Raw genomic sequence first — 69,875 nt, 5'->3', positions numbered from 1 at the left:
ACGGACCACCTAATCAGTCAAACCAAATAAACTTTGAGCTCTTCCTCCAAGATAGGTGTTTGACCAAGAGTTAACTCAGGTCAAAGGGCAATGGTCAAAGGCAACGATCAATGTTAACTTTAGTCAACCGCCACGCCGTGGCCACCTATGGCCACGTCGTGGCCTTCCAGTAACAGTCAGTCGTGATTTTTCCCACTGCCACGTCGTGGCGATCTGAGCCATGTCGTGGGCACTGGGTTTTCAGCAACTTAATAGATTAAGTTGTTTTTTTCGATCCTAAAGGCTCCAAATTTCAGATCTGGTCCGAAACAAGGTCAAGAAGGATAAAGTTTTCAACTTTACCCAATAAAACCATCCACAAGGTCAAAATCTCAAACCCTAGATTCAAAGGAGCTAAATATGACATGACTTTCGACATTAAGCACTTATTCCAAAAAGTCCATAGCTCATTTACTCTAGAACAGATTCTAATACTTAATCCAACATAAAAGTTAGTGCTTTATAGACATGAATCCCCAATGCAATTCTATAAACCTATCAAAACCCATCAAGAAACCATCAAAACCCATTATTCAAACTCATAAACCATCAATGAGTCAAAAAGAGGGTTTTTCTATGGAAATCTCATGCATGGCTCAAAACCCAAAGTCCCATATATTCATAAAGTTGCAAGCTTTATGAGTTCCCATCATTCTAACTCATAAAACATGATGATTAAGGTACAAAACATAAGATCTAGCAACCTATTTTGATAAAAAAAAAAACGAGTCTTTGATACTTACAAGAGTCCAGAAGATTGCTAACACCAAGGATGAGCACTAGCTTGCTGAGTCTTAGCTCACTTCTTCTTCTTTCTTGCTTCTAAGGCTTCAAGAACACTAACAAAGGCTCAAAATGAAAAATAGGGGGATTGAGGGTTTCATATGTCTGATGGAGGCTGATAGAGGTTAAGGGTGAGCAAAACCTAGCCTCCTCATTCCTTTAAACAGGGAGCAAAACCCAGAACAATAGGGTTTCTTATTTGCCAGCTGTCACGCTATGGCATATACTGCCACACCGTGGTGGCTTAAATGAAAAAAAGCGGGTTGACCTTGACTTGACAAGTCGTGACGATCCTATAAAATGTCAAATTTGCAAAGTATAAAGTACATCAGGATTCGGATGTTACAAAGGAGCACAAACATTTTTTCATTATTACAGGTATGAATTTAATCATTAGCAACTGAATATATAATTTTTACAAAATGGCTCATTTTCACAATTCTTTACAAAATCAGTCCTGGTTCCGATTTTACTCATTTTTTTTGGTTCTATACCCGAACCGGGTTTTTTTAGTCATTCGGGTCCAATCTCGAACTTATCATCTCGTATTCGGACCTAGTTGCACTATACCAATTCGGTTTTCAGTCCTCACTTCATGCCTAATTCGGTTATTGTTTTTTTTTTGGTTCCAAAACCCTTTATATCCCTAGTTGGTGTAATGTTGTGTAAGAGTTAAAAATGGCATCATCAGAGGAAGAAATCAATGACCCACTTGGTGATTTATACAAGCATGTTCTATATTAAACAAAGTTATTTAAAGCTTCATGACATTTACATGGACCATGAAGCAGAGGAAGAGTTAGTTACATCACTTGATAAATGTAAGGAGACCTTTTTGAATATTTTATTTCATGATGAAAACGTACATGATTTTTCTATGATGACATCAGAGGTCAAGTTTACCATGTTAATGATTGGCAAAGTAAAGATGAGAATGATGTCGGATAACTGCCAGATATAGAATTCCTCATCCAACAATCAAATGGAACAAGATGAAACCAATGGTTAGTGACATATTTGAGTCTCATATCCAACTTAAGTTTTGTGTCACAAACTATATAGTCTCAAATGGTAACAAGATGTGGAAAGAGGGCGGAAGAAAACGTATTCCCATTTAGACCATTTGTAGCTTGGATGTACAAAGAAAGATCATTCCAAATCAAAGGTATAACTAATACACACGCACGTTCATGAAATTTAAATTTAGAAAAATTATTTCACCTAAGTGGAATGGCAAACACTAGATGACTGAAATTCCAAACAAACCTAAGGTTAAAGAGAGAATTATTGACAATAGGGAAATGTCGTAGAGCCAAAACAAATAGGACAAATGGTTAATTGAAGTTAAGCTAAATGACCATTATGCAAGGATTTGGGACTATGCTCATGATGTGCTAAGATCAAACCCAAGTTTAATAGTAAAGTTGGTGTAATATTAAAACTTGATGGAAAAATTATTTTCAAAGATTTTATGTATGTTTAAAGCACTAAGTGATGGATAGAAGAGAGATTGTAGGGGGTTATTGGTATATATGGATGATTTCTGAGGGGTGAGACAGAGGGGGAATTATTGACAACAATATGTAAAGATGCAAATAACCAGGTTTTCTAATACCTTGGATTGTTATTGGCTTGTGCTTTGATACCAAGTATCACGGAGAACGTGTTTTGACTGTTTCTCATTCATATGCTCAAGCTAATAACTCAGTCAACATTAATCAACAATGTTATCAATGTTGAATTAGGACATATAGGAAGAAAGGGCACAAACAAGGAATAAATTTGTTACAACTACTAAGATACACGACATATAAGTTTGATGTATCCAATGAATAAAGACGAGGCTTCAGTGGGGCGACAACGAGAAAGGAAAACATGCTTAAAATTAAGGTGTGGTATTTTCCAATGATGTAAATAACATTAGGTGTGACTTGCCGGCAATGTCAAGCCTCATATTTTTTCGAGTCGTGGCGAGCCATGTCATTTGTAAGGCGAGACTTAAGGCGGCAATCTTGTTTATATATATATATATATATATATATATATATATATATATATATATATATATATATATATATATAATCTTATTATTTATTTTTATATACATATACTACTTAAGTCGACATTTTGTTGAATTCTGGCTGCAAGTACTTGGAGCCATGACGAAACCATAACGAGTTTATTTTAGAATATATAGATCTAATACTTATTAAGATCTAATTAACATTTATTGAACTTTAATGATATTTCCACAAAAAAACATAAATATAATTTCCTTTTTTACAAAAAGAAAAAAAAATGAAAAGAAAGAAAAGAAAATTGATGCTAATCTCATTATCTATTTTCCAAGATTTAAGTAAAAATGGCTATCAGGCCAAAATAGTCATGATTTGCATAGATATCATCTATGAAATCTTGTTATATGAAAATCTCAACTATCTACGAAAAAATGGATCACCAACTAGATTTGATAAAAATATCGCAGATGTTTTCAAAGATCTGCGAAAATCAAAATTTACCCATAAAAGTTATAGAGAAAATCAACATTTTCACAATATATATATATATATATATATATATATATATATGGAATAGTGAATATATGTTATAGCCTCACACAAGCTTAGGTATACAAACCACCATACGTTGTCGTTTTGAGCTAATTGCAACAACCGACTGAATTCCTTGATAATCATAGTAATTTTCCAAACATATTGTCTCCTTTATTTTCAGTAGTGGATGATTTTGTCTCTTCTAGGAATCGATCGTTTAGGTTAACTGGAAAAAATCATCGCTTTTGTAATTGGATTTATCATCTTTTTAATTCCACTACAACGTATAAAGGGTTGAAATTGTCTACAGAGTGTTGGTAATCAGCCCTTCCTTTAACCCACCTGCAACTATCGACTCTCATGTGATTTATACAACAACCAGGAAATATGGACTTCTTCTCAGTGCTATATTACTTTCAAAAGAAAAACTGATTACACACAAAAAAAAACAAACTAACCTATTTATAGACTACAAAAACCAGCGTAAATACTATGTGCATGTGCTTCCTATGTTGGTGGCAGTTAAGCCCATTATTCTCCTTCAAACTTGGTCAACATATGTGTAACACCCTGTTCCGAATCGACTCCTAGTCTGGGGATGTGGCCCGAATATCGGTCATCATATGGTTTAGGGCTTTTGAAAAGGTAGGTTCTAGGCCCATTTGGGGTGCGGGTGATGTATTGGAAGTGATCCAGGTGTTCGATTCGTGTTTTAGAGCCTAGGGGTATTTCGGTAAAGTGTCAGTTGGGCTTTTGTGAAAAATGGATTTTTGTTCGGAAGGTTGTAAGAAAGGTATGAGTTTATAGAAGTGTAGGGCTTCTCGTTACCTTTCCGTGGATATAAGGATCGTCGGAAACGGGTTTTTAACGAAGAAGTTATGGCCTTCGGAAGTTTCGTGGTTTTCAGGCTTAGCCGAGTACGCGGGGCGTACACAAAGAGTACGCGGGGCGTACACAAAGAGTACGCGGGGAGTACTAGTGAAGAAGGTAGTATGCTGGGCGTACCTTGGGGTACGCTGGGCATACTGACCAGGATAATCGTGAAGGTTCCCAGGAGTACGGTGGGCGTACTCAAGTCAGATTAGAACCCTATTTTAGGGTCTTGGACCCTATTTAAGCTCCTTATCTCATATCCTAACCCTAATATCTTCAGCCTCCATCCCTCTAAACCCTATAAATCGTCCTCAATCACTCATGGTGGCATTTTGAGCTTATGGAATCCATTTTTGGAGTGTTTGGTCCATTTTCAAGAAGGTGGAGCTTGGTACAAAGATGGGGATCAAGGGGAAACTTATAGATTTGGATTTTGGGACTCATTTTCAGCTTGATGAAGGTATAAAGCTTTGAACTTGATCATTGATATCTTAGATCTCTTGCTAGTGAGTTTTAGTTCATTTTGCTCCCAAAGATGAGATCTAGCGATCTTGATTTCATTCCAGGAGCTTTGAGTTGTCCCTCTTAGTGTTTATGAGGTTCAAGGTCCATAAAGTTGGTACCTTTAGAGTTTAAGACCATCCATGTTGAAGTTTGAGTCATTTCCATGGAAGTAGAATGTTATACTTTGAGATTTGGTCTTTTTGGGGCATGCAAAGTCACCAAGTTATTGACTTTATGGGTTTAGACATTGTTTGGGACTCAGATCTGTGGCTTGGACTTATGGCTTAAAGCATTAAGTGCTTAATGGCAAAATGGGATTAAGAGGGAAGTACGTTGGGCGTACAAGGCAGTACGCGCAACGTACAAGCCATTAAGCGAGTATGCGTAGCGTACTGCTGAGTATGCCCTGCGTACTCAGTCAGGTTGGACTTCGTATTTTGGGCTTCGGGATTGGGCCATTTCTTGGGCTAGGTTGTTGTGGGCCTTCGTGGGCCATTTGGAAACAAGGTTTTGGACTAAGGAAATTTATTGGTCTTGAGGAAAGGCCATTAGAAAGGTCCGGGCCCAATTTGGAAAATTGGGCCATAATTGGGCCTTGATGATTATAAGATATTGGGCCATTGGAATACCTAGATTTTGGACTAGCATAGATGGATGGGCCTTAAGGTAAGACCATGTAGGGGTCGGGGGCCAATTTGGAAAGTTGGGCCACATGTTGGGCTTTGGCCCATTATTTGACTTTTGGGCCTTTGGAGTGTGAGTTGGACCTTGGGCTTGGAACCCAATTATTAATTGGGTATTGTTTGATGTTGACAGTTTGGGAATCTGCCCAACCAGCAGCTGGAGTTTATCTGCGGGACTTCAGCAGTGCCAGGTGAGTTATCCTCACTATATCAATAGGGTCTAAGGCACCAAGGCCGACCCTTTGGATTGTTATCCTGGTTATAGTATGCTTGTATCATGTTATGATCTGTTAGATCGGTATCCTGTAGATAGGATGTTATGCTATTATGATCTTTTAGATCGGTATCCTGGTATATAGGATGATGCTATGTTAGTGACCTGGTTAGGTCGGTATCCTGGTTATAGGATGTTGTTATGATTGATGATCTGTTAGATCGGTATGACTGTTATATATATGCTAGCGTATGATAATATGTGCACATGTTTGTTTGATTTGGGGGTTGGGTTGAGGCGGTCCTGCTTTGTCCTAAAGGCCTACATACACAGGGCGGTCCGGATAAACTGAATGCCCTGCAAAGGGCTTCAGTCAGGCCGAAGGCCCAGCGAGCGGTCCGGATAGGTTGTAGGCCTTGCGAGGCGGTCCAGACGTGCCGAAGGCTCGGAGAGCGGTCCAGATAGGCTGAAGGCCTGGGAGGCGGTCCAGTCAGGCTGAAGGCTCATTATGCATGATGTTCTGTATTTGTTGAGATGATATGATTATGGTTATATGAGGTTGGTATTTTGGGGGTAACTCACTAAGCTTTCGGGCTTACAGTTTCAGTTTATTGTTTCTGGTTCAGCGGATGGCCGCGGGAAGGCGAAGGCGTGACCGTACACTTCGTCGATTGATGATTATGGTTTCTGGGAACTCTGATGTTTAAATTATTTCGAAAACAAATTGTAATGACTAAATGGTTTTAAATGATTTAAAAAGTTTTAAATTGGCTCGAATTTTATGGATGTTACAATATGACCAATTCAGCAACCAATCAAATATGGCTAAAGTACTAACACGTGACCCTAATCAACCTGTCAAGATTAAACCCAACATTCACCCCCTTAATCTTTATTATTTTGATCTTACTTATCTTGCTATTTAAATCATTGTGACTCAATCTTGCTACTTGCTTTAAGAACACACAGTTCTTCTATCTTGCTCAGACTTCTTGTTGTCTCATGCATTATGTTTCTTGTTTGCCACTTGCTACAAACCCGAAACTCTTCTTGCTATGATTGTCTTGCCTGCTACTTGCTACACAGACTATGTGACAACCCTCCTTTCTTGTTACACTTGCAATTATTCATACAAAAAATTTTGATACTTCTTTCTTATGATCACCAACCGTAATCGGACTTGCTGCTTCTTTCTTTCTTTCTTTCTGTCTTTCTTTCTTTCTTTCTTCTTTCTTCTTTCCTCTTTCCTCTTTCTTCTTTCTTCTTTCTGCCTTTCTGTCTTTCTGTCTTTCTTCATTCTTCTTTCTAATTTGCTGTTGTGCAGCGGTCTTTCTTCTTTCTACTATAAACCAAGTATGAGCTTGGTGCTCTTTCTCACAAGCCACAACTTCTTTTGACTCCCCCTGCCATACTTCTTCTCCTGCGACATTCTTTCCACCGATCATTCTTGCTAAAGTCTCTTTCGGGTCTTGTTGTCATCCTTTGAATCTTGTTGCCTCTTGCTTCGATTTCTGCTATCTTTCTTGCTTCTTTTCTTTCTTTCTTGATCAAAAGTATTTGCTTGCTGCATGCTTCTTTCTGCCAATCACAACTTGATAAGCCTTTCTACTTGCTTTCTGCTTATCTCAAACTTGCTGCTTTCATTAACATTTGATCAACCATTCTTCTACAACCGACACTGTGAGCCTAGGGCTCTGATACCAAGTGTTGGTAATCAGCCCTTCCTTTAACCCACCTGCAACTATCGACTCTCATGTGATTTACACAACAACCAGGAAATATGGACTTCTTCTCACTGCTATATTACTTTCAAAAGAAAAACTGATTACACACAAAAAACAAAAAACAAACTAACCTATTTATAGACTACAAAAACCAGCGTAAATACTATGTGCATGTGCTTCCTATGTTGGTGGCAATTAAGCCCATTATTCTCCTTCAAACTTGGTCAACATATGACCAATTCAGCAACCAATCAAATCTGGCTAAAGTACTAACACGTGACCCTAATCAACCTGTCAAGATTAAACCCAACATTCACCCCCTTAATCTTTATTATTTTGATCTTACTTATCTTGCTATTTAAATCATTGTGACTCAATCTTGCTACTTGCTTTAAGAACACACAGTTCTTCTATCTTGCTCAGACTTCTTGTTGTCTCATGCATTATGTTTCTTGTTTGCCACTTGCTACAAACCCGAAACTCTTCTTGCTATGATTGTCTTGCCTGCTACTTGCTACACAGACTATGTGACAACCCTCCTTTCTTGTTACACTTGCAATTATTCATACAAAAAATTTTGATACTTCTTTCTTATGATCACCAACCGTAATCGGACTTGCTGCTTCTTTCTTTCTTTCTTTCTGTCTTTCTTTCTTTCTTTCTTCTTTCTTCTTTCCTCTTTCCTCTTTCTTCTTTCTTCTTTCTGCCTTTCTGTCTTTCTGTCTTTCTTCATTCTTCTTTCTAATTTGCTGTTGTGCAGCGGTCTTTCTTCTTTCTACTATAAACCAAGTATGAGCTTGGTGCTCTTTCTCACAAGCCACAACTTCTTTTGACTCCCCCTGCCATACTTCTTCTCCTGCGACATTCTTTCCACCGATCATTCTTGCTAAAGTCTCTTTCGGGTCTTGTTGTCATCCTTTGAATCTTGTTGCCTCTTGCTTCGATTTCTGCTATCTTTCTTGCTTCTTTTCTTTCTTTCTTGATCAAAAGTATTTGCTTGCTGCATGCTTCTTTCTGCCAATCACAACTTGATAAGCCTTTCTACTTGCTTTCTGCTTATCTCAAACTTGCTGCTTTCATTAACATTTGATCAACCATTCTTCTACAACCGACACTGTGAGCCTAGGGCTCTGATACCAAGTGTTGGTAATCAGCTCTTCCTTTAACCCACCTGCAACTATCGACTCTCATGTGATTTACACAACAACCAGGAAATATGGACTTCTTCTCACTGCTATATTACTTTCAAAAGAAAAACTGATTACACACAAAAAACAAAAAACAAACTAACCTATTTATAGACTACAAAAACCAGCGTAAATACTATGTGCATGTGCTTCCTATGTTGGTGGCAATTAAGCCCATTATTCTCCTTCAAACTTGGTCAACATATGACCAATTCAGCAACCAATCAAATCTGGCTAAAGTACTAACACGTTACCCTAATCAACCTGTCAAGATTAAACCCAACACAGATCAAAGATGATATGAGCTCTATTTTCTCCCACTAACTATATTAATCAATTGGTATTTGATTATCGATTTTTGCTGCTATTCGACTTTCTGAGTAGTTTTTTTTTCTGGTCCTCAATTTTTGCTGATTGATCATTGATTTGTTGTTGCTCAAGTTTTTACACCATATTCAACTCATCGTTGCTGGTTTGTGATTTTTCTACAAGGTAAATATCCATTTGTTAAATTTTTTGGTTCTTGTTCAATTAGATATTCTAAATGTTGGTCAATGAAAAAGAGAATTGAACCATAAAAATTAAAAAGTGACAAGTGGTATCTGTGCCGCACAATTATTAACTCACTAGGCGAATCCCTGTGCGTTGCTCGAGAATAGAATTATATAGTTAAAATAATAACTTTTACCAAATTATTATTTAATATTTCTACTTTGAAACAAAATGTTAGTAGTAAAGCAAACATATAGTTAACATATTAGTTTTATTAAACATTATATTTTAATTTTTAAGTCATTGTGATATATACAATTATTTGATAATTTTATAAACCGTTTAAAATTGTGTAAATTATATATCAAATGAGTGATAATATAACGGGTAACAAAACGTATGAACAAAAATATGAACTGCAACTTTTAGTAACATAAAAATAGAAAAACATCTATTATAACATTTGTATTAAAAAAGATATATATACAACGAATAATAAAAAATATGAAAAATAAACACTATAACTTTTAATAACATAAAAACACTAAAACATCTATTATAACATTTATAATAACTCTTCATATTTAAATCACAAATCTCTTCAAATACATTAATGTTTTTAATGAACAAAAACTTTACAACCTTAGAAAAGAAAGGAAAATAAAAAGTTATTAGTGATTACTAATTAATAATCATAAGTTAAAAACTCTTGACTTGTAACTAATAAATATACATAAATTAGAAAACTCTTGAGTTGTAGTGTGAGTTTCAAATGAATGCGGTACTTGGAAATGTATATTTATTATTATTATTATTATTATTATTATTATTATTATTATTATTATATTCGTCTAAATAATTGGTTTTGATGCATCATTTTAATCCCTTCAATTATTAAACATAAAGATATTTAATTATAAATTTATAACATACATAGGTGCATATACATGTTAAACAAATCACATATAATATATATATTTTCGTAAATGTCATATGTAATTCTTGTCATAGTAATATGGATAAATTACTTTCATATGAAGAACATATCATGATAAGTCTATCATAATTACATAACAAATGCTCAAAATTATGTTATCTTTTAAATATTGTCTTTTAAATATGTTGTGTAGGATAACCCAACAAAAAAATAATAGAAAATAAAGATAATCAAAATAGAAAAACTATAATCAAATAAATAAGAGCATTGGGTGGTTGCAAATAAAGATGTTAAATAAACATACATTTAAATCAAAAGAAAAAACTAACATTCGTCAACTTTGCTCAAACAAAAAAACCTATATCCATTTTATGAATCTTCTTTCTTCATTTAACACCATTCAACAAATCAAAAAAAATTTCTTGAAAAAGAAGAATCAGAAAGATATTTCAAGCAAAACATTGATGTTTGGAGAGTCACATTCAAGATTGAGTAATACACAGAAATCACATATAAAGATTAAATGAGAAACTAAATATAAAGAAAGAATAGAAAGCTTTATTTGTTTTGGTTGAAAGAAAAAACCATATTACAATTACCATCGATGCGACATAACCCATTTCTTCAAATCATCATATTTGGATCGTGAATGCTTCAACTATATGAAAACTTTTGAATCACAATATCTTCAAATCCTTCTTACATGTAAGATTTTATATAACACAAAAGACACAAAAGATTGGCCTTTTTATAGTAAACTTTTCACTAAATGTTAATTAAACATAATATAAGTTATAAAACTTTTGAGTATTAGATCATAATTAAGAAAACTTTTGAGTTGCATTAGTTAAAAAAGGGGGTTTCAAATGAATGTAGTTTGAGGAAGTTAAAAAAGGGGGTTTCAAATGCATGAGATTCAAGAAAAAATGCTAGCTTTATAAGTATGTGTGACAACCCAAAACTTTGTCCGTTTCCATTACGTGATTTCCGTTAATAAAATTTCGAATTCATTAACTTTTCCGTCAAACTTCTTGGTTTTGAAAATGATCTAGTTATATATAATTAAATTATTTACGAGTCGGAACCAAAAGTCGCACGGAAACCCGAATATCTCGAAAACCAAACAATTCCGGCCTAAGTAGGGTTACGACCGTAAACCCGTTTACGGCCGTAAACCCGTTTACGGCCAGTAAAGAGTGGACCCCACCACCGACCTCAAAACCCCTATAAATACGAGACCTCCACCTTCATTTGAACACTTCTGGCCGAAAACTCTCTCCTTCTCTCTCTAAAAACCTTGACCGTAAACACCTAAAAACACCTTCAAACTTCGGGAAAGCATCGAGAAACATCGTTTGGAGTCACTTCGGGACGTCTGGAGCACTTATCTCTCCGAAAACAGCACCATTGTTCTTGAGTTTACGGTCCACCTTCAAAGACCGTAAACCCTGTTCTTGAGTTTACGGTCCAAGCCTTCAGAAACTGTAAACCCTGTTCTTGAGTTTACGGCCGTAAACTCACCAAGCCTTCAGAAACCGTAAACTATCAGTCGACCGTAAACCCTTGTTCACGGCCGTAAACACCTTTTAAGTGGTGTTTTTGGCTGAAAACTCACTTTCATCGATTCGATCAGTCCCGGTAACATTCCTCAACCAAACACAAGTGTTCTTCTGACACTTTATCTAACGAAATCGCTAATTTAGATACATATATGTATTTATTTGATAATAGGATTCCGTTAAGTGTCACGTTTAACAACTCGAGGATCTTCATTTCAGTCAACGATTTCACGCAACAACTGTGAGTTCATACCCCTACATTTTCTGTATTTTTAATGTTTTCAGGGGGGGAATACAAGCTAAACATAAATGTTTTCAAGAATATACATAAAACTTATGCAAATCTCATACTTTAAATCCCTTTTGTACTATGCTGAGCATAAGGGACGTTTTCACTAAAATTGCATAGTTTTTCCGGACACGCTATTCGCTACGTTTTACATGCAAACTATAATCGGTATAGTTTGGGATTTTTCTAAAACATATCAAGTATAGAAACTTTCACTACTAAACATATGCACTAAGACAGAAACCGTTTACAGTTTACATCACTACTTTATCATGGTATTCATAACTGTAATTATCACTATATACGGTATTCATACGGATTTTCACTACGGTAGAACGCGACTACACTACATGTAAACTAGATTATACGATACTGTGAGGCGCTACTTCACTACTGTACCCTTAGGTGTACAGGGATAAATCCTACCATAGTATAACCAGAGTCTCCTGGAGGGAGAGCGTGAGATTTGTGAATAGATCTATTCGGGACTGACAATCCCACATCTGGACTGCTAGCTACAGTTAGGCGGGCACGCCTGAGATGTACAAATGTCATTTAACTCGACGCCTGAAGAACGTTGGAAAGGTCTCTAGTCATATCAAGCATGGTTATACGACTCACAATATGTATAAATCACCTTTAGTTTACAACTTAACACTCTTCAACAATTTTATTTACATTAAATAGAACTAATACACACTACAACTGGAGAACTTTCAGGGTTTTCAAACAGAAACGAGCATACAATGGTTTCACGCACGAAATACTATTACATCATGATTAGCATTAGTTAGTCACATGAAGTAATAATTTCGCATATCACTACAGTTTTCAGTGACAAACATTCATGGTTTTATAGAGAATCGAGAACACTACTTTCTCACTAAAGAAAATATCGGATTTTCTTGGAACTATACAAATATTTTCCGAACTCATCAACGATTTTCACTACAAACCACCGCTTATGAACTCACCAGCTTTATGCTGATACTCTTTCAAACTGCTTGTATTCTCAGGAAATCAGTAGACAGGTACTTGCTGGATTTTCGAGGAACTGGAGCAATAAGAGTTTTATGTTTATACTATACAAAGCTATTGGATGTAATTCAAACAAAGTTTCAGACAAAGTTTCAACTCATGTAAACATTTTTATTTAAGTATTCACTGTAATGGTTGTGTTGCTATGATTGTTGTTATTCATTGGTTGTGATGCTACACATGACGTCCTCCGCCCCGGAACGTTTCCGCCATTGGTTTCGGGGTGTGACAGTATGTATGATTTGGTGGTGACTTACACTCATAATTATGAGATATGTATTATTAATAACTCTACAGGTCTCATAGTATGATTTTATTTAAAGTGTAGCTTAATAAAAAAGAAATACTAGCAAAGAGCCTGAAACAAAAAGCCAAATGGATACAACATAGCTACAGGAAAACCAAATAATCATCTTGTAATTGGATTTTCCATCTTGTTAATTGCATTATGTCTTCCGTGTAGAGACTTAACGTAGAGAAATTTAAAACAAAAAAATTAGACTTTGTTTTCTTCCATTCTTAGTTCTTGGTGAATGAGATTTTCTAATTTTTTATTATTCTTGTATGTAATGTATAGTGAGTGATGTATGAAACTGAAGATGTTGAAGTAAATGATTTTCCAGAAGCAACATATGAAACTGAATAAATAAACGATGTTGAAGCAAATGATTTTCCAGAAGCAACATATGAAACTGAAGAAATAAACGATGGAAATGTTGAATGCGAGGAAGATGAACAGAAAGTGTTTTGGGAAAGATTTTCGATACACACAAGGAGGCATATGATTTTTATAATGATTATTCGTTTTTACATGGATTTGGTATACATATCCATCACAAATATAAAAATAAGGGAACAAATGAAGCTTTTCGGAAGATATATGTTTGCAACAAAGAAGGTTTCAAAAGAAGGAATCGTAATACTTCAGGTGGAAATGAGAAAAAAACATCGTAGAGATGTAAGAACAGGTTGCAAAGCAATGTTTCGTATTACGAAAAAGAAAGACGGGAAATGGTTCGTGGACGTGTTTAACGACACACACAATCACGACTTGAACATGACACCAACAAAGGTAATGAAGCATCAATCTCATAGTAAGATCCACCGTTCAATGGAATGTAAATCTCTTATAGTGGAACTAGGCCAAGCAGGATTAAAGCCTTGTGAGGTTAAGAAGGCTATTAATGCAATGAAAACTACAAATGAAGTTGATGTTACTTCAAAGCAATGTGTTGATGTCTTATCTGAGCAATGGAAACAATGTAGAGGAAAGGAGTTTTATGGACTTATAAAACATTTCCAAGATAAATCAATATTGGATAATGGCCAGTATTTTTCTGTGGATTTGTGTGATGATGGGAGCCCTAAAAATATTTTTTGGGCTGGTGGAAGATCAAGAGATGCATATACTAAATTTGGAGATGTTGTTGTGTTTGATGTCACTTACATGACTAACAAATTCAAGATGCCTTTTGCTCCCATTATTGGGGTGACTCACCATGGACAATATACTCTATTTGGTGGAGCATTGCTGGAAAATGAAAAGGAAGAGACTTTTGAATGGTTATTTGAGCAGTTCTTAAAATGTATGTTTGGCAATCATCCAAAGGCAATTATTACTGATTAAGATAAATCTATAGGTAATGCAATAAGAAAAGTATTTCCAAATACACGACATCACTTTTGTTCATGGCATATTAAGAAGCATGAATCGGAACATCTTCGACCGTATGTTTCTCGTTATAGTGATTTTCAAGAATTTTATAGAGAATGGATAAATAGTGACACGGTTGAAGAATTTGAAATAAGTGGAAAGGTATATGTGGTAAGTATAATTTGGAAAGTAATTGTTGGGTAAGTCAAATGTATAACCAACGGATACACTGGGCTAAAGCCTTCTTAAAAGATTTTTTTTTATGGTATGACAACAAGTGGGCGAAGTGAGAGTATTAATTCATGTTTTGATAGATATGTTAATTCGAGGACCATGTTGAATGAATTTGTATTACAGTATGACAAAGCAGTCGAGTCTCGAAGGGCCGTCGAAGAAGATGAAGACTTCAAGACTATGAACTCGAGTGCAATTCTATCTTCTGTGCATCCGATCGAAGCAAAAGTAGGTGAGTGTTATACTAGAAAAGTTTTTGATAATTTTCAAAAAGAATGGATGGAAGCCACTAACAATTTAACTCATGAGACTTTAAGTAAATGTACATAAGAAATCAAATATCGAGTGGGGAAATTGAACACTGATAAAACATATTGGCGAATTGTTAGCTTTCGGTCTTTGAATCAAGTAAATGTCACATGTTCGTGTGCTAAGTTTGAGACATATGGGATATTATGCAAGCATAGCCTATATGTGATGAAGAAGAGACATGTTGAGACACTTCCGAGTCACTATATTTTACCTAGGTGGACCATTAATGCAAGGTACAAGGTGGGTAATGGTAGCATCGGACTCAAGAAAATGGATAATGAAAGTGGGGTTAGTGCTTTCACTTTGTGGTGTGTTCATTCAAATTTTACTAAATTAATTGAACAAGCAAGGGACTCCCCTCTAGAGATTAAAAAACTCTAACACTTTGCTAATAAGTCTTTTAGATGATCAAGCGAATCGAAAAAAGATTAAAATTTTTGAGAATGCATCTCAAGGTTCTTGTGTGGGAATTTCACAAGTCGATATGGTGTCTCAGTTATCTGTTAGGGATCCTCTTGGCCCAACCAATACCAAAGGGCGTCCTAAAAATGCAAGCAGACTTAAGTCTTTTTTAGAAGTGCCAAAAAAACGAACATGTTCTTATTGCCATGGACTGGGTCATTATGCCATTAGTTGTTCAAAAAGAAAGGTCGTTACCATACTATTAATTTTTCATGATTTTCCTAGTTTCATAATTATACTGATTATTTATTTAATTTTTCATGTATCAAACGGACGAATCGTTGCAAGAGAAACAGTGATGGGATGATTTTTTTTCAAGTTTTATAGTCTGCTTCAGTTTTGGGACCTGTTTCAGATGTTGCTTAGATCTTGCTTCATTTTTTATTTCCAGTTGTATAACCTAAATCAGAACCTACTTTAGTTTTAGAGCCCATTTCATTTTTTTTTCTGAACCTGTTTCGTTTTATAAGTTTTAAAACTTGTTTCAGTTTTGGAATAAATATTTTGACTGATGGATGTTGGTATTTTTGTCAATAACATAAGTACGGTGCTATTATATGTCAAACGAATAAGTACGTTGCTAGCATATGTTAAAGTTATAAGTACATTGCTATTTTTGCTTTGCTTTTTTCTTTAAATAAGTGTCACAATACCTACCCATGTAATAAAAAAAATGTAACAAAACACATGAAGTACACAATACTATAGCCAAATCCAAAGAAAACTATGTTGTTATTTTTGCTTTGCAATTTCTTTTAAAACAAGTGTTACAATACACATGAAGTAAAAAAAAAAACACACACACACACAAGTAGTTGCTCATTCTGAAAGTTTAGACATCCATCAGGTTGGCTAGGAGCATCACCACTCTGTAAAAGGAAAAGGGTCCTGCCCAAACGTGCCAAATGAACAAATTCTCACTGGAAAAGGTTCCTACATAAGCGTACAGTTAACTTCAAGATGGGTTGAGCGATGTACCTCAAGATCAACTTCATTTTCAGTTAATTTTATAAGTACAAGTTCTTTACTTGAGGCATTTTCACCTGATGCAACTTCATTTGTCACTGTTTACATATACAGAAAGGTAAAAAAGGTAATATTTCCCCACAAATAAAACTCAACAAATGATATTAAAATATACATATATGAGAGAAAATCACTTACAAACTTCCTTATTGAACAACATGAAGAAAGTGGAAAACAACAATTTCTTTCTTTGAGGCATTCTATCGAACAACATATATACATTCCAACATCCAAAAACCTTAAATCACCTACTAACATTTACAAATTTCCATACCTATTATCAAAAGTAATTTTTAAAATAATTGATTTTTATGCAATGATTTTCATGAAAAAAAAAAGTAGATAAACTTTTTGCGGACAATCATCAAATATCTAATATTCACACAAAAATAGAAACATATAAAATTCTTGCTTCAAAGGCTTGTACATATGTTTACCTGGTAGGCTAGTAATGTGATTAATAAAAAATGGCAATTTCCAATGAAGAAAATAAATAAGAATTAGAGCTATTCTTGACAGGAACCGTGAATTGTTGGATTTGCAGATGACACTTCGCAATTGAGAGTTTACGGTGGAGGTTGAATCGATTAAAAAGATGTAGATTCATTTTGTTGAAATTTATGAAAATTTATACTTTCAACCATTTATAAATTGTCGTTCAATTAAAAAGATGAAGATTCCAATTACAAATATGATGATTTTTTTTCTTCGATTAACCAACATGATTGATTCCTAGAAGTGGGAAAATCGTCCAATACCGAAAACAAATGAAACAATATATGATTATCAAGGAATTCACCTTCACCACTCACCAGTCCACTAAACCTTTTGCCCCTACAATCATTCATAAGTAGTTACAGTTACACCACTGCTGCTATTAGGGTACTGCTATGTCACTTGCCCAATTCTCCTCGCTTTCTTCTTTCACTTTTCTACCACCGCCTACGCCAACTACTCGGGTTCTTCCGATCCGTTGTTTCCATACTCGACCATCCACCTCCACCAGTGCAACAACCTTAAGTAGCATATTAAAGTCTGGCGTTATTGCTTGTCTTCGCGCCAAAAGGTATCATCCTCATCATCTAACACTCTCTGCTCAATTCCCGTGTAATGAATTTTCGATTTCAGGTGATTGTTGTTTCCTCGCTATATCAATAATTCCAATTATCATGTAATTCTATCCGTTCATGCGTGTGTTGATGGTGTTTAGCCCGGATGTGGCATTGGAAGCTGCAAAGGCTGCAATTACGGGTGAAATATCGATTGTAAGTATGTTGCTGTCGTATTGTTAGTAGAATTAAGGATTGAAAACTTGAAATTGGTGTATGTTTTCTTCTTTGGGTGAGTGAATTCATGCAAAGTTCCACCTGAGCTATGCTCCCAAAAGAAATAACATTCGTACTTGAACCTAAGATTCATATACAAAGTAACTTCTCAATTCATTATTGCAAATTTAAAATTCTTATTAATAATTTACTTGAATTAGGTTATTAGTTCTGAAACAAAAAGCATATGAAAACAGATTTTGTAATTAGCATCCAATTGAACTTTCTGGGGTGATTTCACCTTGTAGCTCACAATGTTCTTGAGTATTGCCATTGTCAATTGTGATAACTTGCATATAAGATGAAGTAGCCAAAATGAATGAAAGTAAAGAAAACTAAATTAATGTAACACTTGTACTTTTCACTCTTCAATGCTTTTAACTCACATGATTAAAGCTAGAATAAGTATGTAATGACAAATTACAATTATTAGTTTAATTTAAAAATAAACAAGGCCTTAATGGATGTAATTGTGATGTTTTGACATAGAAGCAATGTTTGTTGATTTGCAACAGGAGATTGTGGTTTCTACCCCAGGTGTTTTTGAGGTTGTTTAACATAAAGCCACTTGTATAAGTTACATGCATTTCATACATTTTTGGTTGATGATCTTGAAAGCTTACAGTTTCCCACATTTTTTATTTGATAGGTTTTACATCAACTGGTGCAGGATTTTCCAACCACAACTCTAGGGGTAAGTATTCCACAATCATCAATTGTATGATCATTTTTTAATGAACTATTTTTGTCAAGGATGAATTCTTAACATATCTTAAATTCTTAATTCTCTAATATGTTCCAGATTGGCACTTTAAATATTGAGGATGCAGAAAATGCAAAAAAAGCTGGTGCAAAATTCATCATGAGTCCTGCAATTGTAAAGGCATGTCAGAAATTATTACAACAATATAACGTTTGTTTACTATTTTTAAATCTTCTGTTAATAATGTAAATTGCTTGCAAGGTATTCTTGATGAAGACAGTGATGATTTGCTATATATACCTTGTGTAATGACCCCAACAGAAGTAAGTATACAATCATATTTGTTAACAGAAAAAACTAAGGCATTTGTAGAGTTATATATTATCTGTAAAATTATTTTACAGATACTTTCATCATATAATGCTGGTGCCAAAATCGTGAAGGTTAGGTGCTTTAACATTCATGTTTCTTTCTATTACATTATTATGTTACCTACTCATTTGAAATTAGTAACAAAAAAAAACGAAATTTATAATGATTGTGTATCTTTAAAGGTATACCCTGTTTCTTCACTTGGTGGTGTTGGATACATAGCAACTTTGAAGAAGCCTTTTCCTCATATTCCTTTAGTTGCATCTCAAGGAATAACAATTGGTAGGTTATAATGATATATACTATGTTTGTTATACATCACATCACATGATATGACATGACATGATATATGTGTTATTATATAGATTTCGTTGGTGGATATATTGGTGAGGGAGCATCAGCGGTTGTTTTATCTAATGCTATTTTTGAGAAAGAGGCGATGGCTCAAAGAAACTTCACTGCAGTTTATCAACTTGCAAAACTTGCAGCTTCACAAGGCAATGAAGCTGTAGAAATGTATTACTATTTACTATAGCTTCTTTGACTGTTTTTACTTTTTTACTTATTCATACACCATAATATCTAATTATGATTTATGTATCTCATGAAGCAAATTATTTGGAATTTTGTAGGCGTAAACGCCTCGCTGTTTCAATACCCTTTTCTTGATAATTACTTTATATTATTTCAACATGTTGGAGTTGGATCCATTTGATGTCATTTTTTGAAATATAAAAAGATAATACAAATTCAAATTCAAATGTTTTTTTTTGCAAGTATCAGACCATCCTTGACCCTTAACAGTGTCTTTTACACCAAATAGATAAAAATTGTTTGAAAGTAACCCTTATATATTTTTTTTATTACAATAACTATAAATTATATTGTTTGATATTGGTAATGAAATGAAATTATTCATGTATAATTAATTATCATATTATTCAAACAACAATTTTATTAATAACACTGGTAACAATATTAAGTATACGTTGTTATTGTACAAGCAATAAACTAAAAATAAATAAGTTCAAAGTTGAATGATCAATTTTTACAAGTAAAACTTAACACTATGGGTACGTTCGACAACAAGATTTTGAGAACTTCTAATAGATTTTAAGAGTTTTTACTTTTAATTTTAAGAAAAAAAAAACTCGAATTAAAGAAAAGTTTAGTTTGGGAGTATGAGCTTAAAATTTTATTTTAAATAAATAACTCATAATCCAAAAGTTACTTCAAATAGTTTTTGAGAGATTTTAGTTTTTAGTCTTTGGGTATGTTTGATAAAATTAATTGGAAATTGTAGTTTTTATTTGTGTATAGATTTAGGCAAGAGTAGTTGTAAGTTTTCAAAATGTGTAAAATTGCATAAAATCAAAAAGTTAAAAGCTCCTAAAAATTTAAACGCTCTAAAAAACTACTTGAAATAACTTTTGGATTATGAACTACTTGTTTAATATAAAAACTAAAAGCATAATGAAGCTTAATAATTAGTTCAAGCTTTTTATTAAAAGCTAAAAGCTTTCAAAAGACGACTAGCAAAGACAGTTGTAAACAAATAAAAGTCAATAAGTTATAGTTTTGAGCTTACAAGCTAGTTTTGCAAAAAAAAAAAAAAAAAAATAGTTGGTGTTAATGAATAGCTTCAACTCGGACTTTTGGGCTTGAACCAGGCCTTAGAGGCTTAGACTTACGTAGAGGTGGGCCTTGACCATTTTGTCTATTCTACAACGAATAAGTCCTTTTACATTAACTACACAACAAAAATATAACATAATATAAAAGAAAGTAGACCCATTAATCTCTTTTAGTAGTATTAAACTGTCAACGATAGTTATTAAGTCTCATCACATACAGCTCTATTTTGTCAATTTGATTGACTACACTATTAGAAAAACACGATAAATAAAGCAAATTAATAAAATAACTCCAATACCATCTATCTTCAAAAGGAAGGCTCATCTTCATCCTCATCCTTGTGATTAAATAAAAAATGATCCACTAACAATGAAAATCTTCATCCTCATCCTCATCCTTGTGATTAAATAAAAAATGATCCACTAATAACGAAAATGATGCATCTGCTTCTTAATTCCAAAGTTCAATAAAACTATAGGCTAAAAAAATAATAACCCTAGTTTACATACAAGACTTGCAATAAAGAAAGAAACCCCACTATCACTTCATAACGACTCTCCTTCTGGACAGTTTGATATCCTAACCAATTCGTGTCCCACATGCCTTAATAAGGCAATAAGTAGGGTGGATTTTTTCTAAAAATAGAGATGCCTATCTCCTCAAACAATAGTTTTTCCTACAAAATAGATATTTTGTGCATTTCCATTAAAATTTTGGTATATAACTTTCGATCTATCAGGGATGTTAGTTAAATGCTCCTGATCTCAGTTAGAATTTTTTTATATACAATAATGTTTTGTTGTTCACAATTTATACTACAATATCTACTTTTTTTAATCAATAATGCAATAACGGTTTATGTTCTTACCAATCTATGTAATTGATACCAATTTGGAGTAAAATATTATAAATTTTGGTCATCGTATGCAACATAATTACGTATTGTCTAAAAAACAACTCTATACCATAAAATAATAAAGAAACTTCATCAAGTAAACAAAAACTTGATTTTTTTATTAAGTTATGTACTTATATATTAAATGAAAAATTAAAAAGTATTTTGGGTTGAAAAGGAGATTAAATTCAAGGGATATTAATGGATATAAAAAAAAATGGTAAACCACACACTGATGATATTTTGGATGTTATATATATAATGAGAATGAGAGGTTATTATACAAAAATATCATTTTTTTGCCATTTTAGTAGGCTAAACTAATTTTAAACAATTTTTTTTTGGAAAAAAACTTTAACTTTTTTTTCTAGAAAAACTCAAATTTGACAAAATTATCATTTTGGCTCATAATTGCCATGTTTTTATTATTATTATTATTTTTTGTTGTTTATGGTGTTTTTGATAGTTGTTAACATTAAAATATAAACCAAAAGTTTGATTTCTTTTCAAATAAATAAATAAAGAGACATTTGATTTCTTTGAGAGAGAGAGAGAGAGAGAGAGAGAGAGAGAGAGAGAGAGAGAGAGAGAGAGAGAGAGAGAGAGAGAGAGATGTCATGTCTAGTTATTGTTGGCAAAATTTATATTAAAATTTATTTGTAGGATGTTTAAAGATTGTAAAAAGTGAAAAACAGTTCTCTAGCCTTGCTTGACAATGTTTCTAATGGACAAAATATGAAACCTTAGATTAGATAAACATAGATTGTTGTTCTGAAATTATCATTCTTTTTAGTTCTTAAAACAATTTAAGATACCAAATCAACTTAGATCACTTTTATACACCTTTTATAATCTTCTAGCATCTTGCAAATAGATTTTGATATACATTTGCAAACAGGAACTTGAGACATTAGTCATTCTTTTTGTTTCAAACAAATCAAATGTTTTTTTTTCATATTTGAAGGTTGAAAACCAGAACATAATAAACAACAACAACAAAATAGAACATGAGAATTATGAGTCAAAAGAAAAAGGTTGGTTCAAATGGAAATATAAATTAAGTCTTAATGGAATATAAAAATATTATTATAGATCAAATCATTTCTAAAATTGAAAATATTTCTAAATAGAAAAACATGAAAGTTGTATTAAAATTAAAAAAAAAAAAAAATTGTCACATGCGAGTCTTTTTGGGAAAAAAAAAACTTGTAGTTTTTTTCGGAAAAAAAAAACATGAGAGTTTTCCAAAAAAAAGATTGTGTAAAACCGGGAAATTACCACTAAACTTGCCAAAAGTGAAGAATCAAAAACAATTGAAAAATACAATGTCTTTTTGAGGAAACAAATCAGTTGAGGTTTAATTCAGAAAAAAAAATCAATATATAGAGTTTTTTATGATATTAATCCATTTGAAAAATGACCATAATATTAGGACATGTCATTCCGGATTTAATGTTGTTTCTGAAAAACAAAATAGATGAGACATGACATAAAGGTGTATCAGAATATAATATATTTGACCGTGTTTTATGATCCAAATGAATCATTCTGGATTCCATCCCTATTTAAAGTTGATTTCATTTTCATTTACATCAAACCCTCTCAAGAACTTTCTCTCAACCCTTTCTCCGATGAGATGTTTGGATTCATCGGGAATTCTTCGAAATGGCAGCTGACAATGCTCTTATATCGTAAAAAACTTCGTTATATTCCGGACCTAAATATGTGTTTCCGATTTAAATGTGCAGGTTCGAAAGACATATTGTATAAGGTTTTAATGTGTTACGAGCCTTTTCAAGTTGCAACGTTAATAACGTTAATATATCATCTATTTTTTATTTTATGTTTGTTATATTGCACTGGTTTGAATAGTAAGTCCCAATTTAGTTGTATGATGCTAGAACAAAACATTCAGGAAGACCTACATATGTGTTTTGATTTTAATGTACGAGTCCCAAAGACATATTTTCTAAGGTTTAAATGTGTTACAAGTTTTTTCAAAGCTGCAACATTAACATAACATCTATTGTGTTTATGTGTTTGTTATATTGCACCGATTTTAAAGAGTAAGTCCCGATTTTGTTGTATGAGGCTAGAACAAAACATTTATGGAACATTGTTCTTGAAGACTTCGTTGTATTATAGACTAAATCGTCATATTCAAGCTTAAATATGTTTTTTGATTTTAACGTGTGAGTCCAAAAGGCATATTTTCTAATTACTGTATTCCTAATTAACATCATATGTCTATATGTATTTGTTTGTGTTGAGACAAACTATGAATGGTAAAAAAAATCTAAAAAAACATCGATTAACAAGAAAAAATCTAAAATCATTGTCATGCCAAATGTTACCTTTTTTTAAAAAAAAAAATTATGTGTATGTTTTAATGACCCGAAGTGCACATAGAAAAAATCTAGGTTAGTAGCTTAGTGTTACGGGATGACTCGATCACCGTGTGTCACTTAGTGTTTCTTCGACTAAGTCAGGCTTGGAACACTTCGTTACGATGTACTAACGACTAGGATAGCAAGAGATGCGATAAGGAATGGTACGAAGTAAGAAAGAAAGCTTCTATTATAGACTCGACTACTTTACAAGGCAACTTCCCAATGATTCCTACAAATGAGACATCATTTCTATTTATAGGTATCTTCCACCTCCTCAAATGGAAGTTTCTAGGTCTTGATCATTCTTGACTAATCTAGACTCTTTTTATTATATACATGACCTTTACAAGACTCTAGACTATGGTATACATGTCTACGGTGCTCTAGAAATATCTAGGTCGTCCCAACATTATCCAAATCGCTCTTGTATGATCTAGCGTGTTCTGGATCGTTCCAAAGTCTTCCAGTTCGTTCTAGCTTTGTCTAGTGCCCTCTTGATTATTCCAGATCGTTCTCCTTTGTTCCACGTACATCTATAATATTCTAGCAGCTTCCAAGGTCTCGTAGAGCATTCTTGATCTCTCCGGAGACTTCTCGAGTATACTCGATCGTTTTAGAGTTCTCTAGACGATCGTTGAATTTTCCAGAAACTTGGTCTGTAACATTAGGGACCGAAAATAACCAAGTATAATTCCTTGTATTTTAGGCTTGGTTTAGGATGCCGAGATGACTACTAAATATGCATACTAAGCGATTCAAAACATCGTTTGCAAAAGACATCGAGCCAATATGGCAATATGTTGGCCGCAATTAACAAAGTACCTAAATCAAGTAGACGTACACATGATATTCTATTTAGTTACATATCAAGTTTTTGGTTTAGGGAATATTTTGTAATGCATTGTATTTCATTACGATGTAAGGTTTATGTTGCACATTGTAATGTGATGTGTATAAAAAAAATATTTTCTTATTTATCTATGTTATATGTATTTCTAAAACTATTAGTATGAAGTTTGAAGTATAATAACATAAACATCAAATTCAACATCAAATCCAATAACATCAAATTCGATAACATAAACATTAAGCTAATTTGTTATGTTAGATGAATTAATTTTCGGCTAAATTCGGTGGTATTTGTATATCTCATTCTTAACCGATACATATGTAAATACACATGCAATGATGCAAACATCAAAATAAGTATGGATTGTGTATCTCAATAGTATCTGACACGTTTGTCCAAAATAAATTTGCCGAAAACAAGTCCGATATATCATATTTCAAACCATTTTATGTCAAACTAGCCGTTTACCCGCGCCAAGCGACGGGTGTGAATAGTTTTTACGAAAATTAGTTTCTAGAGGCGATTTGTTTTTTGGACTTCAAATATAAGTATATTTTTGTTTTGATTTAAAGTTATATGTATGTTGCTATTTTGGGTTAAAACTACTTTTCCTGATTAAAATAGTAAAGTTGATTGTCTTATTGGGTAAATTGTTTTCTTTATGAGAATCGGTTTCCTCAATTAGTGCTATCAAATTAGGGTGTCATATCGTGTTTTAGTCCGACACGACATGACACGATAACTTGTTTTTTTACATTGACACGAAACGAACCAATTAAAATATGACAAACATGACACAACACGGTAAAAATAACATAAAATAACCAATTAAAATATCGTTATTAAGAGTTATGCTAACTAATACAAAATCAATAAAAATTAAGAATGAAACGTTTGGATTCTTTACAAATGTAAATGAACACATGATTGATTGTGCATTATTGATCATGTAACACTTCTTTATACACCACATTTACAGTACAGACTTCACTACCGTTGAATTGTTCATCAGGGATCACTAATACTTTTGTATTCCCACGTGATACCTCTCTGGATAATGCCACATAAAGCTGTCCGTGTTAGAAAACCGATTCTGGAAGATAAATTCCTACATTTGGAATTGTTTGTCCCTGGGCCTTATTGATTGTCATTGCGAAACATAATCGGATTGGAAATTGTTTTCTCTTTAGCTTTAACGGGAACATGTCATCTTCAGACGGACATAGAGGAATCCTTGGCAAAAAAACTCTCTTTCCAGCACGTTGACCAACAGCTATTTCAGCATCTATTACATTGTGTTGACTGTTGAAAACCTTTACATATCAATCGGGTGCCGTTACACAATCCATTTGATGGGTCGAGATTCCGTAACAGTATTATCGGGCATCCAACTTTCAGTCGTAGGTAATGAGGGGGTAAACCACTAACACTGAGTGTGTTCAAGAATTCCACAGGATATAAGTTATTTATATCGTCTTCAGCTTCATCAAAACCGTAGTAAATTTTCTCTTCTCCATGGAATCGGCTGATCAATAAATCATTAATCTCATCGACACTATCATTTATTGTGGAAATTTTCTCTTCTCCATGAAAAACAAGCGATACGGCGGCGCCAGATAGTTCCTTTTAGCAGAAAGTTTTCATACGGCGATTAGTTTTCATTTTGTAAGAGATAGTTCTTTTCAGCCTTTTGGTGGATTATTTTTGTACAATATAGATTCTTCTGGAAAATAGTTTTTGAGTGGCAATTAGTTTTCTTTTGGCAGCCTGTTTCGAATTAAAATCAAGTGTACATTGGTTTTGGGTTAAAGAATACGTTTTCAGCAAACAATTTATTTGGTGTGTGTGCAATCCTCATGTTTTTTTTTTCTGAAATTAAAAATCTCATTTTGTTTTGTTTGTTAAGATCAAGTGGATAGTAAAGATTATCGAACAGTATCTAAACCACATTTTTATATGTTTGTCCTTAAAAACATAAAATTCTTAACAATAGACAAAAATTTAAGTCAGAAATAATTAGATGCTCTTGATACGATTGGAGATTAAGATCGTTGCCTCGAATAATTGACCTTCCCATGTGATACAACGTCATGACTAATGACCAATTGACCATTATTTGCTTTTATTTTTGTTAAATCTATCCATTTTCACAAATATATAAAAAATCAATGTATTACGACATTAATTTACCCATGTAAATGAGTTTCACCATTTTTCCACAAAGTGTTGCAACCTATTTTGGTGAATCCATCTCATATTGTACATAGTACATTTTATTTAATAAATAAATGATTTGAACAACCTACGCATTATATATATATTTGCTATCCGGCCAAGAACATGAAATGATTTTAATAAAACACCTACCCATCACAAACAAAGTGGTAGTGTACATCCAACTTATCTATTTCCAAACACAACTCCAAAATCCTTCAAGCCGCACTAAATCCTTACCATAGCCAATAGAGATGACAACGGAGGCGGGTATTACAGGGGACCCCAATCCCCATCCCTGAATCATCATTCCAACCCCCGTCCCCATCCCCATCCCCATTGGGAAATATAAATAAACCCCCATCCCCACCCCCAACGGGGAGCGGGGAATCGAATATTTCTTTTTCTCTTTTAATATGAAAACTTTTACGTAAAGAAAAACTCTAAACTTCAATTTTACCATCATAAGTTTAAAGATTTTACAAAATATAAAAATATACATAGATTACATAAAAATATAAACAAATTTTCTACCAAATTTAAATACATACATGAAAAATCAAGTAGAAAAAAATTATCAAAGTGATATTTGAGTTAAAATAGATAAAAAAATACAAAAAATATACATGAATTTAAATTAGATAAAGAAAAACAAAGATAATTTCAACCAAGTAATTATTAATGAGTTAGGTTACTTGGATCAAATTTTATGTATTGTAAATTGTAATATAAATATATGTTTTGTATTATTTTTATTTATTAATATATATCGGAGGCGGGTCCAGGGTCGGGGATTAGGGGTATCCCCATCCCCATCCCCATTCCCACTTTTTTATTCGGGGATTCCCCATCATCGTCCCCATCCCCGGTCAACTTGGGGATTTCCCGGTCAAAACGGATGCGGGTTTCGGGTTCCCCGTTGGGTATGAGGTTTTTTTCCATCCCTAATAGCCAATCTTGAACCCTTCAACATCCTTCAAATCCTTCATAAGTCTTCTAATTTCACAGCACATCAACTTCAAACTGAACATCATTCCATCTCTTTTATCCATAACAACACTTTAATAGCAAAAAAAAAAATTAGGAAAACTTTTACCTTCCGATAAATCAACTTAACAATGCAGACTTTCCAGCATTTTTGGGTCCAAATACATAGCACTGAAAAACATGTCTATCGGATTGTTATTTTTTAATAAAATAATTTCATCTGCAAATTTAATAAAAAAAAATTGTATTTTTATTCAGATTACCATCATGTTTAAGAAGCACCTAAAACTGATCTGTGTATTGTTCACAAATCTTCAATTTCATCTGCAAAAACAAAAACTAAATAGTTAAATACATATCAGACTGAACAACATGAACAATGAAGCATATATTGTATTTCTGTTCAGATTACCATCATGTTTAAGAAGCACCTAAAACTGATCCATATGTTCACAAATCTTCAATTTCATCTGCAAAAACAAAAACTAAATAGTTCTTGAGCTGAAGTACTAACTTCCAACATCCAGTGAAATCAACTTCGAGTGTAAGTTCTTGAGCTGAAGTACTAACTTCCAACATCCAGGTAGCAGGGTTATATCCGTCTTTTATCTTACTTACGCCATTAATAGCCTGTTTTATCAAAACATTCACTATTAAAAAACTTAATCGATCTTATTTCAAGTTGAGTCATATTTATTAATTAGATAGCTTCATACCTCGAAATACTCGATTATATCCCAAGAATGGCGACCCACAGGCCCAACATACAGCTCTTGTCCTCCTCTTTTCATCAAGAACAACTGCAAAACCGATTATGATTAGAACAAATTGAACAACATAAGAACGAATGGTTAAATAGTAATTAAGTGCAAATTCTTACCTCATCAAAAGCTTCAAAAATGTCGATACTGGGTTGATGAATTGTGCAAACAACTATTCTTCCTGTGTCGACTGTTTTCCTTACAGCTCTCATAACAATGGCAGTAGCTCTCGCATCAAGACCAGAAGTCGGCTCATCCATGAAAATTATAGACGGGTTAGCCACTAACTCAACCGTTATTGTTAACCTCTTTCGTTGCTCAGTTGACAAACCATTGACACTTGGCAATCCAACTAACGCATCCTTCAATGGATTCAATTCCACAAGGTCCATCACTTCATCTACAAATTGCTGTAAACAAACACTATTCAACTTGAGAAACCAGTATAATAATCGACTAAAAAAGGTGCTCAAATTTGAAAAAGGGTATAAAGGACCTTTCTCTTGTGTTCATCGACATCTGTGGCTAACCTGAGCCAGGATGAGTATAGCAAAGACTCGTAAACAGTAACATGAGGTGAATGGATGTCGTTTTGTTCACAATATCCAAAAATACGTGCGAATGTTTCTTGTTTTTTTGGATACCGGCAAGCACGTCCATGAGAGTGGTTTTTCCGGCGCCACTGACTCCCATTAGAGCTGTGAGAACACCAGGCCTGAAAGCTCCACTAACACCCTTGAGTAGCAGTAGTCTGTCTTCATCACCGCCTCCGTTACAGATCTAAAAAATCTTGCCCTAATTTTTCCTTTTTTTTTCAAACAACGGATCAAGATCAGAGGTTTCCCTCCACGGATCAATCAATCGAACGGAAAAACTTGATAAATGACGGTTTCTGATCTACGTGCACCTCCGGGGTTTTTTTCCACTCCACACGGGCATTCACCAAAGCAGAGGTTTGATCGGTTCATCACCGCCTCCGTTACAGATCTAAAAAATCTTGCCCTAATTTTTCCTTTTTTTTTTCAAACAACGGATCAAGATCAGAGGTTTCCCTCCACGGATCAATCAATCGAACGGAAAAACTTGATAAATGACGGTTTCTGATCTACGTTCGCCTCTGGGGTTTCCCTCGAAGCATTGGATGACGTTGGAAAGGGGAAGTCTTCACTGCATCTTTGGTGGTGTCGATGTGAATATGTTAGATGGCAGCTGTGTTTAGGAGATTAGGTAAGGTGCTTGTACTGTAATATGTATATGATCCGTGTAGTATAATAGGTATAAGATTGGTTATATGCTTAATATTATTGTACATGAGGTAATATATGTTGTACCTCTTAATTTTCAAAAAATAGGTAATATCCTTAATAATATAGTAAAGATAAAGATTAATTCTATCCACCAGCACTTCGGAACAACTTGCTCCTTTCTAAAAATAAAATATTAAAAGACTAAATGACCATTTCACCAATAATGCAAAAACATGGATTTTTTTATTTAAATCCAAAATAAAATTTGGTGATTTTAGTCGGTATCCCCTTGTATCAAACCATTTTATGAAACAAGAGTCGATGGAGGGCAATGTTTTAAAACCCGGGTTGACCCGACCGGTTCAACCGGTTGGACCGTGACCCGGGGTAGAAGGCGGGTCAATTGAGAACGGTTTTTTGTAAAAATACGGACCGGATCGAACCGGCCGGGTTTCCCCTAAACCGCGGTCGAACCGTTTATGTCGAACCGGTTAAAACCGAATTGACCCGTTTTGATAGGGCTTGGATCGATTAATTGATGTTTTCTTCTCCTATCGACTGTGAAGGTGACGGTTTTGGTTAGTTTATTGATTATTTATTGTTAATTGATCACTGTTAGGTTTCTGATTGTGTAGATTATGTAATTAGGATCCAATTAACATATGCTTATTGATTATAACATTGCGTTTCAATACAGTTAAATATGGAATCAAGGGAATACGAACCATTACAAGCACAATCTATAACATGTTTTGATATTTTTTCAATGTTTAAACTTTGAGGACATCAAATTATTGGTTTTATATGTCTATGCATTATGCAGGAAAGTAAAAATATATTAAAATAGAAAAAGACCATAAACCGGATTGACCCGGCAGTTCAACAGGTTGATCCGTGAACCGGTCATCACACCGGATCAACTAAAAACCCGGGTTTTAAATAATTGAAGGAGAGAGAAGGTATCTCTATCTCCCTTGCACATCCTCCTTTCTTAACGTTGCCACGTCAACCTCGCGCCTTCTTCTTCTTTTCTTTTCTTTTTTCTCTCTCTCTCTCTCTCTCTCTCATATCAATCCAAAACACAATTGACTTGAAATCCACATTGCAAAATTCGTCCATCAGATCCATCAAAAACCCTCACCAAACTCCCCAGATCTCCCACATTTTACTCAATTCCTAAATCAATCCCCAACATCCATCATCATCCATGTAAACCCACAAAACTCAAATCCCACCAAACCCTGCAACCTCCCTCCTTCGATTTAATGAAGGGAGGCAGCACAAAGTCACAGACACAGTGGTTTACGATCGGCCTCGTCTTATCATGGTACACATCCAACATTGGAGTACTCCTTCTCAACAAATACTTACTCAGCAACTATGGATTCAAGTACCCGATCTTCCTCACCATGTGCCATATGACCGCTTGTTCTTTGCTCAGTTACATCGCCATTGTTTGGATGAAGATGGTGCCTCTCCAAACTCTTAGGTCTAGGGTTCAGTTTTTCAAGATCTCCGCCCTCAGTTTGGTGTTTTGTGCCTCCGTCGTTAGCGGAAATGTCTCGCTTAGGTATTTGCCCGTTTCCTTTACGCAGGCCGTCGGTGCCACCACACCATTCTTCACGGCGGTGTTTGCCTATATCATGACTATGAAAAGAGAGGCATGGTTGACCTATGTAACTCTCATCCCTGTCGTCACCGGCGTTGTCATTGCTAGTGGGGTAAAAATATTTAATTTCATTCTCAATTCTCAATTCTCAAATTCCTCATCTGTCTGATTATTTCATTTCGTGATGACAGAGTGAACCGAGTTTCCATTTATTTGGTTTCATCATTTGTCTTGGCGCCACAGCTGCAAGAGCATTAAAGTCGGTGCTTCAAGGAATTTTGCTATCCTCAGAAGGGTAATCTTCTCTTCTTCTTATCGATCTCTTGTAGTTGTATCTGATTGATTAACAACATAACATATTGGAATATTGGATTGATTTGAAATATGATAACAGGGAGAAGCTGAATTCCATGAATCTTTTGTTGTACATGGCTCCAGTAGCAGTTGTGATCTTGCTTCCTGCAACATTGTTAATGGAAGATAATGTGGTTGGAATTACTATAGCTCTTGCCAGAAAAGATGTCAACATTGTGTGGTATCTGCTGTTTAATTCTGGTTTAGCGTATCTTGTCAACTTGACCAATTTCTTGGTTACGAAGCATACAAGTGCTTTAACTCTCCAGGTATATACTATATGAGATATCAATGCTTCCATTCAGGGAAAATTGCAGGAAAATGTAGCTGTAAATCTTATTAATGTTACTACTTAATACATACCAGGTTTTGGGGAATGCTAAAGGAGCTGTAGCTGTTGTGATATCAATTTTGATATTTAAGAATCCAGTATCAGTAACAGGGATGCTAGGTTACTTGCTTACAGTGTTTGGGGTGATTTTATACAGTGAAGCCAAGAAGAGGACCAAATAAACCTCCTTCATATTCAGTTAACCTTTTGTATTCTTTCACTTGATAAAACAGTTTCCATATATTTTGTTTGATTTTTAGTCCCAATTTGTTGTATACCTTCATGTGATTATGAGTTTACAGTTATACTGTTGTATAAATACTTATACAATACCCTAGAATCTCAATAAAGTAACATAAATACCCAATTGTTTCCTAGTGTTTTTCTTGTGTTATGCGGAGTTACAATTTGACAAAAGTTGGTTTTTCTTGAAATAGTCTTTAATCATATCACTAATACTTCTATTTTGTTTTAAACCATAGTGTTATGTGTTTCATAGAAATATGAAATTTACCTTTCTTTTAAGGTGCTAACATGGTATCATGTGATGCTGATGTGTCGCCATGTCATGTCCAAATAAGCAAAACCAACATGTTGCGTCTTTTAAATTTGTAATCTACTAAAATTGTGAAATCAAAGTTTGGGGTTGCAACAAAGGATCTCTTGTGAATTCCATCAATGAGTTAAACCAACACTAAGCTTAAAATTGAAAAAACAAAAATGTTAGGTATTTTTTAACAAATAACCCTGATATTTAATCACAAATTCAATGAGTTAAACATTAATCTTAAAGTCAAACGTTGGTCACAATCAATTAACGATTTCATCCAAAATTTCTCCACATGTTTTGACTTCTTCATAGTCGATTTGACATATTTGGGGTTGGAACAAAGGATCTCTTGTGAATTCCATCATTTATTGTAGAATTTAATGAATATGAATAGTTTTTGTTGAATGTTAAAATCTCAGTTTAACTAACCATCATAAAACATTCATTATGTCAAATAATTAAAAAAAAAAAAATTTACCATCTTTCCTTGATATTGCTATATTGCAACCTCTCGTGTACTTATATATGTTTTTTAATTAGTGTTTTTTATGTAATTGTCATCCTTTTGCAGCTTCCCAAACAACTCCAATATTCCCATTCTTGACAATCCAAAGGTCTAAACAATCATAAATATCAGCAACATACACAGTATCCTTTCTAAGAAAAAGGGTTTACAACCATGTAACATTCATCTACTGAGCCATTGCTAAACCATGAAGAAGGCAAAATATGTAACCTCTCAGGCATTTCATCAAACAATTGGAGAAATAGAACCTTAGGCCTAGGCAGCCTCCACCGAAAAAGAAATGAGATTGTCTGTCAGACAACCATGTAACTATGCCAGGACCATCAGATGGATTGGCAACGATCATCTACTGAGCCATGGCCAAGAGACCATGAAGTTATGTTAATCACGCTCTGGTTACATGGTCATGGTTCATCAACCAGACATGGGTTTCTGGTAAGGTCGTGCTTCTTCTTCTCTTTCACCTCTTTATATAGCAGCTCCGCTTTTCGATCTTAACCAATGTGGGAGGAAGTCATAAAACAAATCGGATCTAAGCAGCTAAAGCCCACGTACGCCTCTTTCCTCTTGGGTTTAATAACACTGATTTCCTTAATATATTTCATATTTGTTTATCGTATCAAAAGAGGTTAGGAAAATGGAAAATGGAAAATGCAATATTCCAAATACAAATGTTTATTTGTGGAAGATTTATTATTCCATTTAGCTTTTCTTTTCATTCCATATAACTATTTTTTATTTGATTAAACTTTAATATCGTGAATCTAAGTCTGAATATTCGGAACATATCGTAGTGTATGAAATATCATATTTCATATTTCTTATGTTGCATTTCAATGACCTTTTAACATTCCAATTTTAGTTTGAAATTCAATATTTTGGCTATTATGTAAATCCGAAAAAACTAAGGTTATAACAATCATGTGTTTATTTTTGTGATTGTCTCTTTTATTTATATAACGGAACGAACTTTATCAATTTATACAACAATATTTAAATTTTTACCAATTTAACAGCTAGTGCAATTATATTGATCTTATACTAAATTATGCATTATTAAATTAAATTGTTAAAAGCAAATGGAATCAAGTCATTGTCCCTTAAATCAAAATGCTTGTGTTAATTTAGAGTATATTACAATTTTGTTTTCTGATAGTTTGAGTTTGAGTCTAATTTTTGAATTTTTAACATGGTATGTCTTTATGGTTTTCAAAAGTTACAAACAAGGTCATTGAGACTAACTCTCTGAATTCCAATCTTGTGGTCCTTGCCACAAGATCATTGCCACAGATAACGACAATCTAATCCGACAATCTGCCACTTAAATCCCAGATGCAAACTCCGAGCCGGTCATATCAACCACTTCCTCTTCGTGTCTCGAGGTCCGAGGCACGACCTCTAACAAAACCCTCGAGACTTCCAATCAACATACTAATTCAGGTCTGAACCATTTAACCCACATCAATATCGTTACAGGGGCCTGAACAACACAAAACCCATCCTCGCCTGAGCAGCCCAAGCCAAAAGATCAACAAATACGGAACCACTGCGTCGAACCATGGTATCCAACCATGTTATCTATCCTGACCAGTCCTTAGAATCTCCGAAATGCTCCTCGATTTGAGTATGGATCCTGTGCTTCCAGTAGTACGCGCCCAATACTACCTTCCACACCTACCCATACTCTCCTCAAGAATCCTCTCGGGTCCTCTAAGCTAGAGGTGCACACAAAAACCGGATCCTCGAAATGAAACCGATCTGATCCGAAAACCAGTTTCGGTCAAAACCGATTTTGACCAAACCGGATCGGATTAAACCGGTGACCGGATTCAAACCGGTTTGACTTTTCGGACTCGAAATCGGATTTACCCCCGGATCACAAACCGGATTCTACAAAAACCGGTTCCTAAACCGTCGAAAAATCTGGTAAAACCTAAAAAAATCTGGATCAAACCGGTTTCAAATTGGATTCGGATTGTTGACCAGATTCGGATCAGATTTGGCCGGATCGGATTGTTGACCGGATCAGATTGTTGACCGGATCGGATCCTGGGTTTGTGCATCTCTATCTAAGACCTAATCATAAAATACTCCTGAAATATGCTCAACAGCGAAACAACTGCACTAAAATACTCCCTAAGCAATCCTAGGGTTCCACACTTCTCTGCAATTAGCTGCTGAAGAACCCCTCACAATGTTAATTAGCTATTCCATGAATACAATCACATGCAATAAAGCTCAGATAATCGTTCGAGTAACAGACTCATCCCTACAACGGTTGGACTCAAACGAGAGCTGCGCAGCAGGGTCAAATCCGTCACTCTGAGATTATCCAACCTTTTTCACATGTGACTTGACATATTCACCCAATAGCTAACTCACATCACTCATGAGTTCCACAAAGCACAAAGCAAGTAGGATTTGAGCAGAGAAGCCGACTAGCACTAAAATGCAATAAAATCAGACACATCCTCGCGCGAAATCCTTAATCTTCAACTCCCAGCACCACAGGTACACCCTCGTCCTGCTCACACTCTCCCCAGAGTGGCTAATCATTCCTCGTGCTGACCCGATATACACTGCACCCGCTCATGAAACTTTCACCAACCCTGCAGCACTAGTGTATGCTAGCCATACATAACATTGGATCCTATAGACAATCGAATATCTGATCATACCCTAAGCCCTTCATCAAACAAGAACATGAAATAAGGCCAAACCAAACATTCTTAGGCTATAGAATCTTAGTTATGTACAACTATGATGCATACACTAAGCAACTACAGTAATTATGTCAATTTCATATAAAGAAGAATCCTAGGCTATCAGGCATCATATAATCAGGCAATTCTATCATGCAATTCCTGAAGATCCCTAGCCTATCACTAGCATGTTGTTCTAACATATCACAATATCAAATAACAGTATGGTGTTTTGGGGTCTACTTATTGGCTCTGACTGATCGTACATATCGCATCCTCCTTGAGTATTTTTGAAAACCATTTGAAAATCATTTTGAAAATCTTTTTCCTTAGTTTGAGACTGGATTCACACGAGTGTTCCTCCAATTCACTCAAACCAAGGCTCTGATACCAACTTCTAACATCCATAAAATTTAAACTTTTCAAAACAACCCTTTTTCTATAGAAGTGTTTACAAAAATCGTTGTTCCCAAAACATTATTTAAAAATCAGAATCTATTTCAACATAGTTTTCAAAACATTCACATTATCAGAGTTTCCCATAAATCATAAGTCCAAAACGCGAGGATGTGTACAGTCACGCCTTCACCTTGCCACGATCCACTGAAGTACCTGAAACCATAAACCAAAACTATAAGCATGAAGCTTAGTGAGTTCCCCCAAAATACCATCACCCAAAAAGATAACATATACAAATAACAACATACTATGGGTCCAATCAACCATCGGGTTGGAATACCGCAGACCCTCAACCATCGGGTTGGAATGCCAACATACTATGGGTCCAATCATCCTCGGGATGGAATACCTTCGGCCCTCAACTATCGAGTTGGAATGCCAACATACTATGGGTCCAATCAACCATCAGGTTCAAACAAATCTAACAGATCACTAAGCATAACATCATCCTATCTACCAGGATACCGATCTAACAGATCATAACAATACTCAATCATAAGATAAACCCGAATAACAATCCAAAGGGCCGGCATTGGTGCCTTCGACCCGTAAGTACAGTGAGGAAAACTCACCTCGAACGCAGAAGCTCCCCGAAAGAAACTCCTTAGCTATTGTCCTGCCGGCTTCCGAGCTATCAAAACCAAGAACACACCCAATTAGCCATTGGGTCCCACGCTATAATCCATAATCTATTTTAACGCCTGTTCCATGTATCATTTGATTTTCTAACTTATTTTAGGGTTTTAGACTGGAACTCGATGAGTTGGGGAGCTCCAACTCGGCGAGTAGAAATCATTTTGGACGCGGGACATAGGATCTACTCGACGAGTTGGAAGGCTCAACTCGACGAGTAGACAATGTAAAGGAAAACCCTAATTTTCAGGGATTTGTACCCTATCTAAAGAACTTATGGCTCATTTGTAGCCTCTCTCATCGTCCTTACAGCCCAGAGAAACCCTAGTTCGAGCCTTATACCTTCTTGAGTGTGTGAGAGAGCTTTGGAGAGTGATTTTGGTGTGATTGTGAAGGATTTTGAAGCTTGAAGAAGGTGGAGTAAAGAGAGAAGCAGTAGATCCGACATCTACTATGTTTTGGCAACCATCTTGAGGTATAAAGTTGCTACCTTGACCTTTATTTGATTAGATCTCATCTCATGAAAGTAAATGGTCACTTTTGGTGCATAAGGGTGTCATTTTCGGATTTGAACATGTCATGAGGATATGGTTTCATATCTGGACACCTCTAGGCCTCCATGGACATAAAGTTGCTCACTTTATCTAGTTTTAGCCCTTCTCCATGCCTTAAACCTTGTATAAACCTTAGTTTTGAGTGTTTTAGCCACTTAAGGCCTTGCATGCACATAAAGTTGGCAACTTTGCGTGGTAACTACACCCTAGGGGGTTGGATCTGTAGTTTGGAGCCTTGAATCCCACTGGAAAGGACTAAACATGAAAAGGGCTTAAGGGACTCGACGAGTCGGACAGGGTTTAACCGTTTTCGGGATCCTGAGTGATCTCTGTGTGCTGATTAGGGATTTCGGCCTAGAGACTTCGGTTTAGAGTTTTCGGTCTCTTAGACACTAAAGAACTCGACGAGTTACTCAGGTAACTCGGCGAGTTGACTCGGGACTTCAGTTTTTATGGACTCTGAAAGAACTCGACGATTTGGGGTTAACATGGATTGTTGACCTTGACTTTGACCAGGGTTGACCAAGTTTGACCTTAAGGGTATTTTTGGTATTTCGGGATTTTGATAATACCAGTCGCATGATGATTGTAGGCAGTTGAGTAGGAGCTGTGCATTGGGACTTATCTGATCTTATCTCATCAGTTCAGCATTTTTGATATGTGAGTCTCCTCACCATACCATTGGGTCGAAGGCACCAAGGCCAACCCATTTTGTAATATGTGGTACACTAGTTGATGTAGTGATATGTGGTATGTTAGTTGGTTATATGATAAGTGGTATGCTAGTTATATATGTGATACTTGCAGGGAAGACCATGGGAGGAGCCCATGACGCTTGGATGTAAGACCATATGGGGGAGCCCATGGCTTTTCAAGTAAAGACCATGGGGGAGCCCATGGCACTTGGATGTAAGACCATGTGGGGGAGCCATGGCTTTTTAGCTAAAGACCATGGGGGAGCCCATGGCACTTAGGTGTAAGACCATGTGGGGGATCCCATGGCATCCCGGAGTAAGACCCTGGGAGGAGCCCACGACATCCTTATATGTTTATATGCATGGCTTATGTGGTTTCTGTAGCTTTTATAGCTAATATGAATTATGTGATTATGTGGATTGTATGGGGTATGCTCTGGGGAACTCACTAAGCATTAGCTTACAATTTGTTGATTTGTTTCAGGTACTTCTAAGCCTAAGGGCAAGGGCAAGGCTTGATGGCGCGACATGCACTTTCTCAGGCGTTTTTATGGGACACTCTGATATTTGAAATAAAATTGTTGATGATATGAATTTGAAACAATTGTTCTTGAGATTTTGTGATTTATTGGAAATGTTTTGATTATTTAAAAATGAAAATTTTCTTTTGAAAAATTGGGTCGTTACAAGTTGGTATCAGAGCCTTGGTTTGAGGGATTCAGGCACACCCTCGGGTGTGTCAGGACTCAAACTAAGGAAATGGTAAAATTATTTTCAAAAATCAAAAGTTAAAAACTTCTTAAAATGGAAAAAAAAAAAGAGTGCAATGTGCGTGATCAGCCGAGCTCAAGTAAGTGGTTCCCCAATATGTTAGCCATGTGATACTGATAATAGGATTATTATAGGCGGATGGATATTGCTATGTTTATGCTTTTAAAATTGTATACGGTTAGGAGCTTATAGCCTTAGAATGATTGATTTGACCTTATTTCCTGTTCCTTGTCTGGTTATGGTCCTAGGGTAGAATCTATTATTCGAAAGTCTATTTGATCCTTTTCTGTGTATAATTTGCATGCATAAAGGCAACCCGTGAGTTGAGTCAACTCGGAGCGTTGACTTTGACTTGACTTTGACTTTGACTTGACCAGAGTTGACCCTCAAGGGTTATGAGTATGGAATGGTATCTAAGGGGTTGTTTTGGTTCAGGGAGTGAGTAGAGTTGATTTCGGGCAGAGACGTTTCAGCTATCATCCGACAGTGAAGTGAGTTTCCTCCTAGTTTGAACAGGTCGAAGGCACCAAGGCCGGCCCGTGTAGGTTATGTGCGTTGAGTAGTAGCTGAGTGTGGGCAAGGCCCGTATCTCATAGATAGCTGAGTGTGGGCGAGGCCCGTATCTCATAGATAGCTGAGTGTGGGTGAGGCTCGTAACTCATAGCACTATTTGAGTATAGATATGGATTGATAGATTTGATTATACTTGTTGTCTGTGTGATACTTGTATGTGCTTTATAGATAGCTGAGTGTGGGCGAGGCCCGTATCTCATAGTTAGCTGAGTGTGGGCGAGGCACGTATCTCATAGATAGCTGAGTGTGGGCGAGGCTCGTATCTCATAGTTAGATGAGTGTGGGTGAGGCTCGTATCTCATAGTTAGCGGAGTGTAGGCGAGGCCCGTATCTCCTAGTTAGCCGAGTGTGTGTGTGTGGGGGGGGGTATCTTATTGAGTGTCGGTGGGGCCCGTATCTCCTAGTAGCATGATTATATATATGGTATGTGGTAGTTCGGGGAAAATTCACTAAGCTTCGTGCTTACAGTTTTCAGTTTTGGTTTCAGGTACTTTCGATAGCAAGGGGAAGAGCTCGGGATGACTGCATTGCACACACCATGATGTTTAGTCTGGGATGTTCACTCTGATGTTTTGATATGATACTCTGATTTGACACTATGACTTTTGTTTTGGGATGAAATGATTTTGATAACTATGGTTTATTTAATAATTTATAACGAAAATTTTTGGTCATGGTTTTTGGGATGTTACACAATGACCGAGTTCTAGTGAAATAAGAGGATATTAAGAGGAGATGAGGTTCCTATTTTCTTTCTTAACATAATGAGTTCATGGCATTTGGGATAGATAGGACCGTGGAAGGATTTGACATGAGTAAAACGTCTTATAATAAGGGAACATGCATGACGATCACTTGTGAGGAAGTAATAGGCTTTAAGGAGGATGTGAAGGGACAAAGATATATGTTCAAATCAAATTCCTATTATGGTGTGGTTATGTTTTAAGGAAGAATGAATATGATAATTGATAAACCTTTTTAACACAATCCTTGAAACTACCAAAATGCCCATGGAGTAGATATTTAACATTGTCATACTGATCTACAAGAACAAGGTAGATGCCTAAGTTGCAACATTAATACATGCATTAAGATTCTTGGTGATACCATGAAATTATAGGAGAGAGTCCTCGAGGCCAAGTTGCGAGGTGTTACATCCATGTCTAAGAAAGAGTATGATAACATGCCTCGAGAGATGAATTGGGGGAACATGATTTCTAGAAAGGTCAAAAAGAAATATTTCAAGGCTATTTGCAATATATATGACCAATTCTAGTGTACGAACATCGATTGGGGACATGACGTTTTGCTCGGTAGAGTTTAGGCTAGTAAAGGCTTGGCCCTTAGCCCTTATATGTTCGCCTTGATATTTGATAAGATGTCTCGTGAGACTTAGGGGTGTTCTTTAGTGTATGCTTTTTTAGCGATGACATTCCATTAGTTGTTGAGACTACGATTATGTTGGTTGTTAGGGTAGACATTTAGATGACAAAATTGACGAGAAAGGTTTATATATCAACCATACAAATACATATATTTTGTGCAATTTCGGTGGTGAGCATAATTTTGAATAGTTATAAATTTGCATTCAGAAAGAAGGGGCATTGTGTTAGATATTGCTCATTGCATTAATGCGGGTTAGCTAAAGTGGAGGGCAACTTCAAGTGTTTTGTTTGACAAGGTCTTGTTGAAACTAAAAAGAAAGATCTATATTGTGGTAGTTCGGTTTGCTACGTTATACGGGTTAGAATATTATTGGTCGATGCAGAAGGACTTCAAAAAGGATATGAAATTTGCAAAAATAAGGATGTTACAATGGATACACATGGCCTTAGGAGGAGGGTGGAGACAACTTTAGTTGATGGTACAAGGAGGAGATGACGCCTTAAAAGGACATGCGAAGATAGTGTTAAATTAGATGTGAAGGGATTTTTTTTCTTTCTAAGACAGGCCATCTAATAAGAAGGGGAGAAGACTTAGAATGAGTGTATTGAGGTAGTCTAGTCATTACCTCTTCTAATTTGTTTATGTCGGTTTAGCGTTTAACATATACATGTCCTTCCACATATTCATTAGTGATATATGTTTTGAGCACCTTTTGCCTATTATGATCTTATTATGCATTGTTGTACACTTGTACATACTCCATGCATTTATTTACTGATTGCACCGACTGTCTCTCTACATGTTTCTATCCACATTATATCTTATGCGTGAGGTCTTGTGAAAATAGAAGCCGCTTTATCCACAAGGTGGAAGCAAGAATAATTACAATCACCTCCCCTATCCTATTGCTATGAGATATTGGGAGCATCTTTTTCTTGTTATTGTTGTTATTATTTGAACTTGACTATGTGTCTATGTGTAACAATATTCACTATATTATCAATTTATGTAACAATGTATGTTACATATTTTGATCTTTAAAATAAAACATAATATGCCCCTTAAAAACGAATTAAAAAATGCTTACTTTCATATCTTTTGAGAATAAAAATGTGCTCGCAAGTAGCAACAAAAGTCCTTTGCATCAGGAAATGGCTGTAGTAAATAAGAAGAAAAGGCTTGAAAGTTCTGCTTGACCCTCTCACCAGCGATGTGGGATAAAACCCTTCCCCACTTTCTTTTTAATTTTTATACACAAACTATTTACGATTTACCCTGATGTCTAGCTTTTTTTTATTAATTTAAAAATTAAATACCAAAGATTATATTTATATTTTTCTATATTTCACCCAACTAATGTTACAATTTTTTATTTCTTATCTTGTATTTCATAACACCTTGAAACCAAAACCTCCATTTCCACAGAAGAAGACCTTGAAGAATGCAACACCAAAATAAATAAATAAATAAAGGTAAACAGATTGGTCAACTGAGTTTATTCTTCTCCAAAATCCACTTCCTTACTTTCTTTATACATTCGTCATGAAATCTTATAGACAAGTCCTTCAACTTCATATTTCCATTCAGTAAAACTGAATAAACATGTTCTTCAGATCATCTATATATGCGTACAATCCAATTATAACATGTACCAAAAAACTTAGCACATAGTATCACCTTGTTTGTAATGGATTACAATTTAGTCATTTACACCCTCCAATTGCATCTTCCTAAACAAATTCAATGCCTCAAGAATTCCATCATTCTTGACAATCCCATTAGGCATTTCATCAAACACTTGGTCTGCAGCCCTAATTTGGACAAATTTCCTTATAACTTCAGCACCTTCCATATAATAAAAACTAAAATAACAGATGAGGGAGATGGTTTGATACTGGATACAAATGAAAGAACGAAAATTATGCTAACTAATGAGGAATCATGGAGAAATAAACCTTACCTAAAAAGATAAGATTGTTGTCTGTCAGACAACCATGTAGCCATGCCAGGACCATTAGATGGATTGGCAACGATCATCTACTGAGCCATGGCCGAGGCCATGAAGTTCTGTTAATCACGCTCTGGTTACATGGTCGTGGTTCATCAACCAGACATGGGTTTCTGTCTTCTTAGGAATCAAGAATACAGAGGTACGAGCCTATAGAACAGATCCTGTTCAAGTAAGGTCGTGCTTCCTCTTCTCTCTCACCTCTTTATATAGCATCTCCGCTTTTCGATTTGAACCAATGTGGGATGAAGTCATGAAACAAATCTGACCTAAGCCCGCGCTTTCTTTCAGTTTGGGCTTGATAAATGATAACATTAATTTTATATACTGATAATATAATATGAATATTTCTCAAAAAAAAAAAAAAAAATTAAGTTTGTACATTTTTATCTTTTTTCTGTTTGATGATACCTTATAACTTTAATTCGATTTTTTAGTTTTATGTTTCTATACCTTTTACCACTAATTTCCAAGTTCCCCTAAAATGAAACTTGCAAACAAATCCTAACGTTTGCAATTTTTTTCTCGATGTTACTTAAAAGTTTTTTTTTTACCTCATAATTTTCATGCAATTTTTCAATGTCACTTGGCTCATCTTTTCTCCTTGAATGTGAGTGGCATTTTTTGTTTATGTGATATGAAAGTCAAAATCTTATAAAAAGAAATTGAACAAATAGGGAAAAAAGGTGTATGCATGTGTGATGCATCTTACTAATTAACTAGACAAATATTTGTAATTAATGTTACTTTAATTACAAAACTATATATAATTAACCATGATTTAATTATATTTTCATAATTAGTGCAATGTATATAGTTAACATGTACGTGTGGATATATACATTGCATTAATTATAAAAATGTAAGCAAGGTGTCATTAATTGTACATACTTTTGTAATTAAAGTAATGTTAATTACAAAAACATTGTTTGGTTCACTATAAAGCGCACGCATACGCTCAAGAGGTCTCGAGTTCAAGCCTTGTGTTCACCATTCTTTCAAACTTTTTTATAGGACGTTGACGTGACATGTCATGTCAGCAAAAACCTCAACAAGCTTGTAAGGGGGAAAATGTAAAATGAATGAAATTAACAAGTTGAACAAAAGTAATTGGAAAAAAATACTTAAGGTAAAATCGTAAAGGCATCTGCAAACTTATGGGTTTTCATATGCAGTGGCGGAGGCAATACAGGGGCAGACGGGTGCTCTGCCCCCCTAATCTCCATCTAATTACTTTACCTAAACGCTTGAAGCCCACTAAAATCTGATTCGTTAGTTTCTATTTAGCCCACTGTCCCTGTTATCTCGTTTAATTGTGGTCAATTCCAATTAAAGTTCACCGCTAATTTACATGCATGATTACACCTTGAATCCTTAATTAGTTATGTGATTATATCGTTGATTTGGTCAATGATTCTAAACCCCACTCATAATAAATATTAAAGAACTTGCATTTGATATGCTCTCAAAAGTCCAAATCCTAGTGTAAACGAGCGGCAAAAATTGTTATGACAATCAATTTGAAGGAAAATTAAAATCATGTCATCGCTATTAATTATGGGAAGTTATCTCAAGAGTAAAAGTTAATTTACATTGCGTTGTCGTTGTCTCTTCCTCCTCCTTTCCTCACGGTGTCGCCACCCCGGAACTCAAATCCCCTAGTAAGAAATCGTCTCAAAATCTCCATTTTATTATTTGTTTTATCTTTCTGTTCCGCTTTTACTTTGATGATGAGGTATATTGTATATAGCTTCTTTACTCAACGTCAATCCACAAACGGTTTTTTCCTTACATATAAGTTTTATTTATTAATTTTCAGTTTTCAATGTCTAGACATAGTGTTTTGATGGCTTTGTTGTATATTAGTTGAGTTATTTTTGAATATTATCAATTTCTAAGTTCCAATAGATTATTTTTAGATTAACTGATTTGTTGTTTAGCTTTTTATTAGTTTGTCGTTTTAATTTTTTAAAGCCACAAACTATTATTAATTGGTTATGGTTTGTTGAATGAGAGATCCAAACATGGGTTTTTTTTAATAACTATTGGTTGTTTAGTGGCTTATTTATTGTCTTTCGGATAAATAAATGAATAAATATGTGTGAACTTTTTCTACCAATTTTCTATTTTCATATATATAGATGATTGAGAATCGAATAAGAAATGCTAAGTGTTATTTGTGTTTCATTCTAATTGTTTTAATAATAAACAAGAAGGAATCAAAAGCTTATAAATGCATTTCAATATTTTAATATGAGGTAAGTCTCCCTTATTCTAGAATCCTGGCTCCGCCCCTGTTCATATGAGTTTCACTTTAAGAAAACTTGAAAACTTATGATAAAAGATGAAAAGGATAAACAAAAAAGTTGAATGAAAACTATGGAGTAAAAACGAGCAAATTAGAAAGTTATAATTAAAACAGACCTACATTATTTATCATTTATTTTATGAAATTGATGAAATCATTGTCTTCACTTTCATGTACTGGACACCATCTTGGACTAATATCACCATTCACCGGTCAATATCTCATATCTCTAGTCACCAAAAAAATGCCCCATCCTACCCAAAAACAAACACACAAAGTGTAACATCAAAACAGGAAAAAAATACAGGGAAAAAACCATCCCAATGATTTTCAAATCCGTAAAAAAAAAACACAAAATTCAGAATCTGATGAGGTAAAATACTCAAAACAAATCTAATTTCATTAATGAAATTCCCAAAAGATGAAGCATAAAAAACACAAAACGAACGAGAAATCCATAAACAAATCTGAAATCATTCCTGACTGTAAATTGCTAGGGTGAAATCCCCAAAACAAATTATAAAAAACACAAAACCCAAAATATGATCAAGTGATGGTCATTGACGACAATAGAGAGAGGTGAGATAATTTGGGGATGATGTTGGATGTGAAGTAGTGGTTCAGTAAGTTGAGAGAATAAGAGGTGTATCGGAGTATTGATTCGGTAAGCGAGAAGCTCGTTGTGACTCATTGAAAAAACCTAAATTGGGTGAGGTGGTGGTTGCAAACCCTTGGAACTAGTCCACAGTGATGTATTTGGACCTGTGAAGCAAACATCCTTTGGAGGTATGAAGTATATGATTACATTCATATATGATTTTTTCAAGGTTTCTTTAGGTGTTCTTTATGAAGGAAAAAAGTGAAGCCTTGAATAAGTTCAAACTCTTTAAAATGGAGGATGAAAATTAACCAATCACGAAGTCGAGATGTTGCGAACAGATAACGGTGGTGAGTATCAGTCTCAAACATTCACAAATTACTTGGATTAGTGCAAGAATAGAAGACAATTGACTTGTCCTAATACCCCGCAACAAAACGGTGTCTCAGAACGTAAGAACAAACACTTGGCTGAAGTGTGTGGAAGTATGATGCACGCCAAAAACATTCATGGGCAATATTTGGCAGAAGCGATGCAGATAGTTGCCTGTGTAATCAACCGTGTACCTCAACAACAAATGAAATATGTGTCACCGTATGAGAAGTTGCTAAAAATCAAGCCCAATGTAAGTTATGTTCGTGTTTTTGGGTGTGTATGCTTTGTGTTTATTCCTAGTTCAGATCGACACAAGCTGGAGAAGAAAGTAAGCAAGTGTGTGTTTGTTGGATATGTCGGTGAAAGAAAGGGTTGGAGTTGTTATGACCCATCTACGAGAAAGTGTTCTCGTGTCTCGGAATGTTGTATTTGACAAGACATCCTCATGGTGGTCAGAACCTAGTAATTACTTTCCATACATTATCAAAGACAAGGAGAGTGTCAATTCACATCAGGTCTATATACCTTTCTTTGGTATCGTTGATACTGAGTATGACATGTCTAGTACAGGTGATGATCATCCTAGCCAAGACCAACCTTTGAATGTCGGTTCATCACAAAATCCCTAGAATACAGGTGTTTTTTCCCACGATAGTGTCTTATGTAAACTCTCCAAGAAGATCAACACGGATTAGAGCCCCTAATCCTAGATATGCACATGCGACAACGGTTGTTGAAGAGGTTAAAGAACCAGAATTATATGAATAAGTCAAATTCAAGCCTGAATGGAAACAAGCTACGACAGAGGAGGTTGAAGCACTAGTAAGAAACAAAATGTGAGAATTAGTGCCAAAATCGGTTGAAGTTACGCCATCACTTGCAAGTGGGTGTACAAGGTGAAGCATAAAACAGATGGGTCGGTGGAAAGGTTTAAGGCTCGATTGGTTGCTCATGGCTTCACTCATCAACATGGTCTAGACTACGAAGAAACGTTCATCCCGGTTGCTAAGCTTTCTACGGTTCGAGTTCTTTTCGTTGTGGCAACATATAACGGTTGGGTGTTGCATCATATGGATGTACACAGCGTCTTTCTGTATGGTACTCTAAACCATGTGATCTACATGGTGCAGCCAATTGGATTTGATAATAAAATCATCTGGATCATGTTTGCAAATTAAAGAAAGCCATATACAGATTGAAGCAATCCCCTAGATCATGGTTTGGATGTATTATTGAATTTATGATATATAATTGTTTCTCCGGTACTAACTCAAATCCTAGATTGTTTGTTAAATTGCATGGTTCACAAGTAGCGATGGTGTTTGTGTATGTAGATGATTTAATCATCACAGGTGACTACAGAGAAGAGGTGCACCAGCGGAAAGAGAATCTATGTACACGGTTTCAGATGAATGATTTAGGGAAGCTAAAATGGTTTTTAGGGCTGGAATTGAGTTATAAAGATAATGGGTTCTTATTGCATCAAAATAAATACACGGATGATCTTTTGCAAAGGTTTGGTATGCTTGATGTAAATTGGATACAAATTGGATGATGCTATAATGTATTGGAAGATGGTGAGAAGCCTAATCTACCTCAAGTTGACTTGACCGGAACTAACGTACCATGTGGGAGTCGTTAACAGATTCATGCAGCAACCCAGATAGCCACATCTTCATGCTATTCGACAGGTCCTTCGAGATGTTATAGGGACAATTGGGTTGGAGTCAGATTCAAGAGGAAGTCACAGTTCATGTTGTCCGGATACTGTGATGCAAACTATGATGGAGACCTTACCATTCATCGATCAACAACCGGGTATGTTATCTTGCTTGGGAGTGAGCCGGTGTCATGGTGCAGTAAATTACAACCTACAATGTCATTATCAACAACTAAGGCTGAGTATCGTTCCGTTGCGATGGTTGCACATGAGTGTACATGGTTAAAGCAAGTTTTAAGTGATATGAGACAAAATTGTGGAGATCAGGTGGTGCTAATGTGTGACAATATGTCAATAATCCAATTAGCAGGTAGCCCGACATTCCATGCTTGTTCGAAGCATATTGAAATCCACTATCATTACATTTGAGAAAAAGTGTTAATGGGCGAAATTGATCTGGAACATGTTGATACGGATAATCAAGTGGCATGTATGCTTATAAAGGGGTTGCCAAAACCCAGGCTATTGAAGTTTATATCACAGGCTGGAATGAAGAATTATGACATTAAGAGGGAGTTTGTTGATTAAGCAATGCCACATCATCAACTTGTGACCGTTATAGAGAATTTGCATGTTTCAAGTTGTTAGTAGTGTCCTAGTTTTATGCTTATGCACAATAAAGATGGTAGAATCAGTAGAAGTTAGTTCCTATTTTCAGTTTATTTTCATATAAAAGTCTTGTACTTTCCGGTTGTTAAGTTGTAGTGAAATGCAACTTTTCTTATGTGGTAGTTCCAAGTTTTCATCTTGTGAAAGTCAACACATGTTGACTTATTATTCATTATATGTTTTAACGCTCACTTTAATTTACTCTTTAATTGTTTCTCATTTAAAGTCTCCGTTTTTACATACATGGGATGTCATCTATATCCCCTAATCTAATAAATAAGTACAAACTCGCCACGCGTCAATCTCCAACCCCCCAAAATCGAATTTTTCCCGTTTCTTTTACTCAACTGAATTTACCGAAATGCCCTTCATTTCCTCTCTACGAAAAATATGCAAAAATATGCAAAATCGATTATATCCGAAAAAAATGAAAGTTTGTTTTTCTAATACGAAATTGATTAATTTCCTGCAATGCTTTTATAAACAGAATGCGAATAAATTATATTTATTACCCTATAAATCAATTGAAATCATCATTTACTATCCGTAATCATCTCCTACAAAACATAATTGCATGTAACCTTTCCATACCAAAAAACGAATAAATTATATCCTTCATTATTCCAGATCAAAATTATCTATAACGATTTTCAATCTTCAATCTTCAATTTATATCTAAATCCCAAATAATCAGGTCCAAATTCGAAATTTAAATCTAAATCCCAAATAATCAGGTCCAAATAAATGCATACGCATATATTAATCATCTATACGATACAGAATCCACGATTATGCTTCTCAGTTTTACTTCTTCAATCTTCTTTGATGTCTTCATAACAAAAAATGTGTGTTCTTCTTCAATCCTTTTCAGTTTTATCTGTTTACTATATTTGTTAATCTTTTTATACTATTTATGAAATACTAATGTACTTTCATGTATACAAATTTCTTTACACATGTCTAACAGGAATCTTTTTTTTTAATTTATCCTAACAAAGGAGCCTTTCCATGGATTCATACATATTTGTTAATGATTAATGTAATTTCATGTATACAATTTTCTTTACACATGTCTAACAGGATTCTTTTTTTTTATTATTATTTTTTTATCCTAACAAAAGAGCTTTTCCATGAATTCATACATATTTGTTAATGATTGATGAATTAATTTTTACTTTTTAAGAAAAAAACTCATCGTATGCTATGTTGTTAATCGTTACAAATGCAAAAAAAAATATCAGGTTGGCTATCATCAATTTCTGTAAAAGTTGACAAATTATCTTTAAACAGTTTATCACCAAAATGACAAATTGTCTAAAAAAATCTGTTATAGGGACCATTTATGTAACATTTCCACAAATCTGCTATAGGGACCATTTTTGTAACACATATTTATGCCATATCATTCTTTTCTACAATGTTAAATATTTAAACATGATTACATTTCAAACAATGTTAATTGTTTTTTTTTACAATTCATAGCAATGTACTTTCATTTAACAAAAATTTTACATTTTTAAATTAAAAAAGTACCATATTACCTCTACTATTTGCTTACTTATACTATTCATGTTACGACTGAATCCTTTTTTTATGGATGCATCGTTTGGTCAATGTGGATAAAAAATAATGATGATAAATAAAGGTAAAAAATCTCATATGAAAGTCAAAGATGGGTGTAATTTTAAGTAGGATCCTATTTTCCAAATTATTAAACTGAAACTCGACATTTTATTTCTTTTAACAATGGAATATATACTTAACTTTCAATTTCAATATGCTTTCAATTTCACCAAAATGACAAATTGTCTAAATTTTTTTTGCTATAGGGACCATTTCTGTAACATTTCCACAAATCTGCTATAGGGACCATTTATGTAACACATATTTATGTCATATCATTCTTTTCTGCAATGTTAAATATTTAAACTTGATTACATTTCAAACAATGTTAATTGTTTTTTTACCATTCATAGCAATGTATTTTCATTTAACATAAATTTTACACTTTTAAATTAAAAAAGTATCATATTACCTCTACTATTTGCTTACTTATACTATTCATGTTACCATTGGATCTTTTTTTATAGATGCATCGTTTGGTCAATGTGGATAAAAATAATGATATTAAGTAAAGGTATAAAATCTCATATGAAAGTCAAAGATGGGTGTAATTTTAAGTAGGATCCTATTTTCAAATTATTAAACTGAAACTCGACATTTTATTTCTTTTAACAATGGAATATATACTTAACTTTCAATTTAGATATGCTTTCAATTGTTTGCAAGAAATGAATATAGGTAATAAAGTATACCTAAAAAACATTGAACATATTGATGATGATTCACATATCAAAGTGCGAGTGGTAAAAATGTGGAACTTTATAAAGAATAATGTGGTTTATCAGTTGAAATGATTCTAACGGATGAGGATGTTTGTTGTAGTATGTTTTTAATATCCCATTCAATATTACATATGTTTCAAGCAATAAAACAATTGTTATTTATTTGATTTAACATGGTACAAAATACTATTCTCGTGTTTTCAATCAAATTTTTCCAGATTTGGTGATCTTTTAAAGGAAGATCAAACTTATATCATTTTAAAACCCAACATGGCGGCTGTGAATAATGCTTTTATTGCCACGGGTCATAAACAAACCATAACTTTGAATTGGAAAAGTATTCTAAAAAAATGTGAGGATTTTTCAGGTCCGGTGAATGGATTTGTGTTTGTTGATTTTAATTCTATTATCGAACAAACATGCCCAAGAGACTCATTCTTTGGTTAGTTATTTAATTTTATTCCAATCACTTTTATAACTTGTGTAATTTATTATACATTTTAGTATTTAACTTAATCTTACTTATTATATTTTATTATACTTTTGTAGATGTTATTGGACAAATTGTCTCATTTCGGGCACTTGAAACATCAAATCCTAACCCATCCAAGCATTACATAAAGATGACTATTAGCAACCTACAGTAAGATTATATTTCTTTTATTTCTTTACTATTTTTAATCACATTTTTTCGTACTAACTATATTCATTTTTTATTTAGGTCTGTACACCTGAAGGTCACCATATTTGGAACTCAAGCATACCAGATGTCACACAGTACCTCAAAACTAACCCCACGGTTACTTGTGTTGTTATAGTGATGCAGTTTGTTAAACTTAACATTTGGGATGGTTTGTAGTCACACTTTATATATATATATATATATATATATATATATATATATATATATATATATATATATATATATATATATATATATTTATATTTACTTTTATTGACTAATTTATTTTTACAGGAATTGGTCAAGCTGAAAGTTATTTTGATGTAACCAAATTGTTCATTAATTCTGACAATGTCGAAATTAATGAGTTCAAGAAAGAGTTAGTTTCTTTTTGTTTTTTTATTTTTTATATTGTTTTTTAATTTAAACCAAGACAATTTCTTATATGTAATAAAATAATTTTAAACATTATAGATTGAAAAGTTGATAACAATGGAGGTATGTCTGAAAAAAAACATAACTACACTCTCAAGCTACTCTTCTTCTTATATAGATGATTTTAAAGGGGATTTCCCTTTAAAAATAGTTTGTGAGATCACAAAACCACTGAAGGTATATTGCATTATTTGATATCTTTTAATTTTATTTACACATTGTATGTTTTTTAACTTTTACATTTTATTTAATATAGGTAATGAAATTTCTATTAGTTGGTTTCATCGTAAATACAAGACAGAATCTACCTTGCTATTTCGATGCGTGCTCCAAATGTGGAAAAAAGATAAACACAATGCCCAAAGTGTTGTTATTCAGTGTAAAGATCTGCGTTGCAACAATTCGGATTTTCATACAGTTACAAAGTATACACATTTCTATTTATATTAATCATTTCAATCTTTCAACAAAATTAATATTAATGTAATATTTTTTTTGTTTAGGTATATAATTCCAATCAACATACAAGATGATACGGGCACCATTGGATTGACTCTTTTTGATAGGGAAGCGAAGAGGCTGTTAGATATAAGTGCATACGACTTGAAAAAGATACATGAAGCGGTATACTATATTATTCATATTTTTAAATCAAAAAACATTTTATTTGTTTTAATATATTAAACAATCTTCTTACGCGCTGGAGACAGTTTGGGACTATTTCCAAACCAAATTAACGTCTTGAAAAAACGCAAGTTTGCTTTTCTCGTAGATATTACATCCTACAATGTCAACACCTATAATAGTATCTACACCATTCTCAAACTTACAGAAGATGTGTCCATTGTTTCCCAACTGGAAAGTAAAATAGAACTTATGGTACATAACGTTTTAATGTTCAACATTTATATTTGTTTTTTATTTACATACATAACGTTTAACATATTTCCATCTTATTTTCTAGAGTATTCAATCCGTGTCCTTAAATCAAGTACCTTTGGAATCAGATGATGTTGTACAGAATGTTCAGAAGGTATTTCGATTCTCATATTAACTTTTATTTATATTTAATTATTCCAATTAACAACTTATGTTTTTTTTAATTTAGGATTTGATCTCACAAATGGATGAGATTTTTACACCCTCAACAGTTGATAAATCAACCGCAACCAGTCCTATCAAAATATCAACTGATTTGAAGCGCAACCTCCATGACATTTATGACGTTGATTGTGGAGATGATTTGAGTTCAAAAAGTCTAAAAGAAAATCAATCGGAGAGGAAAATCCACTTTTAGTTCCAAAAGTGGAGAAGTGAGTTGGTTTTGGTTATAACAAACAATTAATAATTTTTTATGTTGGTTTGGTTTTAAAGATATTTTGCTTGTTTGGTACGATTTTTTTGGATATCTAGGATGTCAATTGTGATAGGTTTATTGAGGTATGTATGACTTATCAAAAGAGCCTTTCCATGAATTCATACATATTTGTTAACGATTTATGATTTAATTTTTAGTTTATAAGAAAAACCCATAGTATGCTGTCAATCGTTACAAATGAAAAAAATATCATGTTGACTATCATCAATTTCTGTAAAAAGTTGACAAATTATCATTGTTGTCATGTTGCTCATGACACATGGACCATTTTTAAATAGTTTATCACCAAAATGACAATTTGTCTAAAAAAAATCTGCTATAGGGACCATTTATGTAACAGTTCGACAAATTTGACTGTTTTGTCACTACTAATTTATGATATGACATATTTATGCCATATCATACTTTCAAAAAAAAAAATTATGCCAGATTACATTTCAGATTTTTATTTTTCATTCAGTATTTTGACACTATGGTTTGGAAATTAAAAAAATTGTTGACTATGATTGTTTTTTTAATGGTTTGTTTCATTCCTGGTTTTCTATAATTAAATCACATGGGTTTTTACTACATACTGATGCTAATACATTTCTGATTATGTGTATCAGTTTTCTAAGTAAAATAATGAAGTATCAAGTATCCTATATATTACACCTGAATGCATAGAGGAACTCTGAGAGTAATTTAGTGTAATTTCCTTTTTTATTCACCTACGGATCCCCATATAGTTCTTATGTTTTTTTTTTGGAAATTTAATTCTCTGATTTGGTCATTTAACCATTTTATTGTTTGTTTTTGAATTACAGGTAGGTGTAGTTTGGTTTTGTGATTTTAGTCATTCTTAAATAGATCAAGACAAAGATAACGCTCATTTAACCATTTTATTGTTTGCTTTTAAATCACAGTTAGGTGTAGTTTGGTTTTGTTATTTTAGTCATTCTTAAATAGATCAAGACAAAGATAAACAACTACTTCTAAATCATTTTCCACATTTGTTGATATCAGTTACATTATACTTCTGTAATTAAAAAATGGTACTTTCATTGCTATTAATTGCCCAAATGATGAATCTACCAACATGTTCTATACTATGGCATTCGTCACTTCTATCAGGCTTGTGATCAATTGAGAAATGGATAGTTGTAGGCAAAACATACATCATGTTTGGATCTATAACTATCCAAGGGTATATTGGTAAATTGGATAAGCTTATAACTCCATGTAACATCCCAATTTTCGAGGCTGAAATTTTCATTTTTAATTAAGTAATCATATAAAATCATTTGCCAAACATTTCTAATATTATATCAATTCATAAAACCATTACGTCGTGTTTCAAAAACATATCATCAGGTAATAATAATAATAATCAGTGTACAATCCCAGAAACTCAATGCGGAAATCATGTGTGAGTGTGATGTGCCGCTACCGTGCCGACTCCTTCCCCTTCGCTGAAGAGGTACCTGAAACAAAACTGAAAACTATAAGCACGAAGCTTAGTGAGTTCCCCCATCATACCACACACCATAAAATAACATACTGTCAGGCAATTCTGGGGTGTCTGACTACCCAGGTCAAGCCATTCTGGGGTGCTTGACTTACCCAGGTCAAGTCATTCTGGGGTGCTTGACTTACCCGTCGGTCCTTACGACCGACATCCGAGGACTATTTCACCTCCTACTACTACTAACACATAATATCATAGCATAAACATACTGTCAGGCAATTTTGGGGTGCCCGACCTACCCGAAGTCTTGATGACCGAACTTGGGGACTATACTCCCCCTACTACCACTATCACACATAACATATCATGCTAGCACATAAACATGTCAGATAGCAGCAAACCTAGATGAATATCACAAAGACAATCATCTAGCATACAACTCCTACTGGTGGGCCGGCATTGTGGCCGTAGACCCACCGCTACTGGAAGGTAACTCACCTCGTAAAGCTGAGTGTCGAATCTCATGGGAAGTAACCTCTAACAGCTGCTCCGATGACTCCCAGCTATCATCATAATAATAATACTCAATCAGAGTCCACAACACTGCTCAGGGTAAAATGACCATTTTACCCCTCGGTCCAATTGGAACATACATAAGTTCCAAATTCTAGCTCATGAAGTCCAGCCCTCATATGGCCTAATAAGGGCTCCCTAAGGGCCTGCTAATTGCCCAATTTCTGAATTGGGCCTTAACCCCCAAATGGGCCTAAAAGTTCAAGTCCTAATATAATGGTTCCAAGGGGTCCAATTGTGGCCCAATAGGCCCAATACCCTAAATTCAGATTCCCAAGTCCAGAATTATACTTCCCAGTGGGCCACTGGGCCCAAAAGTCCAGGCCCATTTCCTTAAGGCCCCAAAGCCCAAAACACTCATTCTGCATGCGTACGCGCGGCGTACTTGGCATGTACCCCCAGCGTACGCTGGCCTTTACCAGATCGGGGAGTTGACCCAGTACGTGCGGCGTACCAAGGAGTACACCCAGCGTACTGGCCAGCTTCTTTGGGACTTCATCCATAACTTAATCGGTTAAGTCCTTACGTCCAAAATGCAAATCCAGGTCCTTTAAGACCTCCTAGACCATAAAGTCACAAACTTTATGTCCTTGCATGCAAGGTTGGGGTCAAAACATGATTTTGGTCCTTTTAACAAACTTTAAGACCCAATAACACTTGCATGGTTATGGCTTAACCATCAAGGTCCGATTTTTGTGGTTCTTAGTGCCTCTAAGAACCCAAAAGGACAGTTCTTATGCTCTGGAACCAACAATACTCAAACACTCCCAACAATGGGGTCAAAAAGGACATAAAAACCCCCAAATAAACAAATCTAAGCATACAATGGTCAAGTATGGAGCTTGATACCTCAAAGGAGTCAGAAATGGTGTCAAACCTCTGGATCTACAAGCTCTTGGTGGATCCTTGCTTCTTCTTCAAGCTCCTTTCTTCTTTTCTCACTAAAACAATACAAAAAGCACTCTCAAATGGCTTTTAGAACACAAAGGCACACAAAGGGAGCTAGGGTTTTCGTGGTGGCTGGGTAAGAGTGAAGGGAGGTTGAAAAAACAGGAGTTATGTTCTTTATATAGGGAGTAAACCCTAAATTTTAGGGTTTAATGAGCTGCATGCGTACGCTGGGCGTACTCCTGGTACGCTGGTCGTACGCACCTGGCCTCCGCGGTGCATTCTCACGAGTACGTTGGGCGTACATGGTTGTGTACGCCCCGCGTACGTCACTTCCTCAGTCCACTAATAAGGCCTAAAGGTCAAAGCCCAAATCAAACCATTCCATTCTTCAATTTTAAAATGATTAGTTATACCTGGAAAATCCCGGATGCTACACTCCATCTACATCATATGCTAAAGCTCTTTCCATTCCATATTAAGCATCTTTGTTAATTTATTAACTAAATAAAAGGTAGTAGAATTTTATAAACAAAATTAGTGCATAAAAATCAGATTACATTTATACAACATGAATTGGGTGGTAAAAACAATATTAACTGTCATGTTATCTAACTCTTGAGGCTTGACACCTCTTAATAAACTTATCAAAAAGAGGGCAAATTCGTAAATTTTCATGTTCCCCCTCTTTGTTGTCGATTATAGCAATGTACTTTAAAAGTGAATCATATTTCAGAACCTATCAGGAAACACACTCAAATCAACCCTAAAGATGACCTTTATGTCTATGATTGTGTAGACATTTAATAATTTTAATACAATTTTAAATAATCAATATTTATTAATTTCATAAAATCATCATTTTAATGGTAGTTTTAATAAAAATTTAAATAATCTATACAAAAGTCTAAATTCTAAACAAGACTTATGTCTTATTAATTTAATTTATTTTTTTATAACATTTTGATTTTTATTACCATTTTTAAAATAGAAAAGGACATAATAAATAATATTTACGAAATTGGTTAAATCCGAAAAAAATGAATGTCAAATATAAAATTGGTTTATTTGTTGCAATACTTTTTAAAATGGAATGTCAATAAATAATATCTACTACCCTACAAATCAATTGAAATCCTCATTTACTATCCGTAATTATCTCCTAAAAGTTGTTATCAATTTCTTTTTTAAAATACATTTTATCTAAATATAACTAACATGCTATTCTCTCATAATCTCGCCATACAACTCGGTACTACATTCATTCACTGTTTCCTACACCACTCTGCATCCAATCTTCGATTATTCATTTCAAATCCGTTTCACTCAATCGTTGTTAAGAAGGTTTAAGGACAATCGTTATCGAATGTTGGTTTGTTTCTCAAAAACCCAATTTTTTCACATTGACAATTGTATGTTGCCCTATCTAGAGTTTAAAGCAGAGAGAGATTAAAATCATTAATTTTAGATAAAGATGGTATACTCACAAATAAAACTTTCAATGTTGTTTATAAGGAAGTTTTTCGCAATTTATAACCAAATTTTTTGTATCATCTTTTAGTCATTTTTAGCAAATCACACTTCATCCATCATATTAATTTATTTATTTATAATTACGTATTGTATTTTTTTATGTTAATTTCATTACAGACATGTTTTGTTTGTTTTGTATGAAATCAATTTCGATGTTTTTTTGGTTTTTGGTTTTTGTTTTTTTTTGTCATTACTCAAACGTATGTTGCATTAAATAAAGTCATGACTTTTATAAAATAGGTCGATTTACATTTTTAATTAAATACTTAAAAATTATAAACTTACTAAAAATAGAGAACATGTCCTAAGAAAAACACAACCATTGCACGGATTTCAAGGTTATGACCAGTAAACCTAAAAAAGAAATACATGACGTAGTAAATCAACATAAAGTTTTGAAAAAAAAAAGTTGACGAAGACAACAACAATTTCTATTAATCTCACGAAATTAGTGGAGTTGAAGCTTTATTAGGATGGTAAGTTATAATGGCAAAAATGACGTTTTAGCCAACAAACGTTTTTTCTTCCCACTCGCTCCCGTGTGGTTATGTCATCATCTCCGTATGTTCAACGAGAATCATGCACCAAAAGTAAGGGTTTTAAAAATCTTAATTTGTAATTAAATACTTACAACTCAGAAAGTTATTAAAAAATACAATATTACAATTCATAAGTTTTATAAATTAATGATATATTACTTTATTACATAATTAATTAAATTTTTAATTTTATTTAAAATAAGAGGTTTTAACCTATATATATATATATATATATATATATATATATATATATATATATACCTTAATAAGCATTTAGCCTTAAATGTTTGAATTTTAAAAGGTACAATTAGTGAAACAACATTTACAACAAGTTTATGCATATGAATCTTATTTGTTCGTATAGTTGAAAAAGTCAATTCCTATCTATCCGTGATTTAATGAATTGATAATTGAATACCTCAATACCAAACTCCCCTTATTCTCGGCCCTATCTCCTTTATCCTGGACTAATCTTCTCCTATATATATTTTACAATGATGTGCTCCTCCAATTTCATCAGCCTGCCCTACATAACCGGTTCATCGGACATCTTCACCATCACAACCACTCACGCTATCTCCAACCTCCGTGAACCACCACCGCCTGAAAACTGCATCACCGAGACGCACACCAACCACCAAACTGTCGCCCTTATACCCCAAACACCATCGTCAACCAAGAACAAATTAATTCCTTGCACCATCCTTTCACTCTCCTACAATCGTTTATCTCTCTCCATACCACCACAGAACCACCATCACTCAAAAATCAATCCCCTAAATCAATACCCTTCACCACCACTCCAAAACCTACCAAGAACCGGTAATCCCTTCTTCTATATAACAAACCAGCAATGCATAACAACCGTCTCTCTTTTCTCTCTATCAAAGAAACCCAAACTACTGGAATTCCGACCACCACAGTCGTTCTGCCTCTTTCTGCCTGCAACCATCACTTACCCTATTCTTTATTTGTGAAACCCTAATCCGCTCATCACCTACCACCTCCATCGTCATTATCCCCAACCCCCACTGGTAATCAACCCTTCACCACCATCGACCATATTCTCTGTGGTACACTCTCTTCTATGCACCCCTTTAGAGCATACAATCCATCTCTATTCAATACATTTTCTCCCCCTTTTTCTTTAAACTAATTTCAGTCGTCCAGTACATCAACAAAACTAGACGACTTATCTGATACCATTTTGCATCGCCTAATGCTCCGATACCAATGTCACCAGATCAGTGAACACACACATAAACAAATCTGGTAAGATTTTAACCCTGGAAATTGTTGTTTTTCATTTGTCTGCTTCAATTTGGCGTACGGGTAATATTTCACCATGGTGTTTTGTAGCCCAGGTATTTTTTTGTATATGCCATGAGATCTGGAGCTCATCTTGAGAAATGTTTCCAGAAAAATAAATTCAAGTTTTCAGATAGTTTTTGTCTTTTTGAGCTGTAGACGTTGTGATCAGCCTTAAAAAGTGATTGAAGATCTTTAGGTGTTTGTTTTTATCCCTCTTTACATCAATGATCTCTTTCTTTCTCCTTTTTTTCCCTATATCTTCTCAGAGGTTTTTATTTGTTCTTTTTTTAGTAGGGCTTGATAAACACCAGCAAGATGTTTACGAGTTCTAAGACAACTCTTTTTGTGATGATCGACTTACAGATTGTTCTGAGTGTGATAAATAGTGTTTTTTTACTTTTTTTTCTCTTTCTCAATTATGACATTGTTAAAGAATATGAAAATAATTTAAGTGAATGATTATATAATGACGTTATTAGAGAGATTATTGAAGTTGGTTGCGGAATCATGTTATCTCCACAACCCTGAGAAGGAGGAGATAGGTGGCTTCTCCATATGTTTCTAAAATTCTATTAGGATTTTTAGATGTGAGTAATATAACTTAATTTTTTATTTTTTATAACTGGTTAGCTTTGATTGTGGTTTTTATTGCTCCATTTTAACATTTTTTTTAACATATTTTGGGTTTCTCAGGGTTTATATGGAGAACCATTAAGAAGATACAAGGCCATATGACATCATCGTTATATTAACTTGACAGAAAGGTAAAAATTCTTAACCTTTGGTTTTATTATTTTTTGAGTCATCAAGAAATGAGTCTTTTTATTCTTTTTGACAAATGCTTTCTTGAAGAAAAACTTTCTTAATGCGTCATGTGTGTCATTTTGTACTGCTTGGAAGATGCCAAACTTGTAGAGTTGTATCCTATTTATGGTTTAAACAATTTCATTAAATTGATTAATAGTAATGTGATATTGGTTCTTTTCACTTTTGTGCAATCAATCGTTTGTAATTTTGACGATGGTACCTGCAATTTCCGCTTTCTACATATATATTATGTGTTTTCCATTACTTTTTGTTAATTTGTTTGTTGTGCAAGCTATTGTGGGTCCACAATAGGGTTTCTACAAATAGAGTTTTTGCTGTCAAGGTACATGTTTTGCTTTCACAACAAAAAACTTGCATATAGAGGCATTTTTGTACATTGATTTGATTTAACGAAAAAAAATATGATTTTGGTTATAGATTTGATTATGAAGCATATAACATATTGACATATAACACCCTTAGAGCTCTTTTGAAGCATTTAAACATGCCTATCATATTTTAATTTTGTAGTTATAATGTAACTAATTTTCTTTAATCACGTTTAATTAAGTTATAATTTTGTAGTTAAAATGTAATTATCATATCTAATCACATTTTAACATTTTAACGAGTTAATGGAGGAAATTCATAAGTTACTTTTGAGTTTTGTTAAATCATGGGCCTTCAATGTGAGGCATAAATGCTAGAACTCAAATGATATTTTCATATGAAAATTATCCTCTAAAAATATTAATGGCTATTAATTGGTTACTAAATCATGAAACAGTTTTTTGGTGTTTAGGAGATTGAAAATGCCAAGAAGAGATGGTTTTTCTTCGACAATAAAGCATTAATGCATTCATGTGAAACTTATTCTAGGAAAATTTATTTCCTATTTTCTCTAATTATAAATTATCGTACACATAACTTGAGGTGTACTTTATGTATTTATCTTATTGACATTTGAATTAAATGACTCTTTATCATATTTTGTTTGTGGAATTGCAAAGCTGGTTGTAGCGGTTGAAAACCCAAAAGGAGAGCTAATGGGAGATGAGAAGAGCCAGATGCTTACCCCTAATGCTCTTGAAGCTCGGTTTTTTGGATAAAGAAATTTAACTATGTTTCTATTATTGGCTAAAATAATGAAAGTATGCACAATTATAGCATCTTATTTTTGTTTCAGGCCAATTATGGTCTTGATCAATTAAATGTTGCTACTATAGGTAAATAAATGTTAGTATTATGTTATCATGGTTAAAAGCTAAAGACATAAAATATGTGGCCTATTTTAGTGAAACAAGAGATGTACAATGCTATTTCATGCAATTTATCATAGAAAAGAACTTTTGAATTTTCAAGTGAAGTTAATTTTAAGTTGATCATTTCAAATATTGACAATTTATTATGATCTAAAAATTTATATACAAGCCTTACCGTCATATATTAGTTCAAGTAAAAATACTAAATTGATGGGTTTTGAGCAAAAGAACATCCTATGTGCACATGCAAAACCCTAAAGCATTTGGATCTAGGTTTCTCTATTGTACATGCAAATTATCCAAAGCTTGAAAACCCTAATCTAACATACTTTGAAAAACGAGATCTATAACAAAACAAGTTTAGATGATACCTTTCAATAGTTGAAAGAATCTTCAATCTTCAAGAAGCTTAGTGTCACAAGTGTAACACCTCTAATGGCTTAAAAACACCAAAGCAAGAAGATGATCGAGAAGAGAGAAGGAGAGAGGCATAATTTCGGCTATAGTAACCTTAGGGTTTCTTGGTGTCCCCGAAACTGAAGCCCTGGGGTCCCTTAAATAGCTGAGCTGCTAGGGTTTCAGTCAAAACCCTAATTAGATGACTTAGGCCCTAAGCAGCTTAAGAATCTTCTAGAATAAGGCCCCTTAGACGAAATTAGAGTGGGCTTCCACTCTAGATTTCGTCCCCCTTATATCCATAAGGATTCATAGCCCAAATTCAATTATCTTATAATTGACAGTTTCAGTCCCCCTTATTTAATTAATCTCTCTTAGCCACAAAATTAATTTTTAATTAATTCTTGACCAATATTAAATAAACTATATGACTTCTCTTTTAATATATTATTCATTAATATATTGATAAATCATAATAACCTCTCTCTCTCTCTATAAATCATCTTGTCCAGTTGCTTTGGTGAAGGCAACCCAAAAGGACCATGCACAACCGGGTCAAGTACATACCAAATATAGTTACGGGCTTAGACACTAATCCAACAGTCTCCCACTTGGATAAGTCTAGTAACTATAAATGCAAGTATGACTTTAGGATCCGATTAGCAATCGTAGCTCTCAAAGACGCTGTCGAACTCTGATCTTATCAGTAACCTGCCCTTTAGATAAGGGATCGTATAATCCTCCGTTCTTGATATCATGCGGACAAATACATGGAACATAGTCATACTTATTGTCCAACAGTTTGTTTCTCGATCTTTGATTCGTCTGACATAGAACTTAATTGAACACATCAATTCAGTCCTGACCGGGCCCGACACATAAGTCAAACCAAATCATTGAGGGGCCCAGATATCGCAATTACCCTCTAAGGATAAAAGGAACAGATAAACTTCGACTTATATGCATTTACCATTCACTCATCAAATCATGCACAACAATGCGTTTTATAACATCAAGTTACTGATGCGTTTACGCATTATCAATGCACAACCAACTTGCAAACAGTAAACCATATATCTAGGTTTAAAGACTATATGATATTATCGTCTTGCGATCACTCGTGATAAATTCCATGAAGCGATACCAGCAAGCGTGGGTTTAATCCAATGCTCTAATCTTAGTTCATAAGCACTCATGAACGTTGTAGCAAACTTTTGCTATGTCTAATACACTTTAGACAATATACAAACCAATTCATGATAGTCTTCATTCATACTTACTTCCAAAGTATGAGTGACTGTGGACTGTTTGAATAATCTTATTATTTTGGAAGTCAAAACATGCAAAGTGAAACAATAGGTAAATGATTAACACAAGACAATAACTTTACTTATAAATAATACACCTTTATTTAATCATCAAATGTTAATTACAATTTATCTATTACATGTTTCAAAGCTATCTAATCTAAACTAATATCGTCCTTCAGACCAATGCTCCTAGCGTGCTGCAAGTGCTTAACCCTACTCAGTCCCTTCGTAAGGGGATCTGCTGGGTTATCCTCTGACGATACCCTCTTCACCACGAGGAATCCCTCTTCTACCCGATGTCTAATAAAGTGATATTTCTTGTCGATATGTAGAGATCTGCCATGATCCCTTGGTTCCTTGGTCAAGGCAACCGCTCCTTCATTATCGCAGAAAATCTCCATAGGCTACTTTATGGCTGGCACAACTCCAAGGTCGCCAATGAAGTTCTTCAACCATATTGCCTCCTTTGACGCTTCGCTCGCCGCTATGTACTCTGATTCGCACGTTGAATCAGCTACAGTCTCCTGTTTGGAACTTTTCCAAGTCACTGTTCCTCCATTTAGGGTAAAGACCCAGCCTGACTGAGATCGATAATTATCTCGGTTTGTCTAAAAACTGGCGTCACTATACCCTCGCACCCTTAAGTCATCACTCCCACCGAGGACTAGAAACCATTCCTTGGTCCTCCGAAGGTACTTAAGAATATTCTTGACTGCGATCCAATGTGCTCTGCCAGGGTTCCCATGATATCTGCTGACCATGCTCAAAGCGAAGGCCACATCTGGGCGAGTACAAGTCATAGCATACATGATTGAGCCAACTGCGAAAGCATAAGGTATTCGGCTCATCTCTGCTATCTCAGTCTCTATACTCGGGCTCTGAGTCTTACTCAGTTTGGCGTTGCTTTGGATTGGTAACTCCCCTTTCTTAGAATTCTCCATACTAAAACGCTTTAGCACTTTATCCAAGTAAGTATTCTGACTAAGTCCTATTAGTCTCTTACTCCTGTTTCTCACTATCCTTATTCCCAGAATATAGGCAGCCTCTCCGAGGTCCTTCATAGCGAAACACTTCCCAAGCCAGGACTTAACTTCCTTCAGGGTCGGGATATCGTTTCCTATGAGTAGTATGTCATCGACATACAATATGAGGAATCTTACTATACTCCCACTGGCTTTAACATATATACATGATTCATCCTCGCTTCGTAGAAAACCAAACTCTTTGACTTTCTCATCGAAACAAAGATTCCATCTGCGAGATGTCTGTTTGAATCCATAAATGGATTTCTCAAGCTTACACACTCTATTAGGATGTTTCGCATCGACAAAACCCTCTGGCTGACTCATGTAAACATCCTCAGCCAACTTCCCATTAAGGAAAGCGGTTTTGACATCCATTTGCCATATTTCATAGTCATGAAATGCAGCAATGGATAACATCACCCTAATAGACTTTATCTTCGCAACTGGTTGTTGGATTAGTGTCTAAGTCCATAACTATATTTGGTATGTACTTGACCCGACCCGGCATGGTCCATTTGGGTTGCATGGCATCGGAACATTTGGATAGACCGTTTTATGAGAAGAGGACATTTGTGACATATTAATATATTATAAGTTCTAATATATTAATATGAAATCATGTTATTTAATTAGTATTGATCAAGAATTAATTTGGACTTAATTTAGTGATCAAAAAGAGACTAATTAAATATATGGAGATTGATTGTGTAAATCATTCATTCTTATATATGTGGGCTTATGATCCATGATTCCTTATGTTGGGTTTAACCCATGTGGTGATCCATGGATACTCCATGGAGGTTAAAACCCATGGAGCATAAGGAATGGGTAAAGTCATGAGTTACATGGTGTAACCCTAGTGTGCACACTATATAAGGACCCCTTTAGCTCAAGAAATTGGCACTAGTGATATATAGAGGAGGGCTAGCCGATTTGAGCATGAGTGTCTTCTTTTCATGGTTATTCCAAGTGTTGATGATGTTGTGTGAACCATTTGAGGTGTCACACTTGGGGCACTAGGCTCTTAAGCATCAAGGAATCAAGCTACATAAAAAGGTATGTCTTCTAACTTGTTTTTATTACCCAAGTATCAAAGATTGTATGCTAGATAGGGTAATACCTTGGAATATTCTTATTTGCATGTACAATAGAGAAAACATAGATCCAAGGTATTTAGGGTTGCATGTACAATAGAGAAAACATAGACCCAACAGTGGTATCAGAGCCTAGGCTTGTTTTCTTGTTATACTTGCTAAAATTGCTGAAAAATCGAAGTTATTTGTTGTCTGAACAGCAGACTCGCCGAGTCCATAAAGGGACTCGACGAGTCCAAGGCAAAACCGATCCAACTCGACGAGTTGGTTCATGCACTCGACGAGTTGGACCCCCTGACAGCATATCTTCGAGTTTTTTTGGCTAGAAATGGACTAGGAACATTACCATAAGTTGTTTTTGAACTTATAAACCTGTTTTTGATGTGGTAATGTTCATGCTAATCCAATTTCAAAGAAAATTGTCATTAGACTCATGTTTTGTATTAGTTTAATGGATAGGCTAATTACATGAAAAAGTTTGATTTGTATTATCTTGTTCTTCCGAGTTGCTTAGATTAATAGAAAAAGTCATGTGAAAATGTGTTTTTAATCCAAATTAATCTTAGAGTTGATTCTAAAATGTGTTTTTGTAACTTGTCCTCAAGTTATATGAAAAGTCGCATTTAAGATTCATAAAACTCATAAAGATTTCCATAAGTTATGAATAAGGAAGAGTCACATTCTTTAATGGTTTAAAGTCTTCCATAACTTGTCCTCAAGTTATGGAACTTGAAGAGTTTTTTGAATTAAAACTATTTTAAATACATAAGTTATGGAATTGAATAGTTTTGAATAGTTTTGAATAGTTTCAAAACTTGCCCTCAAGTTTTGGAAGTTGAAAAGTTTTCCGTCATGAATTCTTTAACTCCAAGTTAAGCCCTTAGAATTTTAAAAGTTAAAATTCAACCCTTATACTTTATAGTATTATAATTTAATAATATATATATATATATATATGTATAAGAGCAAGTCAGTCTTACCGTTAGTAGGCCTCATTCACGAAGCCGGTCTATAAGGGGGGTATAAGGTTGTTGCCTATAAAATGGCAGCTTAATAGGTGTCCACTCTCACCCACCGCTTCCTTGACTGGTGGAGGGTCGTTAGCCGAACGGGTAGGACAAGGACTATAATTCTCCCTTCATTAAAAGTATTAATGATAAATACTAAGTAACTAAACACTTATAAATTCCCAATCTTAGTTACTTAGGAAAATGTGAATAAGGTGCTAACCCATGAAATTACACTTTGCACTTTGCTTAAGTCGGTTAGTGGCGTGCGTGTGGTTAACCGGCACACTAGTTTGATTTTACAAGGTAGGCAAAGGGTTTCTTAAAGTTTATCATAGGTCGGTGGAGCGTGTGTGGTTAACCGGCACATCGGTTGGGTGATAAACATTTAAGAGTACCAAGTAATTCGCATGGTTACTTCACACCTTGTTTTGTGATCCTCGGCATCCCAGTCACAAAACCTGAAGGGCACAATCGAGATTGAAACATTCCATTGAAAAGTTTAATGAATCTCAAAAGATCTAGGAGTTTCAAATCCAATTAAAACCTAATAAATTATTTTGTTTTCATGGTGGAAATTGGTGAATCGTCATTCACCTACCTTCAAATATTCTATAGCTTGGATTACGGCATCCCTCTTCCAAGTTATAAAATATTGTGTTGGGTCCTAGCCTTAATATTTCATATTGGGTGTTATATTAAGGACCTTGAATCAACTTTCTTGAATATCTCCCAAAAGATGTCTAGTTCAGACATATGTGATCTTCCCAAATCTCTTGGAACTTTACTTCCTCCACCTCCTCCAGTTATTCTCCCTAACCCACAAGTTCAAGGTCACTCAAGCCCTATTGGCATGCAAGGTCTATGTGTGATCGCATCTTGGAGATGAAGTCACATATTGACAAGCCGAGAGAGTTGAGTGTCAAAGTCTTAAGAAAGTTGGATGTTCAATCACTTTCTAAGTCACATAGTGAGTTCTTTAAGGACTAATATGTAAAAGACTATGACATGACCCTTGTTGATCTTACCTATTTGCTTTGTGCTGCTTAATCAGCAATGATTTGGAGCACTGGCAGAGCAAATCTGATTAGTAGATCAACTTCCCAAACCTTCAATAGACATTGATAATGGTAACATTGGATACCCAGTAAAAGCTTTCTCTTCCCAATGGAAAGGGATCGGCCATAGTCAACTCGGTTGACCAAATGGTAAAGAGAATGGCTAAGTCTGAGAGAGTCCTACCAAAGGGTCCATATGTGTCTATTGCCAAAGGAAGGGGCATTGATTGCGAAGCTGCCTATTTATCTGAAAGATCATAAGGATGATCAGGTCAATAATTTTGACCCAACTTCAGATAAAGTCCACTATCTAACTCTGTTAAGTTTTATTCTGATATTCTTGTTACATGATGTGACTGGGTCACATGTTGATGTTTTAAGAATCAAATTAAAGTGAAGAAACTTAAAAGGAAGTGTATGTTGATTCTGATCATAAAGATGGATCTCGATTGCATGGTTCAGTGATCAGAGTTTTGAGTTGTTACTTAGGAGTTATGATATACTGCTTAGGAATAGATAACAACAAGTCTTTCATATGCTTTTGCACTGTAAGGATAAGTTTTTCCGCAAAGTTTTAAAATTAAAAGGAAATTTTTGATTAGTATTCTAAGTATCCTTACAATGGCATTTGTGAAAAAATTGTTGCTTATATGATTCCATTTATAGCAATAATGGAAAATGGATTTGTTTCTTTCATCTGTGGTAGTGTCTAAATTTACCAAATAAGGAAAGATTCTCATCACCCAAGGTTTCAGTTGGATAGAAACTTGGAAATCATGCAAGTTGTATAGTATGATGAATGAGAATTTTCATTGTTGGAAAATTAAGACTAATTCCTTGTTCACATGTATATGTGAGTCAAGTGAAGGACTAAGGGATCAAGTACACATTCTGGTGCACTGATCAAGTCCACCACAAAAGATCGGTAAGACTATTCGTCATGATTTACTAAAGTTTAGTAAATATGGTTATATTTACAAGTTTAAGTATAATTCTGTAGCATTGGAAAAGTTTCGATGTATGGAATCAAGTTAGGCAGAAAGATAAAAGTTTCTCAAATCTGAAAAGATGGGAGAGTACTTTAGTATCAGGTTTTGTGATCATCTTAATGATTTATAAATCATGTCACAATTAGTCCTCTAAGGACATCTTAATGCATTCCTATGGCTAAGAAGATGAATCAAGAATTGTGGAAATGGTTAAATCAAGAAGATGATTCATACTTCATTCCAAAACAAGTCTTAGAGTCATACTCCAAGACTGTAAGTTGAGTGACATATCTTAAAGAAAGGTTTATAACACTTGTCAAATGTAAGAGTAAAAGTGTCCTACTCTTATACATTTGAAATTGGTAAGTTGTGATGTTTTGGATAAAACAAAGACCAACTTAGGCCAATTGTGTGAAGTGTTTGTCTTGATAAAAGAGTCTGCACTATCTCTTGAATATTTGACAAGTGAGTCTTATATGTCAAGAGGACAGTGGGAGTCCTAGAGATCTTGAAAAAACTTCAAGATCTAATCAAGAATAAAACATGTAGTTCATCACTAGCACACAACTTGAGGTTTATAACCTATCGTGTTGACATATTCCTATTTTTGTGCCCATTCCAGTCAAATTTGGCTTTGCATATAAGTTTTGAGAGCTCTCAATTGGTTGCATAACAACTTGGAAGCAATGGCAGGCCGTTGTGCTGCCAGGTGGCAAGAAATTAAGATTGAGTTCAATCCATATGAGTTTGGATTTGTCACTAACCTTGTCTTGTGATTATGGTTTTGACAAATTCACATGGATAGGAACACATACACCATAAAATCTAAGTGTCATAAGGTTTCTCTCCGATTCATGAAAATGATGGTGAGGAAACGCTTTCACTAAGTAGATTTTAGGCAAATAGCAAGTGTGATATTTGCATTCTCAAAGTCGTTAGTGGAGCATGTGTGGTTAACCGACACACTAACATGGACTTGTGAGGAATGGTAAAGGTCTGAACAATTGAGACTATGATTACGGCAACCCTTTTCATAGTTCTGAAATTGTTTAGACACACATGTGTGCTATCTAAGGAAATGTGTATGATTTTGA

At 34.5% G+C, this 69,875-nt stretch overlaps 4 protein-coding genes, 1 long non-coding RNA gene and 1 other non-coding gene across 12 annotated transcripts; 3 read left to right on the top strand and 3 right to left on the bottom strand.

Moving 5' to 3' along the window:
- Positions 1-17,451: 17,451 nt before the first annotated feature.
- Positions 17,452-19,631, top strand: LOC145113878 (uncharacterized). The gene is made up of 10 exons (XM_079049923.1): positions 17,452-17,628; positions 17,773-17,827; positions 18,403-18,435; positions 18,537-18,581; positions 18,690-18,774; positions 18,852-18,913; positions 18,995-19,033; positions 19,145-19,244; positions 19,328-19,478; positions 19,595-19,631. The coding sequence occupies exons 1-10, from the start codon at positions 17,453-17,455 to the stop codon at positions 19,629-19,631; spliced, it is 783 nt and encodes a 260-aa protein (XP_078906049.1). The 5' UTR covers position 17,452.
- A 7,879-nt stretch (positions 19,632-27,510) lies between these two features.
- LOC145111057 (ABC transporter G family member 44-like) lies at positions 27,511-29,955 on the bottom strand. 7 transcript variants are annotated; one of them, XM_079047358.1, is made up of 7 exons: positions 29,191-29,955; positions 28,814-29,104; positions 28,650-28,733; positions 28,504-28,563; positions 28,346-28,418; positions 28,197-28,257; positions 27,511-28,117 (listed from the first exon to the last, which is right to left on the bottom strand). In XM_079047358.1, exons 2-5 carry the CDS (start codon positions 29,084-29,086, stop codon positions 28,365-28,367), a joined length of 471 nt encoding a protein of 156 aa, XP_078903484.1. In that variant the 5' UTR covers positions 29,087-29,104; positions 29,191-29,955; the 3' UTR covers positions 27,511-28,117; positions 28,197-28,257; positions 28,346-28,364. The 7 variants fall into 7 exon arrangements, with proteins under 7 accessions (XP_078903484.1, XP_078903485.1, XP_078903482.1 ...); XM_079047359.1 differs by having other exon boundaries at positions 27,511-28,104; XM_079047356.1 differs by having other exon boundaries at positions 27,511-27,969; positions 28,043-28,117; positions 28,346-28,563; positions 29,191-29,954.
- Positions 29,956-30,944: 989 nt separating this feature from the next.
- Positions 30,945-32,612, top strand: LOC145111056 (putative sugar phosphate/phosphate translocator At3g11320). Its single transcript, XM_079047353.1, has 4 exons — positions 30,945-31,662; positions 31,742-31,845; positions 31,945-32,173; positions 32,271-32,612. The coding sequence occupies exons 1-4, from the start codon at positions 31,207-31,209 to the stop codon at positions 32,415-32,417; spliced, it is 936 nt and encodes a 311-aa protein (XP_078903479.1). The 5' UTR covers positions 30,945-31,206; the 3' UTR covers positions 32,418-32,612.
- A 9,906-nt stretch (positions 32,613-42,518) lies between these two features.
- On the bottom strand, positions 42,519-43,355 carry LOC145116444 (uncharacterized). The gene is made up of 2 exons (XR_013712089.1): positions 43,045-43,355; positions 42,519-42,946 (listed from the first exon to the last, which is right to left on the bottom strand). It is a non-coding gene; the product is annotated as an uncharacterized LOC145116444 (long non-coding RNA).
- LOC145118190 (small nucleolar RNA U3) lies at positions 43,063-43,274 on the bottom strand. The gene has a single exon (XR_013713164.1). It is a non-coding gene; the product is annotated as a small nucleolar RNA U3 (small nucleolar RNA).
- A 4,333-nt stretch (positions 43,356-47,688) lies between the features above and the next one.
- On the top strand, positions 47,689-53,461 carry LOC145113877 (uncharacterized). Its single transcript, XM_079049922.1, has 11 exons — positions 47,689-47,888; positions 51,266-51,489; positions 51,597-51,690; positions 51,769-51,824; positions 52,024-52,112; positions 52,204-52,341; positions 52,421-52,581; positions 52,668-52,788; positions 52,937-53,026; positions 53,129-53,197; positions 53,273-53,461. Exons 1-11 carry the CDS (start codon positions 47,689-47,691, stop codon positions 53,459-53,461), a joined length of 1,431 nt encoding a protein of 476 aa, XP_078906048.1.
- The last annotated feature ends 16,414 nt before the right edge of the window (positions 53,462-69,875 follow it).

Source organism: Lactuca virosa, chromosome 5 (assembly GCF_052849685.1).
Source record: "Lactuca virosa cultivar CGN04683 chromosome 5, Lactuca_virosa_CGN04683_v6, whole genome shotgun sequence".
Lineage (NCBI taxonomy): Eukaryota > Viridiplantae > Streptophyta > Magnoliopsida > Asterales > Asteraceae > Lactuca > Lactuca virosa.
The sequence above is the reverse complement of the archived record's forward strand: the minus strand, read 5'-3'. Positions and strand labels throughout refer to the sequence as shown.

Excerpts from the sequence above, each read along its gene's own strand:
- LOC145113878 (XM_079049923.1), top strand. The coding sequence starts at position 17,453 with ATGTCACTTGCCCAATTCTCCTCGCTTTCTTCTTTCACTTTTCTACCA. Across the intron at positions 17,828-18,402 it reads TTACGGGTGAAATATCGATT|GAGATTGTGGTTTCTACCCC; the intron begins GTAAGTATGTTG and ends GATTTGCAACAG. Across the intron at positions 18,775-18,851 it reads TCCTGCAATTGTAAAGGCAT|GTATTCTTGATGAAGACAGT; the intron begins GTCAGAAATTAT and ends ATTGCTTGCAAG.
- LOC145111057 (XM_079047354.1), bottom strand. The coding sequence starts at position 29,086 with ATGGACCTTGTGGAATTGAATCCATTGAAGGATGCGTTAGTTGGATTG. Across the intron at positions 28,734-28,813 it reads TTTTTGAAGCTTTTGATGAG|TTGTTCTTGATGAAAAGAGG; the intron begins GTAAGAATTTGC and ends TCGGTTTTGCAG. Across the intron at positions 28,564-28,649 it reads ATATAATCGAGTATTTCGAG|GCTATTAATGGCGTAAGTAA; the intron begins GTATGAAGCTAT and ends TTGATAAAACAG.
- LOC145111056 (XM_079047353.1), top strand. The coding sequence starts at position 31,207 with ATGAAGGGAGGCAGCACAAAGTCACAGACACAGTGGTTTACGATCGGC. Across the intron at positions 31,846-31,944 it reads ATTTTGCTATCCTCAGAAGG|GGAGAAGCTGAATTCCATGA; the intron begins GTAATCTTCTCT and ends ATATGATAACAG. Across the intron at positions 32,174-32,270 it reads CAAGTGCTTTAACTCTCCAG|GTTTTGGGGAATGCTAAAGG; the intron begins GTATATACTATA and ends AATACATACCAG.
- LOC145113877 (XM_079049922.1), top strand. The coding sequence starts at position 47,689 with ATGGTGTTTGTGTATGTAGATGATTTAATCATCACAGGTGACTACAGA. Across the intron at positions 51,825-52,023 it reads AGCATACCAGATGTCACACA|GAATTGGTCAAGCTGAAAGT; the intron begins GTACCTCAAAAC and ends TTATTTTTACAG. Across the intron at positions 52,342-52,420 it reads AGATCACAAAACCACTGAAG|GTAATGAAATTTCTATTAGT; the intron begins GTATATTGCATT and ends TATTTAATATAG.